Consider the following 72,089-nt stretch of genomic DNA (forward strand, 5'->3'; position numbering starts at 1 on the left):
TTTCTCAACATAGAAACACATTATCACTGTGAAATACACGCTGTAATAATTGCTGTAGCGAAATAATTGCTGTTAAAATACATTTTTACATCAATACAACCACTGGTCTTCCTTTGTCCGAAATTGTACATTTCCGGATGAACACAAAGAATAAAACTAAATTGTGAGATTAGCTTAATAGCAAAGAACTACAAGGAGACTAAAGGACTCAAACTCTTTCTTTATCCTCGAGTGTAGGATTTTGAATGTCTAGGGGAAGCGCTACTAGTTTAGATAAGAGCTGCAGCAGATGGGGTGACAGAATAATTTTTAAGGCAAGAAAGGGAGGAGGACATGGGAGAGGGAGATATGATTCAGGTCCAGCTGAAGAGAACATCAAGCATTTCTCAAAGAGATGAATTTTCAGCTTTATTCCAGAAGAGCAGGAGTTACCTCTGCTGTCCTGGCTGGAGATGGAAGGTCATTCCAGTGTTGAAGAGCTAGAAGGTTAAGGAGATGAAAGTGGAGCAATGACCAAGTACGGAGCTGCAGGGGGATTATAGGCAGGCATCATGGCAGAGCACAAAGCTGGTGTGGAGGGCTGTGGCTTGGAGGTAAGGGGGGGGGGGGGGGGGGGGGGGGGGGGGTTGGGTGGATTCTCCAGCAGCCTCGTGCACCAGCAGCGGGGCTTCACATTCAATATGAGCAGCCAGAGGTAGCGATTGGAGAGAGTGCAGAAGGGGGCTGACGCAAGAGAATTTTGGTTGAAGAAAACGTGGGCTGAAGTATTGTGAACGAGCTAAAAAGGGTGAGTAGACCTTAGCCAAAACCAATTTCTCTTTCAGAGCAGCTTAGAGCCAGTTTTTGTACAGCTTAGACTCACAGGATTTTGTGAAACTAAGCACTAAATGAGACGGGGTTGCTTTGAAGGCTGTGAATTCTAAAACGCCACGTCTTGGACCAGAATTAAAGATTCTGTTCCCACACCACGAATTGTATCATGAGACTATTATGTTACCCTTGAGATTAGGCAACACGAACAACTTGTTCTGAGCTCAAAACAAGAGCATTAACAGTTTGTTGAAATGGGATTCTAAGACAGTACGAGTATTGTTAAAGGAAGTGCTGTGAAAAGTCTTGTGTTTTTGATGGAGCAAAAAAAAAAGGTGAAGACCACTAGAAGTTGACTTTTCAGTGTCTTGTCCAAAGAAACTTTGACAAGTGGTCGTAGCCAAACCTTAACTTGACAACTTTATCCAGGTTGGGGAAAAACTGTGGTCAGGCTTGACTGAGGAAAACCTGACAGCAATCTTTCTTTAATGTTTAATAAAATCCTTTTTGCTTCTTAATCTTAAACACACATTGGAACCTGGAGTCAAATTCCGGCTCTGGTACCTGCCATTGAACCAAACCACCTCTTATCAGCTCATTTATAAATAAATATACATTATGAAAACAAAACCTTGTATTGGAACATAATCCAGCCAGTTGTAACCTTCACTAGAAAAACGAAATTATGATTATGCAGTTTAGTTGGATTTGGCATTTATTAGAAAACTTAACGAATTCAGACTGGATTTGCGTGAGAACATTATCAGCTTTTAAAGCTGCAAATGACACACTAACTTTTACTAATGGGTTTAGTCAATTATTCCCAAAAATGGAGGTAAGAGAGAGTAAGAAACGCATGACCCTCAGCTTTTCTATATGAACATTTTTATCTGGAGGTGACTTGCTCATTTATCCTATTTTAGGACAAATGTTTCAAATAAAGCGGGTTGTCACCAGATTGTTCTGAACTTTGCTGCTTAGTTTTAAAGATTAGAAACAAAGGAGAAAACCAAACCAGTTACCAGGCTCTTCAGGAGTTGGCAGATCTTCACAAATGAAGTCTGGAATTCCTGGAGGCCCTCGGTAACTAACCTGTGTTGAGGGCCTTTAACCATCCAACAGTTGCTTGCAAATCATACATGTGCAAACTGTGACAAATGAGAACGGCTCAGTATCGTCACTAAATTCAGCTTTTATTAATGATTCTTTGATCATTTTCACTAACTGGTGACTTTCTAACTTTCAGTGATGGATTATAACAATCCCCATGTGAGGGGTTGAGACCTCCCAGGAGGGGGTGGGAAGATAAATCTGCCATCTTTCCATCTGCCGCACCTCCCTGTCACTTCCCCAGCTTTTCTGTTGCTACAGAAATGTGTTACAGAGGCTAAACTATCTTTGCTGCATTGTCTCTCACAGTCTGACCTCTTCTGCCCTGCGAAACAATCTGTGTGTTTCTCTAAGAAGAGGCCATGAATATTATGCCACCTGCTTTAAGGAGAGCGCCATCGACACATGGCTGAGTGAGGAGACACCTTCCGCTCCAATGGCCAGCTTGGACAGAATGATGGAAGCCACTTAAAGAAACCATCCTCTTTTCTCTGGCTTTCAGTGTCAGGCTGGCAGGTGGTCAATCGTCTGTGACTTTGTAATATACAATTGGATTCCCATTGCCCGCCATAACATCCTCTTGCAGATTAGACCCTGGATGACCCGCCAAGGAGGTAGGTTCCAATATATTGACTCCTGTGTATACGCAACAGCTCTCTCTCAGTGGGGCTTGCCGGACCAGAGCAGCGAAGTCATGGGGGCGTTGCTGCAGGGACCATTGACAGAGTCCATGCGGCGTAGTGCCTCTTTTCAGCAGTGACTCACTTGAGAAAACCTCATCCATTTCCCTTCAGAGGTAATGCATGCATCTTTGGAGGCCTGTGCTGTGAGCACACACGGACTGCAGGATGTCCAGCCGTGCAGCCGAGATGGATTCTGCCCATTTGGTAAAACAATGTTCTATATGCTGCACATGACAGTAAGAGGAGAGGTTCTTTAAACCACGGAGGACTTCCAGCAGGTCTCTCACTGACTGACAGTCCTGCGCAGATGATCTGGTCTGTCTGCATCTCTTTATTTTAACACTGTTTGTCATTTTGCTGTAAATCATCTCTTTTCAATCGTCTGACTCTCTTCAGTGTGGTTGTACAAAGACATAAAGTCCCCTGTTATCAGCTCCTCAGTTTTCTCAAGTACCTCACTTCCTTTTTTTTTTTACACACTGTAGATAATAGACTCATGAAAGTAGTAATATTGTACGCAAGATTTTATATTTGTATCCACCTCTAAATTATAGTCCGTGAACAGTTTATTTAAAAAAACAGTTTGGGCTATGAAGAACGAGCTAATTTTGGAAGCTGGATGTCCTCGCCTCCTTTCCTGTGCCTCTGAGTTATTGTTGAATCTGCTTCCGACTCTGTTTAGCTATCTTTGTTCCCTTTTTTTTTTTTTTTTTTTTTTTCCCAATTCTTTCATCCAATTTCCTCTCACACACAAAAGGCGTCTTTGTAAAAGAATAGGAAGAAGAATGACAAGTCCTGGATAGCTTGAGAAGTGTGTCAGCGCATGTCATTTGGAAACGTCATTTGAATATTGAGCAGGCGGACTGCTTTTGATGAGCAACCCAAAAAAAAAAAAAAAATGGTGCATACTACATTTTATTAAATAACACAGTGGATCAGAAGTGTTTTTTACAAAGTGTTCCAATGATTCCACCTCCTACCGAACTAGATGACATTACAGCTTAACTGTATTGTTTTTTTGTTTTTTTTTCTCCCTCTCACTGTGAAAAAAAGTGAGAGCTGAAAATGCCTGATCAGGGTGACCGTGTGAGGCACAGTGGTTTGGTGTTGGCACAGGGCCCTTGTGGAGCTGACCTCAGTGGAGGAAGTGACACGGAGCCAGCGAAGAGAAAGAATGGTCCAGGTGTGATCTCTGACCTCTGGGGAAGTTATAACTAGAACACCGAGCTCAGTTGTGACACTTTATCTTAATTTAAACCCGGGGTGCCTCAGCTTCTATGGCCTGGACACTGACTCTTGCATGAAGGTGGTGGAGCTTTTTGCTACTTTACAGAAACTTCTCAAGTTAACAATAGAAACAAGGTTATTGGACTCAGGAGCAGGATTTTTAGTGCTTTCGAAAAACAAAAAAAAAAAAAACAAAAGCTGATGCAGTGTGTTATTATGGATTCAAATATTTGACCTGGAAAACCTTGAAACGTAAGTATCTTTCCATTTGTCTTCACTCATCTTTGATACATTACAAAACCTGGACTAAAGATACAGGGAGTTGGAGACAAAAACACCAAGTTTTTAATCTTGGTTGTACCTCCTGTTTTTTTTTCTTTTGTCCAAGTTGAATGAACTTTTTAAAAGTTGTAAAGTAGGAATTTCACTTCACAGTGCTTTGCAAGCTCTGCTCATCAATATCCATTTGGATTTCTGTGTCCTGGCTGAGAACACTCCCAAGTGCCAGTACAGAGTGCCAATGTTTTCTTTAGTTTTTTTTTTACTATCACCTCCTGAATTAATTACTAACTGACTCGTCACAAACATTAGGTGCACAGTATGCAGTATAGCAGCTTACAGTCCAGTCACATTTCACATTTACTCTTAATTGTATAACAGTGGATTTGTGGAAACAGCTTAAACGTGGTATATCGCAATATTAATACTTTGGGAAACATAAATCTTAAAAAAGGAGTCCATCACTCCGTTGCCCTGGTGCATGGAGGGAAGCTTTGCTGAACTGCCACAATATACATTCACCAATTTGCCCTTTGACTGTACAATTCAAATAAGAAATACTACTTCCAAAATTAAATATCCTACTTTGAACTCTGTAAGGGAGGAGAGGCACCAAGCTGAAATCAAGGAACAGGCTGTGACAAAGGCAGGTTGTTGTGTTGCCCTCATCTAGGCCAGCAGGGGACACTTGAACATTCTCCAAAGACTATAATCGATGGCCAGCTAGTACATACTTGTTCAAGATTACTGTGCACACTGCGCCTGTGTGAGAAGAAGTAGTCCTCTGTATTTGTCATCCGAAAAAGGAAAGCGCTAAAAAATGATGTAAATTTAAATGTTAGTAAACAAACAAAAACTAAATTTAACTTTCTTTGGAATAACTTTAAAACTGAAAAAAATAATTGATTGTTTATTTTATTTAACTTTTTTTTTTTTTTCTTTGATGGAAGGGTAACAACAATTTCATCCACATCTGTTTACAACTGCAAATATACAGGCAGGCTCTTAAATCAGTTGATCTTCGTTTGGTGTGTTTGGTTGCCCATTTCTGTTTCTAAGCTGAACAGCCGTTCCGAGGGGCCTTCATCACCAACTAACTCTACCTCTTATTCATCATGGTGAATCTGCTGAAAATCCAGGGACAGGCGGCTCGATGTCGGTTCAGTGCGTCTCCACCATGAGGATGTTTAACCAAAGGTTTCTGTCCACATGGGCTGTCTGCTGTGTAAATGAATTAGATCCTCAGTTTATGCGTTATAGGTATGTCCTGTATATTTGTACATTGTTGACAATAATCGGATGAGATTCACATTAAAGATCCAGTTTGGCCTGTTCAAATAGGACTACGATCAAATGTGTACCAACAAAACACACACACACACACACAATTATACCGTAGTAGTATTAGTAACTTGGTATCATCTCAGTAGGGACTCATTTCTCTCTTTTCTTCTCTTTTTGTAATTGTCTTTCTCACACAATGGAAAATTGTTAACAATAAATGTAAATGCAATAAACTCTTAAAGCTTTTATGACAATGGCATGCAGCTATTTAGTGCTTTGATTTTACGGAAGCACTGAATTAATTCCTCCCTCTGTGATTCTTCACAGTGTCAGAGGATTTCTCTGGTGTTTGTCATCAGACAAATGCTTAAGCTATATCCTTGGAGAAATAACTTCATTCAATTCAATTTCCTTTAATTAGTCACAAACATAATTCTGCTGTTTTCTAACACTGTGACAGGGAAAAAAAAAAGAATCCTTTCATGTCTGCAAAGGATACAACTACCAAAGATTAAGTGAAATTTCTTTGCGGTTTTAAGAGCCAAACCCACATGAGTAAAGGCCTCGTATTTTTTGCGTTTGCTTTCTATATTATGGTCTCTGCTTGTAAATTATCAACACCTTTATGTGCATACACAATATCAATCATAGAGTGGATGCTTCCTTCAGGTATAGTCTACTTTTGGATCGGGATGAATATGCAAAAATCCACTTCCCATGCAGCAAGGAACAGAACATTTAACTCTGTTGTTTGGTGCCAACACTCAAAAAGAGGAACATCCCAGAGAGAAACATCAAATGAAAACAAGGAAGACGTTGCCCAAAGCTTGCTAGATGTTAAATCACTACATTCTCTACATGTATTTGATTCTTAGTGCGGGTCTACTCAGCTGGAAAATAAAAACAACAGTTTGAACTGTGGCTCATCATTTGTGCAAATGAGATGCACGCAATTAAAGCTTTACAGTGACTTAGTGAGCTTTTGTTGTTGCTGTCACTGTAATTTTCTCTGTTTCATACAGTAGCTTCCATAAATATGCTTCTGCCTAACAACCAAATGCCAAACCCAAGTTATAGTTAGATATTTGTGTCAACATCTGAAGGTGAAGTTTGAGCCTAGAAAAATACTTTTGTAAGCACATATCACACGATAAAGTATAAAAATACGGTGTTGAAAAAAGGTGTGTACCACTGGGACTTAACCGCTAACATTATATAAGAAATAACACTTTGCTTCTAGGATCTAAAATTAAACAAAAATCACAACTTTAACAAATAAATATTTCCATTTTTTGAAAAGACAAGACATTAAATGAACAACAGCTACTTCTGCAGAGCACAGTTCTCTCCCACCTTGGGAGCACTGCTTGACTTGCTGCATCTCATCTGGGCCAGTGGGTAATGGCATCCGCCCGCCGCCTCCCGTACGATTTGACCACAGCCAAGTCGCTGCCTGAGCTCCTCACGTTGCAAACAGTCCACCGTCAGCACAGGCCAAGTGGGCCTAATTCTAGGTGACACATTTAGCGCATGATTTAGCTCGCAGACCTACAGCTGTGTCCCCGACATTCAAGACAAGACCGTTGGGGCATCTCATGAGCATAATTAACCCATCCATTATGGAAATAAGCAAAAACATTCTAAATAATTGTGGCATGCTGGATTGTCTGGATTTAAGCAGATGTGGTGGTGTGCTTGGCTGACTTTGGACTGTCCATTTCACCGGAGCCAGAGATGACATCATTCAGTGGTCACCGACCTTGTAACAGGCAGCAAAATGGAGATGTAATGGTTCAAGGGGAAAGAAACATACATTTTTATGGCGAGGAAACGTCTCCAACCAAGGTCTATATTTGGCTCGTCACTCATCACTTGCTATTTATTACTGAAATATGGAAATTAAATTATACTATCAGTAAAAGCAGAATCTCTCATCGCTTCAGCAGAAATGTAAACACAGTTTAAAGTATTTGTTAGTCCATAGAAACTGAAATTGTGGTCTTTATTTAACAAATATATATATAAATATATTTTAAAAAGATCATCATATACTGTAGATCTCAATGATAAATTGAAAGTGGTACTTTAGATATTGGGAAGCAGACATAGACACAAATAACACCTCAGAAATTCCAGCCACTAATGCATTAGTGTAATGTTTAAAAGGTATTTGTGCTGTATAGATGTGGTGCTGGAGGTTTGATTCAGTCTAAAAGCTGCAGACCGGCTCATTTACATAGTTGCATAAAGGCTAAATCAAAGGTTATTTTTTTGCTGTACATATTACGAGCATTATCAAAGGGTTTTCGCCACAATCAGGAACCTGTGAGATTCTAGTGCTATAACTATTGAATGTGATGAGGACAGAAGCAATCAATGAACGGAAACCATCATATTGATGCTCACATTTGAAGATATAGGTTTGATGTTTATTGGAATACACAAGTGATGTGCCATTACATTTTGGTACAGATATTCAGTATTAATTTGGGGATCGTCTGGCTTCCCAAATGATTCCATATGACCATTTTCTTGCTTTGATTCTTTGTTTATGACCAAATACCCAAGGACAGCTTAAAATTACATCGCGTTCAGTTTATTAAAATGTAAACATTATAGCAAGTTTAAGTTACTTGTCTGCCGGCTCTTGCTTAAAGCTACAATGTGCAACTTTTAAGAACCAAACCAGAATCCAACCAGAACTCTCAGACCGTTGTCATATCCGAGGTGTCAAAAAGCGCTGTACCCGTTCGAGTCGGTGATCGACCCTCTGAGCTTTTTCTGCATTTTAACGGAAACTCTGACACTAAAGCAATGACTTGGAATATAAAGTAAAAAAGTCTCATATGGAGGCGGACAGAGTGTTTGATGGTACAACAAGACCTAGAGGTTTTCCACAGGAGACCGGGGTTCGACTCAAAGGTGTCAGAAAGTGGCCCTATGTCCAATAGTAAAGCCAAACCTGTGGGGTCAATATGATACCCCAAAGGATGCAAATTCATACACCGACAGTTAAGTCGCAAAAAGATTCAACTGTTAAAGTTAAAGATTTAATTTAACTTAACCTCCATTAGTAACCAAGTGCACTTCTGTACTTGCAATAATCGTTTACATTGGCATTAATAATCTTTTTATTAATGCCAATACCCCAGAAATGTCATGTTACGCAAATATTTTCCTCTTCAGCCCAGTGTCTGATTCCTCATGGCTCTGAAGAAATCGAGTGACTTTTGTTAATATTCGATTCTGCATGTTGATCATTTCTTATGCAAATGATAGACAAATTTGAGATTTATCATACTGAGCACAGTGTCAATGACATTTCTGAATGGGAAGACACAGCTGGGAAGTAGCCCTTTAGCATATGTGTGTGTTGCGACGTGAGTGTATTTAATAGGAAGCGTGTTTGTGTGTGTACGTGCGTGTGTGTGTGTGCGCACACATGTTGTGACTGTTGGAATTCAATAAGGCAGATGGGCCTTTTTAGAGTATTATCTTTATTGCCAAAGAAAGGCCCAATCTGTTTCTCCATTTTGCCAACAACACACATCAATATGTACAGTGCATATCCATTTTGCTTACATTTTTTTTTCCCATTTACTCGCCATGTTTTTGTTGTTTCTTTGCCTTTTGCTTCCATCGGTTACAGCCACTGATGAAAACAGTATGCACCTGAGCCCCTTTCACAGCCAGAAAATGAACTTCAGAAACACAACAGGTGTGTATCGCGGGTTCAAAGAGAGAGGAGAAAGCGTGAACCTTCAGTGCAAGGCTCTTACTGCAGGGATTACTCCGTTCGGCTTGACAGTGGAAGCGAGTCATGGAGCAGACAGCCCGGGCCTTGGTGGAGAGCAGAGATGATCCACCTGCACCAGAGCTCCCTGAAGGGCTGTGTGGTTTTTAAATGACACAAGCACCTCAGCTTTAACTAGCACTAAGCAGATTCCTCCTGTTGAGCACGGAGGAGAGGATTCACACGTGCAAAGCTGAGAGCATAAAATACTACAATGAGAACAGAGATGACATTTAAGGACAACGAAAATCCACTCCATTGATAGTTTCAGTAGCAGATGTAGTTGTCATGTGATGAAGGCTCATTGAGCATCCACAGATGAATCTAATTTAGTGAGGAATAAAGGAGTAGAAACGAAAGAAGTGCATTGAACATTTGCAGTGCAATTCGATCCAGAGCAATGTCGTCTGAAGGGCATCACTGGATCAATCATTGTTGTTCTACATGTTTATGTTGTGCAGGTTTGCAGGGACAGATACTGTATTATAATGGGAAATGTCCGGTTTGACTGTCAGCATAGGAGACAGGGACGTTACTTAGTGAAAGGGTTGTTCACCAAGGTTTAAGAATCTGTGTATATATATTGTAGAATTTCAGCCACTTTGGACAATAGTGGGCTGTCAGCTCAGTCACTGTGATCTGGACCGAACTGTCTCAACAACTGTTGAATTAATTGGCCTGCGATTTTCCACCAAAAAAAAAATAAAATAAAATAATGATTTCAACGCAATGGGTCGAGTTTTTGATTCCTATGAGCTTGACACGTCTTGTGTTTATTCTTTTTTCCAGTGCCATCTTTAGTTTAAAATTCTCAGACCTACGACCAAATGTAAAATTTAAAAAAAACAAATTAAATGACTATTAACTTTAACTATGCTTTGAGGTTAGAGTAATTCCCAACCATTAGCATGCTAATACACTCAAATATGATAATAAATATAGTAAACATTATGCCTGAGACAAAGTAGCCTGTTACCATTCAGTTCAAAGGACCACCATGTCTCAGCATAGCCTCACAGAGTGCCAGTCTGGCTGTAGACTCTAAAGACAGCCAGAGATAGATATAATTGGTCGCCACCAACTGGTTCCAGAATCAGACAGATATTTTGCCACATCATTTACCATCTGATGCCCACTTCGAGCGGGATTAGTCCAAGAATTTATGCACAACATTCATGATCACAGACGTGGAGGAAAAAAACATGGAAAATGGTGCCTAAGCAGCTCTGGACTGCAAAGGTTACTCTTCTGATCACAGACCACACAAGGCACCATGAGAGTGACCCATATCCATAACTGGTATGACCCCTGAGGTAATCCTGAGATGTCGTGAGACACGAGAATCCAGGAGGACTTCCATGCTTCCGTTCAGTGTGATCATCCACTTTGTGAGCGGTCAGCTTATTAACACAATTTAAGCTCAAAGGACTTGAGTTCTGGCTGTGCAGAAATATTGATCAAACTGTGCAATATGAGCCAACGCATTTTACAAGATTAATGAAAACAAAAGAGCAGATCAGTTTGCATATTACTGTAGAACTGAAGCAAGTCATTCATTCTCTGGTGGCCAGCGAAAGGCATTCTGGGAGAAGTAGGAAATCGGTAAGAGAAGACTCAGGTGGAGGGAATTTGGTCACACCAAGAAATTAGATGTAATTAGAAGTAATTAAGTAAATCACCACAATCTGTTATAAAGTGTCTGCTGCACTGAACATAGCAGCATGGGAACAGTTGATTAATGTTCTTTTCAACAGAGGTCACATGTGTCTTGTTGAGATGAAAATGATTTTACACCCTGTAATTAAAACCAAAGGGAAAAAACACAAGATCATGGTTTTCGTTGAAACACTTGAGTTCATTACGAGGGTGACATTGGTGGGGGCGTGTTGTATGTTGTGGAGACACAAATTTGTGTGTACAGTCACATTGTTGGAACTCAGTCTCCTTTTGGGGACAAAAAAAACCAATAGTGTGAGAACAGTGTTTAAGGAGCTGGCCGGTGGATTAGTACTGGGGACCTTCTAGATGTGTGGAGGCACCATGCATTTCATCGTTGGACTGCATGTTGATTTGGCCGGAACCCTTCCTGATGCGACCATCCTGGCTTGTGACCGGGATTTGGCAGTGCACGGCTGGGGCTGGGCTGTTGGGGGTTCAGTGTCTTGCCCAGGGAGACTTCGACATGCGTCTGGGGAGAGCGGGGCGCGAACCTGAAGGTTTAACCCTACGGCCCACCGTCTGAGCAACAGCTGCCCCACACTGCCCCCCTTTCAGATAGATAGATATACATAGATGGGTGGATATACAATATTACAGTTATTGTTACCCATTCACTGCATTCCATTTAACCACTTGTGTGACTTCAAAAACAATTCAGCTGTACCAGTGATGATTTAGCTGAGTTACTTTAAAGGTAGGTACTTTGCAGTTACCGGTTTTTAGATTTATATTTATAAAGTGACGAATTTAAATTCCTTTGACATGAAAGGTTTTATTTTTTTTGGTCAATTTACAAAGACCCAATATACACTAAGCATAATTGAAAGCTGTAAACCTTGAATACATTTCTATTGCATTGTAGTTAAGCAGCAGTAATGGACAATGTTAGGGTCACCCTCATTGTCTAATGTCTACTAAATGGATGGAAAACATATGTGTGTGTGTGTGTGTGTGTGTGTGTGTGTGTGTGTGTGCAAGAAAGAGAGAGAGAGGAAATACATAGATATGCTGGCACATGGTTTTAGCATGTGGTAAACATGGGCATTTGTTCATGTTTGCAAATAAACACAACTGTGTATGCACATGTATTTGCTAGCATGTGTGATATATATATATATGTGTGTGTGTGTGTGTGTGCGCGCATGTGTTCCACAGCTGACATGTTCCCAGGCAGATTATGAATATGCATTAACACATTTTACTGCATATCAAGATCAGGACTCTGTGCCAGTGACTCAGGCCAAATAAAGCTTGTGACTGACCCTGTGACAAGCTGGAGCTAAGGTCAGATCGCGTCACATTTATTTTTAGGGTGCACGACGTTTGTCTCAGAGCCGATTGCAAAGCAACAAAGGGAGCAACCGATACAGCCAGTGACATCCTGCAAAAACAAATGTGGGCTTGCTCTGCTGTAAAAGACAAAGTAGGCTACAGGTTTTGTTGAATATTTGATGTTACGGGTCAGAATAACATCTTACAGTAGATTGTGTGCTATTGCAGCTGTGAGATGAACACAGCAGATGATGTACACCTGCTGTGCTCAGAATCAGCACGATCACATAGACAACATTACACATTGCATGCACTAGTGACAGTTTTACTGCAGACGACAGTAACGAATTAACAGCCCAAGCAAAGCCTTGGATGGATAAAGGATTTAAACATTTTATGGAAGAAACCAGTTTAATTCAGCAAAATGCTTTATCCACACAGATATCAGGGAGATATGGCTTGTTGAATAAGTTATCCATGAAAAAAAAAAACTCTTTATCAGACTTCGCACAGCCATGCATTTAAAATATAGACACTAGAAAAATGGTGAGCCTCGAAAATGTCTCACAGTCACTTAGTGCTGGATATTAGGTCATGCAGCTGTAAAGTGTCAATTATGTTAGTAGATAATAATGGATGATGAGAAACAAGTATTTGTTCAGGAGCAGCCACAATTACCCAAGCAATACATTTATGTTTATTAAATTGATACTCAAATATTTATGTTTATGTTTTATGCCTCCGAGACTTCTGTGGATTATGTCAGTCAGACATAATGGACATATTGTGTTTGCTTCTCGGGCTGCTACAGATTCTCCCGCTAACATTGACTCATTCACCAACGCTGTCTGAGACCACATTAACAGATTCGTGGGCAGAGAGACAACAAATGTGCAAAATGACAAAATCCCCTCAACCCGAAACCTGAACCGAGCACTACCCCCCCTCCTGGGCAATGCAAGGGACACGGCCTTTAGGTCTGGAGACAGTGAGGCCAACAACTCAACCGTGGCAAATCTGAGAAGGGGAATCTCACATAACCAAATGCAGTTACAAGATATAAAAGAGCACTTCAACTCATCTGATTCCAGACATATACGCAAGTACTACAGAGCCTCAAAGACTTAGAACCACACAGAACCCTTCCCTGGCACCCTCCCCCACGAGCGGAACTAATTTGGTGCTTATTTTGGTTCGAGAAACAACGACCCTCAAATCAGAGCTCTTACAAAAAAAAAAAAAGCTTCTTCCTACACTCTCCATTGCAGACACACACTGAATCTTAAGCAGGGTACTTAAGATTCAGCCGAACCATGTGCTTTAAGCACCCGACTGAAGAAATCTTCAACCAGACCCAAACCTCGGCAGTTGTCTCCACAATCCTCATTGACAGTATTTTTCCTGTGCTCTGGCTCTCAACAACATACCTCTACCTGTGGCATCAAAATTATATGCCAAAGGACGCAAAAAAGTGGCAGTTTTTGATTGGCCGGCCCATCAGTGTCCCTACGTGTAGACAAAAGACGCCATCTTCATGGCACTAAAGACTGCATTAACCCATGTAGACAACCACGGTTGATACTGTATGTCAGAATACGGTTCATTAACTTCAGTTCAGAACTGTGATCCTTACCAAATTAAACTCTAAGCTGAGCCAAGCTGGCTTGGATTTAACTCCATAATCAATATTGCCGATGACAGATGACACCGTTGGTAGGACAGCACAGTACAGGGGACAATGGGGGGTCAGCATCTTGTGGCCTGATGTGTGTGGATAATAACCTTTAGCACCCAGATGACCTAATCTACAGTTCTACAAAGTGTGCGTCCAGCTTCAAGTTTCTCCGTTTTCACATCTCAGATAATATTTCCTGCTTAAAACACACCACAGTGTCTTTACTTCTGCAGAAGCTGATATAAGAACGAATGCCTCCCAGTATACTGGTGAACCTCTGATATGGATCTCAAAGTGGAGCAGCAGCTGCATCAACTCGTACTGCAAAGCCCGACAGCAGGTGATGAAGATCATCTAATGGGTCACTGGCACCCAGCTGCCCACCGTTAAGGACATTTCTGGGTCTGCACAGGGCAAAAAGCAGCATCAATGACTCCTGTCACTCAATTATGGACTGTTCACCCAACTGCTCCACTTGTGCCCCAGCAAGCTCAGGAAAAGCTGAACTTCAGCGAGAAAAATGGCCAGTTTTTTTGAACTACCAAGATAAAACCTATAAAAACATTATATAAGTATTATATGTTGTAGGTACAAATGCCTTATAAATTTGTAATTATTTATATTATAATTATAATTATTATATTTATAATAATAATAATTATTATTTCCAGTACTAAGAGAGAGAGTGAGGCAGGTAGGTAAGTAAACAAAAAAGAAGTGGAACATTCGTTTGAATGCTGTTGTATGGGGGGGGTTGGGTGGGGGGGGGGGCAATGTCATCTCCTACTGCCTCTAATAAATACTATTGTTTGTCTCCCCTTTATACAATTAACAGATGCTTTGATCTGGATGTTTTTCCTTTCATCTGCCGTCAGTAATGAGACGTGAACTCCTGATACGCTCTGCATCTCTGAACCCCAGAGACCACTGCTGACAGAGTAAAAGAGAAACATCACACCAACCGCACACGTGTACAAGAGAGAATGAGAGTGGAGTAGTGACAGAGAGACGGGGAAAAAAAACCATGATAGGGCACCTCGACAGGGTTGAGATTCTATATAAAACAAGGCAGTTTTGTCACTGTTTTTACTGTAGTGCGCTGCTGACGACGAATATTTATTGGTGTTCTAAAACTTGACACCATGTTGATGTCTTTGCCATAATGTGTTTAATGCTGTATGTATTGGACGGCAGTGTGTGAACACTGTGGTGCTAATGCTTGTGGTTAGTCTCACTGTCAGATTGAAGGTTAAAGGGCTAAAAGCAGGAAGTGCTCTAAATGGTAAACACTATCTGCAGTGGTTTAAGCTGTTTAAGTTTTGTTTGGTTGTTTATCCCCTTATTAAAAAGAAATTTTAAAAAAAGTGTATAGATAAGTTAATGTAATGAATTTGGTTACAACACTTCAAAAAATGTGAAATCTGAAATATGAGAATTTTACACGAAGACAAAACTCTCATGATCACAGTGGTGGTTGATTACGTGTAAAATGGCATTTTCCATGCATTTTTCAATACACATGAACCTCACTTTCATAAAAGTTGTGACACTGTGTAAAATGCAATCAAGGCAGAATGAGTGATTTGAAAACCATTTTACATCGTAATTTCAAGCTTTTAAAATTTGTGATTGTACAAAGACAACATAGCAAACATTTTTTTTTATTTAGTCATCGCTAATTATCTACAAACCAACATATTTCAAAAATATTAGGAGGGGCAAAGGAGTGGAAAAGCTGTGCATTGTTAAAAACAAAAAAAAAGAAAGAAATACCTGGTGAAACATCTCACTTAAAGATGCGAAGTGACAACAGGTGCATCATAATTGGGTATAAAAGGACCATCCCAGAGAAGTCTTTCTGAACTAAGGATGGGGTGAGAGTCACCAGTTATGAAAATATGTTCAAAACTTCATAGGGGATTTCATCATCTACAGTACAATTATAAAAACATTCAGATAGATGGGCCAAAAAACATAGTGGAAATCATTGCATAGGGCCCCAGGTTATTTAGAGCAATAAGTACGTTGTGGTAACTCAGCACTGCTGGATGCAATTCACGTTCAAACCATTGTGTAAAGTAAGTACCAGACGATCACAATTTCAAAATCTGGTGAATTTTAAAAACACCTTTCACGTGGTTTTTGACATTTCCACTGTCACATGAGTGATATGGGGAATTTGACATGTGATTTTACAGCATGGGGCAAAAGTCTTAATCCACCATTAGACTAGTTGTTTAAGCAATGCTATGATGATCATACACACTATATTTATCCCAGTCTTTATAACAGTACAACTAAAAAATATAGAAACTATGTACATGTATTGAGTATTTTGTTTGGCCTCTATTTGCACTTAGTACGTCTTGAACTCTCTGTGGCCAAAATAGAGGTGGAAGGTCGTGAAAACTGTCAAAATCTGATGAAAAGTGTCTCAGAGTTTCTTCTTTATATGAGACAGGAAGCAGTCCAGCAAAGACCTGGCTCAGCATCTGGCAGATTCTTCTAGCTGCCAAGTTGATTCTTCCACAGTCCGAAGAAGTTTGATCAGGAATGGGCTTTGTGGAGGGATTGCAGCCAAGAAGCCAATTTTTTGGAGGGGGAACAGGTTGAAAAGGCTGAGATATGCAGAAGCTCACAAAGATTGGATTCAAGATCAGTCCAAAAGAGATGAATCAGAGTTCAAAGGTTTCAGGTCCAGTTGTTGATATGTGAGAACAGGATTCGGAGAGAGGTGGAAAAATGAGTGCCTGCAACCTTCAGTTAAACACAGTGGAGGATCCGTCGTGGTTTGAGGCCGCATTTGTGCCAGTGGTGTCAGTGATAATGTCTAAATTGATGTGCCTATAAATTAAGCACAGACAGGTTTTGATTCGTTCCTTCAGAAAAGTGTCTGGGAGCTATTAGTTTCCAGCATGATAATGATCCCAACCTCATCACTAGAAACGGTGCAGTGAAAATATATTTGGGAAAAAAAAGCAGGACTGACCTCCACAAGGTCCAGACTTGAATATCATAGAGACAGATGAGATGGCCTGGATAGAGAAAGACATAAAATACAGGCCAAGTCTAAAGAGGAATTCTGGGAAGTGCTGAAATTATATACTCGTATAATATACTAATTACTTAAGAAAACCTCTAGACGGTCTTCCCAAAAGAATTCAATTGTGCTTCTTGCCTGCAGAAACAGTCCTGTTCTGAAAAACTGTGTTTTTAATATTGTTTACATAGTTTCTGCTTTTTCTAGTTATATTTTAATAAAGATATCTAACAATGGGGGTTAAGTTGGTAGAGTAGCTGCCTCCCGACGATGTGGGTGGAGGCTCACGTCCCGCTCTTCCTGACCACATGCTGAAGTGTCCCTGGATAAAACACTAAACCCCCAACTGGCCTTCTCCATCCCCAACCGCACAGTGCCGGTGCCCAAGCCCGGTAGAAATTGGGGAGGGTTGCGTCAGGAAGGGCATCTGGGGGAAAAACTGTGCCAGATCCCCATGTGGACCAATGATCCCCTGTGGCGACCCTGTACTTACGGGATAAGCACAAAGGGCAACAAAAAGAGAGATCTAACAATAGGCCTCCTGACTTTTTCACAGTGCAGTATATTGTAAACACATTTCACAGATGTTAATATGGGAAATAACCCACAATATAAGATAAGAAAGACCTCGTATAGTAAATTTTCACAGCAGGTAAAAACAAATACTATACAGTAGATGAGGTGCAAGGCACTGATTCTGAAAAAAAACAATTTCCTATGTAATATTAAATCAATAATTTCTCATCAAATAAATCTACATCATATTCAGTAAGCACATGTTGTGTTTAAATTGTTTCCATATATATAGACACTTCACAGATAATATATCAAATCAACACATCCTGTAACTGTTGCAGAAATAAAATCTTATTCAATATTATTTTCTTGTCTATATGCACTGTAAGGACCAGTTGGTTCATATAGTAATGCTCAGTTACACATACGGCTATTGAAAACCACCAATGCGAAGATTTCAAAATAAAATACACTGTAAGACATGCGAGCAAAACACATTTACAGCTAAATTACATCAGTAAATAGAAGCTATTTCATAATGCTTCAGCAAATGAAGAATCCTAATGTAGCATAATACCTCAAATCAAACTCCAAACAACAAAGGCTATTTTAAAATGAAAGTCATTAGCCAAAGTTTAATTAAACACCTACTGTATAAGCAGAAGTGTTGCACATTTTCTAACTGATGACTTCAGTGAGGGAAAGTGAGCCATTTTAAATGTATGGAGTCATTAAATGTCATTATTAGACAGTTTCGTTTTTTGGAAAACCATGTTTACACAACTTTAAAGGCTTCATCCATCAAACACTAACTAGCAGAAAATAACACAAAGGAGAGGATGATAAATCAGCACTGTGCGAAAATGTGTGCTGCTTTTTCATCAATGGGAAAACCCCAGTTACCCAAAGCCTGTAAGAAACCTCACTCACGTTTTTCTTTTTTTCTGTGCACCTTCCTGCTGCAGAAAGATGTTAGCGGTTCTGCAGACGGACACCAGAGTGTTATGCCGAAAAGTAAACGTCTGCCAAAAAAGTAATTTTCTAATAGAAACGCATCGTGGTCACACAGACTTGGAAAAACAGATGTATGAGGAGATTTAGTTTGTCGGAGTGGTCGCTCTACGGTCGAGAATTACATTAATTTTATTTAAATCGTCCCTTTTGGCCTTTTTGTTGCTTTTGGTTTTATTTTATTTTTTATTTTTTGCTTTTGTCTACTTACTTCCTGTTGCGAGCGCCAACCATGTTAAGCCATTTTCAAACCTACCTCGTTCAATTGAACAGTAGTTCATTTTCCCCCTTAGTGCAGTTCATTTGATAACAAGCACTAAGACCCTTTACTGGATGTGTTCTCATGCAGGTCCCAGACAAATTCTCAATGGGTTTATTTGAGAACATAATCCAACCTCGATCTGACCTAAAAATTTATTTGTTTTTATTTATTTTGTCATTGTGCTGCAACATTTTCCTTGGTTTATTGGCCAGAAAACCACCGTAGTTATCAACTTAGCAACATAGTTATACTACTTTTGTGTTACTACCCCAGATCCATTTAACCCATGAGAGGCCAAGATAATTCCTGTGACACATTTTGGTTTATTTGTAAAGGAAACTTAACTAAAGGGAAACAAATCAAGTTAACACTGCTTATGCTGATTCAGACATAAACAAACTATATAGACTATAGATTTAAAAACATTTTACCACCATGTTATAAATGGTACATATTTATCAAAAATACGATCTATAATAATTAGTTTCTATATTAGAAACTAATTATTATAGTTTTTTTTTTAATAGTTATAGAAAAACATTATTGTGTGTAACTATAATTCTACAATGAGTGTTTAGTATAAATTTCATTTGAAAAAAAATGATGATTGCTCACTTATATTTGAATTCATGGTGTAACATTATTTAAACCCCTGTGAACATATTTGCTGAACCGGCTGACACTGCCACCAGACTCTGGACAAACAAAAGCTGATGGTTAGATGGTAATTTAATGGCACTTTGAATGAATGAAGCAGAAATCAATTTGAAGCAGAATTGTTAAGAAAACGTTGACGACACTCTGACCAGCCTATAATTTTACAAATATATAGTATTTATTATGTTTGGAATATTATGATGTTAGAAGTGACTAAAAACATTGGCTAGCATAAAACAAGCCCATGTATATGAGCAACAAGAGCATCGAAGTGGCATTTTCAAACATTCCCCTGTTGTGCTGTAAACTTTTTGTTATGTTGTTTACTGATACTGTTCTTCTCACATAATGAAATTCAAGAATAATGGATGATCGATCCCAGCCTACTGTATTCAAAGGAGAGGAAGAAAACCATTGAGAAACTGATGAGTTCACACATTTTCAATGGAGATTTTACCATCTTGGATTTCAGAGCCAGTTTTGCCAGCAGACTGGATCCAATATCAGTGTGTTCTATTTGGAACCCAGTTAAAAGCTGTTTGAGATCTCTTTGTAAAAAGAGCCAATTGATTGAAACGGGATGACACTTGGATGTAAATCAGTCTTCACACAAGGTTAAAGCCTGTGCTGATCAGAGGGGACAAACCAAGATGATGTGCTGCTCCAAAAAGCAAGTTATGGAAGAAGAACAAGATCACAGGATTCTTTTTTTTTTTCTGTATGAACCTTTATACTCTCAAAGACCAAAGTTGAAAATGTTAAAAATGCAAAAAGGTATAATGTCTTTCCCTGAACCTCAGCCAGGATAACACCATGAAGATGATGATGATGCATCATGCACTTCCCTCGTGGAAACTTCAAATAAATGTGCCTAAAACCTTTTGGAACGTGTGTGTTTTGCTTTTGAGTTGGCAGGAAGTGTATGCCTCACAAACACCACGTCTTACTTAAAGCTTTTCTCTTAGCATCTTCCATTGAGCAGAGAACACACAAAGAGCAGACAGTACATCGTAGAATATTTTTTTCCGTGACGGTTTCAATCATAATTGATGTCCACTCCTGCATTTTTACTTTAATGTTTGCGAGCCATCGTGAGCATTGGCTGCCGCATAGCAGCAGCTGCCCAGTATGTTAACGGCTGAAGCGAAATGAAGGTGACTGGTAATGGTTATTGTTTTGTCCCTCTCTGCCATTTAATCTCCTTTCCAAGAGCTTCATTAGGCGAACGGCTTGTAGATAAAACTTGATCTGTAAGCCAGGGACACTCAGGACAAGCCAATCTTCATTCACCTGCTGGCCCAAATTGCATGAGCACCAGTCCAATTTTCTGTCACACGAGCACTCTGTCACACGTCAGAAGTTTTTTCTTGTTTTAGAGCTTGGATATTTCTCCAAAAAGGCATAAATCTGTAGGCCTGTTGTATATAGTGACATAAATAACTGTTAAAAGTTCATATCCGAAACACATTATTGGATAAATACAACAGTTTCACAATGCTCATGTTTAGCACATTTGCTAATTAGTGCTAAACTGAGCCTGTCATCTTAAATATATGTTCCTACCCAACTAAACTCCATAGCAATCACTTTTTTTGTAAGAAACGTGATGCCCTTCATTATATTCAATGCAAACGATTTTTTGAAAAGCCCAGGAGACACCCGGGTCGGCCCTTTGGTTAGGATTGGAACGTTAATAAACATATAGTTACAGACCACAATCTTTCTCTAACCTTAACAAAGGGTTGTGAGTGTGTCAACGCAACCGTCAAGCTGTGTAATGTCAACATAGACAAACTTGACGCGTGATCAGAACATTACTGCATTTCTCTTGGAACGTTTTACTCATGTGTTCATTCATCCATCCACCCGCTTAACCTGTTTAGGGTTGCAGTTGGGCTGGAGCCTATCCCACCTGTCACAGGGTGTGAGTTGGGGTACACACTGAAAAAGGTGCCAGTCTATCTCAGGGACAACCGCTCACCTTCACATTCACACACGTTTGGTCAATTTAGAGTTATCACTTCATCCTAAGATTTAAATTGTGTGAGGGAACTGGAGCCGAAACGCACACAGGCACATGGAGAACATTCAAACTCCACAAAGAAAGTAGATCTGAACTAGGGACCTAGCTGTGCTGCCTGGTCTACATAGAGTAATCAATTTGCAGAAACGGCGTTTGGACAAAAACCAAACAAAGTACTGGACAAAGTGAGATTATGCATCGATGGTGGAACTAGAGAATAGGTAAGAAAGTTTGTCTTCTAGAGATGCTAATATCTGTAGCAAATTCCATTGTGATTTTCTCAATAGTTACGAAATATTTCTAAACTATAAATCTCACCCAACAAAAACTATAGCTTTTCCCTAAAATCCATATGATTCATTCAACCCCGTCTCCAAAAAAAAAAAAAAAAAAAAAAAAAAAAAAAAAAAGTATATATATATATATATATATATATATATATATATATATATATATATATATATATATATATATACACATATACTTTTTTTTTTTTTGTATTTTTTTTTTTTTGTATTTTTATTTGTATTTGTATATTTTTGCAAAATATCTGTTTTAGTTCTCTGCCATGATATATGTCCACTTTGTTTGACTAAAGCCTTATTAAACCATTTTTTGTTTGTGATTAAACTGGTTACATGGAAAATAGATTTACACAAAATGTGCTTTATTACTTTTAAACACTTCCACGATCCTTTACTCTAACCCTAACATCAGAGGTTTTCTTGCCTGAACCCGACCAGAAACAGAATTTAGGAATGGAAATTGGGTTTTATACACACCCCCACCCTCCCAAACCCCGTCCTGGCAGCTCTTAATGAAAATACCATGCTACAAAAAACGCGTAATCGCGTTTGCAGTTTAGTTGTATAAGAACATAATTTTTAGAAAATGAGCTAGATGGAAATTGACAATAGCACAAAATGTAAGGTGAAAAGAAAAGTCAATGCTAGGGACATTTTATCCATAATTATAGCCATGGAAATGTGTGGCAATGTGTGGCAAACCGTCTAATGGCTGTTAAGATGTTTTAGCCACGGATGAACAAATGTCAAGAAAAGAATCCCATAATCCAAAGCACCATTTAAACAAATAAGCTATAAACTAATACACCATTGCATAGCCAACAAGGCTCAGACCAAAAGCTGGATATGCTGCAGAGTTGGCTACATTAAATCCAATCTTTCCTTGTATCAGAGCCAGCCATGGCACTGAAAATGTAAATGAAACATGCCAATCTCCCCATCCCTATTTTAAATCCACCATTTGCAGCGATACAACGAAGGTAGAAAGTACTTTGGCTGTGATTTGTTTCCTGTGAGGCACTGGGGAAGTGTGGAAATGTTCAGTTGTTATTAGGAAGGACACAGAGGTGGAGGAGGAGGAGGAAGAGGAGGCGGAGATGGCTCCGGCTATGGGGATGGCGTGAGCATATCAGGCCGAGCAGATTGTGTGGTTTGAGTGGCTATTAAAAGTGACAGGATGGAGGCCTTGGAGTTGGTGAGCCGCCTGATTACACCTCTTTTCCCCAGTCCCCCTATTGACTGTGGTTAGGATGTAGCTTTCCATTTCCTGCCGAAATAAATTAAAAGTCAGAAGTAATTTGCCTGATGGTGGGATGCAGGTGTTTTCTCCATCTTTTTTTTTTTCTTTTGGTATGTGCTTCAAAGTTTCTGAATAAAAATTCCCCCAGCCTGGAAATCAATTGAACCCTTGGCTCTTTGATAAGGAAAGGGCTTATTTTCAGCCTGTGACAGTTTTGTGGCAGAGAAGCAAAAAAAAAGGTAGGGATTTGATTAAAGGGGAGATAGTGAGAGATTGAGGTCTTGTTCTTTCCATAGGAAAGATCAAGGCACGTAATAGTGTGTGCTACGACGCCGCCTCTCTCGCTATGCTTCCACCGCCTTATTGTCTCACCCTCTCTCCCACACACACTTCATATTTTTGACACAGCCACACACACATGCTGACATTTTATCGTGTTCACATTGTTGCGACATTCTGATAAAGTACGAAACAAACCAGGGAAAGCGTTTCACTTCCGCTCACTTCTGTTCTCTCCAAGGTCCCGGCTGAACAACCTCAAACCCATGTCCATTACATTTTCTCTGAAAATGTCTCCGTCCTACAAGCAGTGGACACGCAGTACTTACACAACATCTTCAGCAATATCCTGCTTCTGTTCACAAACCCGGTTTCTACAGCCCTCTAAAGCATGAAAAGCGCTGCTCTCGCAGTGAGAGAGTAGTTTTGGATAGATGCCTTGAGAAAACCAAAGTAAGAGTAGAGTGTGAAAACTCCCGAAGCTCTCAAACTGGTGAACTGCAGGGCTTTCAACAGCTAGCTATGACAGCTGTTTGTGGGTAGGATAAATATTGCATGATGCTACCCCTGGGGTAAACAGTGGCAAACAATATTGCAAGATGTGTGATGGGAAAGTGTTTATAAAAAAAAGTTTTGACTGAAATGAGTGTGATTGCGGACTGAGAGTGCCACTGCAACCCCTGCCTTCTCATATCCCGTCCCCGAAGCCTCAAAAGCTCCATTTTGTCACTTGTTGCTCGTGTTGCTGTTGAGAGCAAGGTGAACCCCTTGAACATCAAACAGACTTTCATGTTTTCTTTTATTGGAAATGGCAGCGTTTGTACAACACCGGGAATCTGAAGGCTCCCCCTGACCGCCGCTCACAGGGAAGCTTCCATATCCCCCGAATATTCCCTGAAAGCTAATCTGGGACACCAAACCCTGCGCCCTGGGAATCCAAAAGGAAGGGGGGGGGGGGGGTTGACAGTGCACAGAGGTTAGCGGTGTGGGCAGAGGAATGAGAGGGAGCAGGGTCGAGGCGTACTGGTGCCCCTCGCTTTTCGAGTGGCACAAATGAAATTCAAATCAGGAGCGGCGTGATCACAAAGTGAACGGCGTAGTGTCGGGCTGTGTTTAGCTGCACGGCTTTACAACTTCAAATAGCACACAGCCACAGATCACACCAAGAAAAAAAAAAAAAAAACTAAAAAACCTCACACACACTCATGCACAAAGACACTCACAGCTCTCTCCAGTGAGCCCATCTGGGAGTGGAAAAGAGGCCTCGCTTGAAATGCTTCCCAGTCGCGGTGACTACATAAATAGGCTACATGGAGGCAGAAGAAGGAGGAAGGGAGGTTCAGAAGATGGAGCAGAAAAACAGTTCGGGCACTTTCACCTTCGTTAATTTTAGATGGTGTTTATTCCCATCCTTTAGGATTTCCCACAAGAGATCTTATTCTCTTTCTACACATTCCATTTTTCACCAGCGGCTGAGCTGCTCGGGGATAATTTCATCCGACTGTGATTCTGGATTCGGTGATCTAAGTTTGTTCACTTAGAAAACTGTAAAAAAAGGCTCTCTGGGCTTTAGACACTTGCATAGAGACGTGCATGTGTTTACACTCAGACATCCACATAGTGTTTTCAAGATAAGCAAAGACAAGGAAACATTGGAGGAACAAGTGACAAATTTAAAATCAAATCACATATAGGGCAAGTTTTTAAGAGGGTTTTGTAGCTGTAGGCTTCGTTTCATAGGCATGAACAGTCAGATCTGTTTTGTCTTTTTTTTTTTGGAACATGTTTTTATTGCTTGTGAATTTATAGTTTTAAAGTTCTTTCGCTTAGCGTTACGTATTAAAGCTGTTATACAAATTAAGTATACTGTTGATTTTTGTGATGATGTTTTTCTGTAACTATTCCAAAAGTTTAGAAGGGTTTTTATTTTGCTTTTTTTTTATTTTTGTAAGATTGCATGGTCTGCACTTCTGTAGCACTTTTCTACCTATTGGTACTATTGGAAAGTGCTTTACACTGCTTGTCCTTCATCCATTCACACTCACAGTCACACACACACACCGATGGTGGAGCTGCTTTGCAGCTGGCCAATGCTCACCAGGAGCAACTAAGCGCCTTGCTCGAGGTCACTCCGACATGTGACCCCCACAGTCGCCCCTATATGTATGTACGTGTAGAGCAGGTCATTTAGAAATGACATGGGCCTGATGGCTCAATGGGTAGAGCATTGGGTTGGGATGCAAAAAGCCACGGGATGGAATCCCACCCCACCAGGTGTGGCCCCACCCAGCAACCAAGGGCCAGTCCCAAGCCTAGATAAAGTAGGGTATAGAGTCTGTATAGAGTCCTTCTTGCTGTGAGTTTGTTAAATGACAGTTTGACACCTTGCTAGCCCACAATGAAGCCAAAAACGTGGATTTAACGTCATTGCTGATCAGGTTTTGTACAACAGTGTGTATAAACATGAGTCAAATTGTAAAATGCAATGATTAAAACCTACAACAGGCAATATTCTATATTGTTTTTACCTTGAATATAATACACAAACAGACCAAAGGGTCTGAACAATAACTTCATATTAGTACCGAGTACAGTAATGTCTGTAACCCAACCCGTATTTCTTTCCTGTCCCATTATCATTTAAAAACAATTTTACCACATCACTGAGCCACATGTTCCACTGGATGACTCCACTGTGAATGCATCAAAGTTAATTTTAGTTTTATGTCAGTAGCAGTTGTCATTAATGGTCACTAGCACACAAAGTATCCAACTATTTTAGCTTAGCTACAACCACAGTCCAGCTTAACTTCTTCAGTAGACAGTAGACTACAGCAGCTGGACAGATGGGGTCACAAAGTCTAAAAGTATTGAGTATAGTAACATGGGGTTGGATTTGGTCTTTTCATTACACGGGGAAGTATTTAAATCCTGAATTGCTTTGGTTTTACTCTGGAACAAAGAATGTCATGCACCTGTACGAGAGTTTTCCTAATTAATATTTTGTGCCTGAGAAATTTACAAAAAATACTGTCTGAGAAAGTCAGACTTAAAAGTCAGAAATATTAATGGTTTGTAGTCGTAATTCATTCACTTAATACTGAGAGCTGCAGGGACACCGCACACGTATTTTAAACGATTATGCTAATTTCACAATATTTAACAACAGGAGAGCAAGACAGAAGCGGTAGAGAGACAGACAGAGAGGTGAGACAGACAGGGAGGAGAGAGAGTGAGCAGCATGCCAGAGGGAGTGTAGCTCCTCTTCAGCAGGAGCTGTCAGCTCTGCCGTCAGAGTGGTTATAAACAAAAAGTGTTTTCTCCCTTAACAAGCTCAACAGGACCTTCAGTGGGGAGACGACACAGAAATGCTTACTCTCCAGGGGTGACAGCCACTGTCTGCCATCAATCAGTCAGACTCACTGCGCTACCCGCAGACAATGCCTCAACAAGGGCACAGCTCAGATTCATCACACAGAGAGAGGGAAAAAAAAAAATCTAAACAACGGGCATGATGAAATATACAAATCGGCTCTGCAAGCCATTTAATTTTAATGTGCGGCATGATAGTGTAGATTATGCAGGAAAAAAATGCAGTGACAACATCTAAAAATAAGTGGCAAGCATCGCAAAGTTCATTTTTCTCTTGCATGGCATTAGAATTACAAATGTCGATGGAAGCGACCCGCTGCCAGCGAGCATGCGCCAGCGCTCGCTCGCATACAGTATTTGCACCTACACCCAGACTCTCTTTTTAGACATTATATCTTTTGAAGCCCTGTCAGTATTTCAAAACTATGCTCTCTGTCACAGAAATCATTTGAAACACTTCTTTCAAAATGTCACAACCCTGTTTGGGCTTTGATCAAAGGCAACAATGTCAATTTTGGGAGGAACTGCTGTGTTGTAACACATGATGAAACTGTCAGAAAGTTGTTTCAGCTCCCTCCATGGTGCAACTTAAAATAATCATTTGCTTGCTGCCTCCACAGATGTCACCAATTTTTCTTTTGCAAGGATTCGCTTGATAGTTTACAGGCATTAGCTGACAGGAAACACAATTGGTTACATTTGTAGGATAAAATATCTTATATTACTGCAGGTAATTTACACGTGTAACTGATGTTTGCCTCCTCTGATAAATGCCTGATTTGATGATTGTCAAGACGCATTGCGCTCCTGCTGTAAAACTCAAGTAAGCATGCTGGTGGCAAATCAGCTTGTGATTGTGTGCTATATGGTAAATTTAACAGCCAACGAAGAAGTTGCGACAATCCTGTATGAGCACAAAAGAGGCCCAATTAAACTCACTCGTCTGGTTTGTATGCGATGCTATGAAACAAGCAGAGACTTAAATCTGTTGTTGTGATCTATTAGCAATGACGTTGCCTTTCTTTTAAAGCAGCTCAGGCTTGATCACAGATTGAAATTTTAACTATTCCACTCGTCACTTTCGCCAGCTTCATGTCACAACAGCACCGTCACAAATCCAACAATACCTACACTGGAATTAAGGTGCTTTGCTTGGTAAATGGCAACTGCTTTTTTTTATGTTTCTATATATTGGAAAATGCTGAGAGTCATCTAGAATTACCGTTTGTTGTGGTGCTTTTTGCCTTGTTTCTTTTTCCTTCTCTAAGTGCCACATTATTACAATAATTGTCCTAAACACTCGACGGCAGATGAACTTTGTCTCCTGCAAATTATCTTTAAATGCAACTCTTCTTTTACTTCAGCATCAATTAAAATGACAGGGAGTTGCTCCTACCGTTGCACTTCTCTTTTTAAAGTGGTCGTTTTTTTGAGGATGTTTATGAGGATTTGGCAGGGTTTCATTTCATAAATATAACATTTGCTGCATTAATGTCTTCTTAAGCCCCGAGTGAAGTATACAAGTGATGGAGCTTTGCCAGCCCATAAAGACATGCATAAAAAAAATTGCTTCGGGCTTTGCTCACGAGCCTTAGGCATGTGTGAAAATGTAACCAGATACCAGGGTGTGTCGTGAGGTGGATTCCTGGGAGGGGTTCCATGAGACATGCTTGAGATGGGTGAACTTCCGTGATGGTCATGGTGGCTGTTGTTTGCTGTTATTGACACCATAGCTACAGTATGGGCCTGTAGACACCTGCTCTGCATGCTAGCAGGCTGGGTAGGTCATTATCATGTCCCACAATTGTCCCAACAAATGTCTCCAACTCAATGTTTTGTCTCCCTTGTTACAAAGACTTTGTCCACTAGAAACTAAACCTCTAACATTAACTAGAGAAGCTGAATGTCAACAGTTTCCCACATGTCGTGATCTTAATATGCCAGTAGGTGGTGGGTGACCTCCCAAAACCCTAACTATGAAGTGATTATGACCAATAAGTCATCATACAGGGGTAACACTGGAAATGTGGACCAAACACTGACAAACTGAATTGCCATCTACAGAACCACACCGACTATCATGACGATCACGGACTCCTTCCCTGATATTTGCAGACTTCTGTGAGCTGAGTGAGCCTTGTCAATTAATGCAGAACTAACAAATGTTCTCAGAAGGATGGGAAAAGGCTGCGCCAACCCGTGCCCCCCTCTGTCTAGAAGGTTTTCCACATGTTAAGCTACAATTCGGTTTCTTGTGCTTCGTTGTTTCTTAGTATTAACTTCAAATCTAGGCAGTATTTTTGTGAGGCTGTTTTGATGAGACAAAGACGTTTTATAATAAAAAAAATTAGACGGCTAAGTTACACTTTAATTCGCTCACACTTAGACTTGCACTACACCTTAGGCATCACACCTGCCAAATCCCATAGTTTCACTTACTGTCATTTATTTTCTGTTAATCTGGGTTACTACTACCTGATCGTCTGAAAAAAGTGAAATAAAACGCAGGCTTTGACATGATTTCTCTGCAGCATTGGACATCAATGATTCTCCTCGCATCCTGCTTGGTGGAGCATTGCCCATCTGAGCTTATAGATCAGATCGCTGAATGCGCCCAGTATTCGATTCCTATGAGCTTCTATACATGGAAAATAATCCTTGAAGCAGCTGACGAGGCAGTATATCTAAACAAATGACAGCACCATGAGCCAACATAATTTAACAACACATTAATCTGTTCGCTAATGCAGTCAATACCATATTAAGCAAGCTACAAAAGCAAAATTAATGAGAAGTAATGTGACGCCAGTCGGCGAAGAGCTCTAGTGGAATCCTGAGCAGTCAGCAGGTCCACTCGTGCCAACTCATTTCTCAGCTGTGTCTCTTGCTCTCGCACAGGGATATGCCCTTGAGTGAAGAGGTTCTCGGATTCCACAGATGTCATCCACAAATGCCATATTTCAAATGGCCAGGGAAGTGATCTTCAGCCTCACTTAAAATACAATTCCCATTGTGATACTAGGGCAGTGAAGAGACAAACCTGATCCCCAAGTCTCTAAAGAAGGACTAGTGTATATGGAAGTGTGCACTTCATGATGATCGCTGGAGATTTATGAAACAGAACCCACTGCTCAAGTAGTTCTGTTAGAGATAGCATGGTTATCAATCACCGCGACTGCAAAATGCACTTTGAGTCTTTTTCAACCACTGTCTGCATAGGTTGTTTCCTGTACATAACAACATTATATTCCAGACTGAGGAACTGTGGACTCATTCAAGTACACACATTCTAGTAGAAGTGCAGATACTTGTGTTAAAAAGACTGATTCACCTTTTTACTCAAGTAAAAGTTTAACAGTATCAGCTCTGAAATGTAACTAAAGTATAAAAGTAAAATGTAAATTTCTACCAGCTACTTCTTTTTGATGCTAAGTGGACCTTTGTGTTAAATAAATAATTCGACATTTGATATTTACATTCGCATTTGATGACTTCAAGTAATTTAAAAAAACGAAAATTGAGCAGCATTCATTTCCTTGTAATGTTAGAATTACGCCACAATATGATTTTTCGTCTTTCCGATAAATTTTTAGAAGGTTGCATCGATCATTTTTAAAAAAAATTGTTCCGTTTCATATACATTTTTGGACAGAATATATGCATCAATCAATTAAAAAAAATATATTAGTTCATGTAAATGTTGTCAGGAAATGCTGCAGCAAAATGATCAATGCAAAATGTGCTCTGTGAGAGATCCAGACTTTAACAAGACCCCTGGTCCCCCCACAGCTGCCCCTATACACTGATACCCCAACTGACACGCACACACACACAGTATGTTGATGTATTTTATTCGCTCGAAATTTGTATTTCTTGTTTCTTTGGACAATGATGATCAACCATTTACAATAATACCTGTAAATTTATACTATAGACATTTTTCTAAAATTATTTTTTTAAATGTATTCTTGGCCTTGCGTTTGCTGAACGCCAAACATTTAATATCCATTCAAGTACACAAAAGTTTTCTACTAAATTAAAAAGAGGAGAAAAAGGTCTGTCATAGAAATACACTTCACAGTAATGTGTCTGTAAACCCTTTTTTAATAGTTTGAAATCATGAGGTCATAATCTGTTGCCCGCACTCAAGTAATGTCATAAAACATTGCAGGCACACACATTTTATCTTCACTATACAACTTGCTATTATCACCTGAAAGTGTAACATTTTATGGTAATGGTTGCAGACATACAGTGAAGCCTATTATATGGAAAAAAGTAATGAATACTATAGACAAATCAAGCTTTTTGCCACCTAGGATTGAATGGAAGTATCACTGGATGATATATCTACAGCAAAAAAGCTCATGAAAGCTCATAACCGTGACGCAAACAGGACAGACATTGAACTTTATTTACATTTAGTCAGTGACTCAACTTTGTTCTCAACAGGAACGATGGACTCCCAGCGTGGCGATGTAGGAAGGAAACATTTATTTTGGAGATGCATAATGTTCTGTGTAAGTAAACTATTACATCTATTTACAAAACAAAGCACAAAACTACATTTGAAAAAAATTACCCAGCAAATTCAGCAATTCGGCTATAGAATGTTAAAATGTTATTATTATTATTAACATTGTTGTTGTTGTTGTTGTGTTGTTATGGCTATGAAAATACTTAATTCTCAGATGAATGTAAAATTTACTTTGCTTTTACTTTTACAATTTATTTGTTATTATTTCATTTCTATGATTTATTATTTAGTGCACATTTTCACAGAAAATATTGTTTGGTTTGAGTCGCTGACTTCTCACAGTGCAATGTTGATACAATGACCACGCTACTTCAATATATAGAAATTAATTGTGAGCTCTAACTAAAATTATAAAGCAATTTAAATGTGTTGAAATCCTAATTGACCACACAGGGGTGGAGGAGGAATTTTAGACTATAGAACCGCTACAGCTCAGCCATACTCAGCCATTATTCACCAAGATACTTTGATAAAGTTTTTTTTTTTTTTGCCTCAGTAATAGTAGGCTGCCCAAGCCTTAATGATGCTTCCTCCACTGTACTTTGCTGAGTAGTTCTCTGTGTTCACCCTAACAATTGAACCTTAGTTTTATCAGCCCACAAAACTGTTTCCCAGTAGTCTTGCGGAGTGGCAAGGTGCACTTGACATTGCATGCAATTATGTTTTAGTGGAGAGCAGCAGCTTCCTCCAAGGTGCTCTGCCTTGGCATTTTGTGGACTTGCATATTCTCGACTGTGGACAGAGATGTTAACCAGTTTCCTCTTTCAGGTTCAGTTGTCAGCAGGTCTTATTGCCTCACTGAACATTTTGTATAACTACTTATCCATGTTCAGCTGGTTATCCAGGACTTGTAACAAAGTGAGAGGCACTTTTATAAAAAACTTCAATAAAAAATAACTTTTGATAGTAGGAAAAGCACAGGTGTCGCTAATAACAACAGCTCCATTATATCCTGCGGTCCCAATAAGTCTTAGTTGGTGTACAATTAAAGTCAGCGGGAACAAAAATAAAAACATTAGGTTTAAAAACATCTTACAAAACTGCGGGGATCTGCAGAGTTACATGATAATTCCTCTGTGGGTTCATCATAATAAGCAACTAAAAGATTGTTACTGTTGTTAATATTAAAAAAAAACAAAAAAACTGTGCTAATCAAGAAATCAGGGACATTGTCTCCAGTGAGTCCTGTTATGGAAGAAATTGTGGAGGCATACGTCCGTATAAATATGCATGAATGTGTCTGTGTGTGGTTTGAGGAGGAGGGGGTTTTCCTTTTTGTCTTCATTAAAAGGAATCTACATCAGGTGCCCAACAGCAAACATACACCACATGCCTGCAATGCAAATGTGTTTACACTGAGGAGAGAATAAGTCTTGAAAAATAGATGCTAACTGTGCTATATAATGAAATATATACCCCAATTAAGTATTCTATACACTTACATAAAAACAACTTCAATTAGCACATGAGCACTGAGTGTTGGCATTTGATTGCGGGGGGGGGGGGGGGGGAGGGGGCATAGACCGTTAAACATCATTTACAAGATGTTTAATTTTGTGTTTGGAAAATTAAATCCAGCGGCAGTAAGACATGTCCTGCTTCCATGTGCGAAGAAACTGTGGTTGTGATTGATTAAAGGAAACAAATAGGTGTTTGTTTGCCCGGCAACATGGCAAAAAAACTAACAGGAGCAAAGTGCATGGCTGCAGCAGGAGGAGGCAGGAAGACTTCCTATGTGTAATTTTGTTGCCGTTCAACCTAATCAAGTCTACTTCTGTCGTATGCAGATCCCCGTGGAAATATAGAGATTCATCATCTTTTATACTCCACGGTTCAGCGTCCCTGAGTACGAGGAAATAATTTCAATTTCTCCTTTTGATGAGCTTCTACTCATGAGCAATTATCTTAACACAATATAAGGTGCCTTGGTGAACAATTCTACTGCTGCTGTCCACACTCAGAAAGAAAAGAAAGAAAGAAAGAATGAAATAAACTGCTGTGATTATATACAAATATATATATATATATGTATGAAATTTCAAAATTATTGTATTTTTACTTGCTTGAATCCTTCAGTGGACTTAACTGTGACCAACATTTGCATAGTGTCAAAAATCAGACCTGGAAGATTTTTCCGTACTCAATATCAGTCTGATAGGGATCATCGGTTAACTTGAAAGGTTTCAATTCGCTAAGCATAATCCACGTTGTGGAGACATATGCTGATCTTTCGAATCTTTCCAGCCTCAGGACAGGGTGTGAATTGATGTCAAACTACAGGAGTAAAGATGTTGTGACAGCGCTGTGGGTAGTGGACAATTGAGGCAGGCAGTCAGGTCGTCCCACTTTGTTCAGGGAATTTTTTTGTATTTTTTAGTAAAGGTCCTTCAAATCACTGCTTTTCTCTGTCTAAACAAGTCTTCAGTGGTGTTTCTGGCCTAGGGGTTTAAAACACTATGTAACTGCTAGTGCCTGTCCCTATCGGAGTCCACCTGGGGACCAATGTCGCATATTCTACCTTCCTCTCTTCTCTGACCATAATTGCAATATGTTCTAAAAATGAAATGCTAAGTCCTGCATTATTTGATTTGTATTTTTGTTTTTTTTTTGTCCCTGGGGTTTTCTCAAAAATGTGCAACCACAGCTCACTGCTTGACAGATGGTTCACTCAGAAACATGCCCATGACTTTAAGGTCTTCTTGTCTACTCCTTGCCTAAATGTTTTGGCTTTTGGAGTCTTGCTGCTTTTTGAGACAGTTTAATTTCTTGCACATGTTGTACATCTTGTCCAACTTTTCTCATCGCTCATCGGATTCATATTGTTACTAGTGGGCAGCCCTCAGTCTGTGCAGCCGCCAGCATAGACTTACTTAAAGATTTTTCAATCATTTTATGTGACACCTTCTCTGCTATTACATAGGTCTCAATACTTAATTGATCAAGAGGAACAATTGGCAGGTTATAGCCTAAACACAAGACAATCAACAAACATACAGAGGCATCAGGCCTCAGTTGCTTGTGGTGTTGGATTTGATTCCACTGAACCCATTGGTTACACAATGGCCTTCATCCTTTGTTACCAGCAGTTGTATTTCTGGTCACATAATGACTCAGTATGCTCTATACTTTAGGGAGGAGAGTGACTCTAACATAACTGATATCTGAGCCATTGTTATATCAGGGGTTTTGGACTCACTGTGACCTTCAGACTATTCATTTTTCATAGGCAAAATCAAGTAATAACTCTTTGTAGAAGCTGGTCAGTATCTGTCAGTTACTGGTACGCGTGTGCTGTTAGGGGCACCTTGGAATTAGTGAAGCCCCTTTCAGACATGCACTGGAATCCTGAGTTTATTCCGATATCATCCAGGGGGACTGTATGTGACAACGCAATTTTATGTGTCAGTTGGCTCTGGCATTATGTGGGTCTAACCCAGCCAGCTCCCTAGCACAAAGTCTGGACAATATCTGATTAAGCACGAGTGAATTCAGCAGGTGATTATACAGAGAAATCACCACGGGTGAATGAGTGTGATGATGGCGTCTATGTAAATGGTCAATGGCCACTTATATAGCGCTTTTATCCAAAGCGCTTTGCAATGTTAATTCCTACTCATCCATTCACTTACACATGCGCACACACGCACACACACCTACACACACACACACACACACACAAGGCTGCAGGCGCGAATCCCACCCCACTAGATATGGCCCTGCCCAGACACCAAGGGCCACATTGGAAGGGTCGTGGCAGGTTGTGGCATCCTGTTCGGAACCTGTTCGGCTGTTTTGTCCCCTTGAAGGGACAAGCAGAAAGCCAATGATCTATTTAAGGCATCATGTCCTGCCCACTGTACGCTCTACCCGGGCGCCACCCCTTGCCCAGAACAAATAGAGTAGGAGTCAGAACACCTCTCACATGGTGCTACAGGTGTGAAAGAGAAAGTCTGGTGAATTTCCTGATCTGATTCTTCAGATATTCTCTAAAAGTCTTATACAGATACACAAGTGTAAAACAACAACATGTGCACAGGAATGTGCTGCCTTGTGATTTGTCCTTTAGGACAATTAGGTCAATTTCCAGATTTGCAACGTAGATGATGTTGCTGTCCATTTCTGACATGCAAAATCTATATTGATTCAGATTTCTTGCAGTTTCATCTTCATATTAGGGGCTGAGATTTCAAGACATGATGACACTATTTCTGTTTATTCATAAAGTAACCAAAATGCTTTTATCCAAATTATAAATTAAGTAAGCTCTATGCACACACTTACATGTATGAAGTGGGTCTACGTTTGGTTTCAGTACTTAAAGAGGCATATTATGCATAATTATGGGTAGTATATAGATTCATATGTGTGTAACAGTTTATTTAGTTCCTTCTTATGACCCCCCCCTTCATTCCTCTCTATCCTGATTGCCTAGCTTACGTAAGTCTGTCATCCACAGCGGTGACTCATAGAAATATGAGATGGGGTGAGTGATCCTGTGTACTTTGTAGGCGTGTGGATCCAGAAAGGCGGCCCTCTTGTGGACTGGCATACTGACACACTAGCAAAAATCCTAATATGGCCAAATATGGGAAGTTTAACACTGGGGGTGTTATTATGCACCTTTCAATTTATGTTAGACTCAAAAATGAAAGCACAATGCTGGATCCACTCTATTAACCTAAGATGAATTGCAAAATATACCAACTTCTAACGGCAATGTTACATTTTCCTGCAAAAACTGAAAGTGAAGCTGCCACAATCGCACACGATTCGACACAGTGGATTTAAAGTTGCCATGGTGGATTACATACATCTTGTCAGGGGTGTAAAATTCATAAAGCTTGCATTATAACATGGTTAGATATGGGTCAGAGGTGTTTGAGCTGAATGCAGTTTTACCGTGGGCAGAAATGAAATTCTTGCAGTGTGAGACAGGGCTACATATTCCTACTGGCAGGGGGATCTTCCACAACACAGGTCAGACAGAAGTGAGACCTTCATTCTGTGGCCAAAGAACATTTGAGCCTTTTGGTCCTAATCAACATCCCTGTCAGCTCTGCAAAGATATATTTTGGTAATTGTATCCTATGGGACATTAAAGTCTTACTAATTGCCACTTGAGTATGTGTACTGTGTAGTCATTAAAGGCTACACAATAGCTGTGTGTTTTTTTCCTGCTCTGCTACACTGCAGTTGTCGCAGATCTCATAGATCACAGTACGAGCTTCAGAGGCTCAGAGCCAAAGCATTATTTTCTGCTAGTGTGATTTCCAGGATTTCTTGACTGTCTCACATGTCCAGACTGCAGGTGTGATTCTATAAAAGCAGCATTTTTTGATTTACAGGGCCATTACCGACTGATCCGGAGACAGTGCTTTGGTGTCAAAAGAGCATATCATTATTCTGTTGTATGACAAAGCAGTTTGCCAAAGGAGACTGTAATTACATCGTTGTCTGCTTTGCAGTTGACTCCCAGCAAGGGAATTATTGGTAATCATCCATGTAATGCGGTGCCACTCAGTTTTTGACAGCGGAGTGAAACCACAGTGCTGTGGTTTTGTCCTTTAGATGTAAAATCAGAGTTAAAATCCCCCATCTGTTCCCCAGGCTCAGCATGCTGTTTCTTATGTTGTTTTTTTTTTTCCTTTTCAGGTCTTAACAGCATCTTTAGTACTTGGAAGACAAAAGCTTTCAGTTTATACCTAAAAAAGTTCCACCATATCAGCCACCAGATGTTGCCAAAAGGACATAAAAAATGTATATAATACAGAATGTTTCCCTATGTGGGATTCTGTCCGATCAAAACACACAAAACAGCAATAACCTCCATCTCCTAGAGGACATCATTATTATTTAAAGCACCTATCTCTGCTCCTAAACCCCTTCACCTTCGTCACGCTGGAGATGCCCTGTCCGCATGAGTGGCCTGCTTTCTTTGTCCTGCCATTTAATAAGCATTCTTTAACCTCAAGGGACAAAGCCATCTACACTGACTCTTGCAGTGCTAAGACAGGAATGCTGTGACACCAAAAAAAACCAGACCTCTTTTACCTGTCGACTTCTTTTGCTGCAATTGTCAGCAAAAATAAAAGGAAAAAAAAGAGAAAAAGTAAGAAAAATAAACTCCACTGAAGCCTCTATTTTCCAAACTGGTAGTGCTGTCAGCTCCGATTTAGAATGTGTGTTTATTCCACACTCAAGCTTTTTATTTATTTAACAGAAAAATATGCGTTGACTCGCAGGAAGTCGTGTCAAGACTCGTAGTGAAACCAGCGGTGTCAGGGCAGTTAACACTTCAGAAGATGTCGTTGTTGGTGAGAGTGCTCACACGGCTATTGTGTTGTGGTCCATGTCGACAGCTAATGCCGGGGAAATGCCATGCATTTCTCTAAACTGTGAAGTCCAAACCTTTAAATCTGTACTGATAGAAGAAGCTGTGGCACGTCATTAAAGAAGCGGCGCCAGTTTCACGCGGCAACTATAGTCAAGCGTAACCCAATTGGCTCCAATAATCCCTCCTCTTATTTCTCAGTACCTGAGGCTTTCAGATAGCAGATAGGTGAAGAGAGGGCATTTTGGCGGTGCATTGTTTGAGTTTCAGTGGCTCAAGCCTTCAGCAGAGGAGAGAGTGAGTCAGATTAATAAATAAAAATGCATAAAGGGTGAGCAGTGCTAGCGGGTCTCCCTTGGATATTGCTGAGGAGTCTGCACACCTGCCCAGACTGTCAAGCACCAGTAGGCTTTAGTGATTTGGTTTAAGGTAAATTTAGCACAGGCCACTAGGGATTTTACATCCAATTCTCTTTTTTTTTTTATAACACAATAGATGTTCGAGTGGAGGGGAAAACCAAATAAATCATCTACAGGTGGCCAGTAGAGTCCTCAGTCACTGACTTTGTCAAATTAAGTAGTTAGCATTCAAAGGTTTCTCACCTTCACGTGGCGTAATTTAAAGACCTAGTTTGATGCATTAAAGGTGAATTCTAAAAAGTCAAGACAGGTTAGTGCCAATAATGCTGGTGGATTCTACCGATCTACGGCAGATGATGGTAAAAATGCGTCACCTCAAACTGAATATTTTCCATTCTTCTGGTGTGAGTCCATCATGGGTGAAACTGAAGATTTCATTCACCATCAGGATACCATCAGTAATTTTTTTTACATTAATTGTGCTTTCGAGATCAGATGATAAAACCAACAAAGAAATGTCTCTACTTAGGAAGAATGTCTGTCAGTCTGCAGCCTGAATTAGTTTCCTTTGCCTGTGCTTTAGACTTAAGTTAAGTTAACATTAAGTTAACACACCTCTCCATCCAGTGACATGTGATGACGTTGTTCAAAGATGTTGCTCCAAATTGCTAATAGCTTGTACTTCAGACTGTTGTAGAAAGTAGTGGCGACTACTCAGCACAGATGAACCAAATAATCCAGGTCAAAGTCTGCCGCTGACTAATGTCTGTGTAGGGATACAATTATTTTTTTTTACAAAATGACCGAAGTTAACCTTTAAGTACGGGGATAGATTGTGTTCGTAAAACATGCTGTGCGTAAATTAGTGAGTTGAAGAAATAATAATTACAATGCTAGTAGAATGGGACACAAATAGCAGTCTGTTCTGTGATTTCATTGGTCGTTAATATTCTTTTTTAAAAACAAGTTGTAAAGCAATTCAAAGTGTAAATCCAGCCAGCCTGTGACAAGAGGACACAAGGACACACGGAGGGTTGTGCTGCTAGTGACTCCCTCCCCAAGCTAATGTATACATTCACAGTTTGCTGAAGGGGTCTCCAAACTCATCCATTTAGGCAGCTGCCAGTGGAAAGAAGATTTAATATCCTAGACGCAGAGGCTCAGTTCACACACAGCACAGGCCTTCGGCTCACTGCTTATATCTGATACTGTTGAATGACTCTTCATATTGTATTATAGAATGTGAGTTTGTGTTTTGATTGACTTGAGGCACCTCCACAAAATGCAAAACTTTCCGTTTGTTTTCTTTATTTATTGTTTAAGGCCGCTGAAAATGTGGAATCCAAGCATGTACCAAGTGTTTCTCAACATCATAAAATATTCATCGCTACATAGCCAACAATCAAATTAAAAGGGAGAAAAAAAAAAAACAACCTCAGGTGCTCTGTCCCAAAGCTAAACATAAAAAAAAAAAAACTCAGATTTTCTTACTCTATCAAGGCTCAGTGAAACTGATTTGATCAGATTTATTAAAAAGTGGTCTGGTAACATATGCAACCCGCCATAAATACCTAATGTTAAATTAATGTGCCTGTTCTTTTTTATTTATTATTTATGCCCTTTTGGCTTATCCTGTGAGTTCAGGGACACCACAGCTGATCATTGTCTGCATGTTGATTTGGCAGTTTTTACACCAGATGCTCTTCCTGATGCTTGGAAACACTTCAACATAAAGCTGGACCGGGGCTTGAACCTGTAACCCTGTGGTCTGTCGACGACTGCCTTTACCAACTGAGCTACAGCAGCCCTTCATTGGCTTTAACCCCCGGTTCTTTTTTAGAACATATAATAACAATAACTGTCATCAGTGTTATTGGTGATTCAGTTAAACTCACAAAACTAAAGAATTCTGAAGCCTCACGTTCCTCGAATGGAAATAGTTAAAAGATCCAGTTTATGAAGTCTGCCTTTCTGCCCATCCTATCAAACACAGAGTTTTCTCCATAACCAGTGGCCAATTGATTTACACTCACAGTACATTTGTCCCAGCTGAATATGTTCCCCTTTAGAATAGAATAGGAGGGACCGGGGAGTATTGTAGCACAGGATTGTAACTGTCAGTCTGACCAATCTGACAAATAGCTGTGATCATACACTCACCCTATTTAAAATGAGTGAGATGGCCAAAACATTAGAACTACCTCTTCTCATAATGCACTGCAGTGTGACTACACTAACCACTTCAGCCTCAATAATAAACAGGGAGTAGCATTATCACCTTTCTGGCACTTTCAACCAGAAATCTGAGAAATTATAACATTGTAAAAGTAGAATTAATGGCAGAGCTGCTTTATTGGATTGCATTAGATTGTACAGGTGTACCTAATAAATTGGCCATTGACTATAGCATATCACTAGCATAAAATTGTGTTGTATTAGTGGGATAGTTTGACTGGGTTGAGTTTTAACAAAGGTTTCAACTAAAAGACGTGTCCATCGTAACGGACAGTGTGCACCTTGTCACTTTTCTGCACTCTACAAGCAGCCATCTTTATTTAGCACGTGTGACAGTCCAAAAAAATACACACACACACTTATTAAATAAATAAGCACTAAAATAAATAATAAAATTAACAATTTTAAGTGACAAATTTGTTTATTTCAACTTTTTTTTTTCCCATAACTTATATTGTCTACATCATACTTCGGCAAATGAGCTCGTGTTGTTACATCTTTCCTCAGCCTGTCTTACATCTCACCTCATGAGGGGGCAGACGGTAACAACCAAACTCTCTGTATTTGACATTAGCTAGCATAAGCCGTGATTGTGTTGTAAATGTCCAAGTGGGTTTTATTTGTGGTAGAAAAATATTGGCACTGTGTATCAAAGTTGGACAGATCTAGCACTAAAAGCCACTGAGTTACTGATGCTCACACAAAAAAAGTGTTACTACCAGCCCTGGTCTCCTCTTCATCACATTAGGTACTGATACGGTTTTACGAGATCTTAAAGTCTGCTTGTGACAAAAAATACTTAAGTGTGACATCTCTGCCGTTTACCATCATTAGCTAATCTCCTATAATTAGCACATCTGTGTCGTGTACATTTTTCATTTTAGCTGCGTAACAGGAATTTGATCCACTATGTATCAGTCTGTCCGTGTGTCCGACTGGTGGCATGGCGACGTGACTCTAGAGAGAAAGAGGGAGGTGCCGGCAGTGGGCAGCTGGAGGCACGTACACTCGTTAGCCCTGCTCACTCTCCCTTTCAAATGGAGCCTTAATGATTTATAGATGTTTGCTTTAAAAAGTCATTGGCATTAATCCCATGGCTCATTAACCATTTAATTAAAATTAAATTCTGTGTTAAGACTAAAGCAGATTGAGAGTATTTCCTCCTGGTGGGAGGCTGTTGAATCACCTCATTTTCGGAAACACTTCACGCGAAGGGGGAAGGGGGGTAGCTTGTAGCAACACACAGATGACATGTAGAAACAAACGCCAGCAAAGTCAAAAGCAGCACTGATGGCGCTGATTGATCTCAGCTCGGATTCAGTTTACCACCAAGAAAACATTCCAAATAATGCACAACGTGCCCTGGCGTGATTTCATGTGGCTTACTGAACTGGAGAAAGAGAGAATCAAAAATGTATGAAGCACAAAGCCACAGAAGAGTTTCTGAAAGGCAGAGGTGAGGGGTTCAGAGTTGAAAGAAGTGTTGTTTGTTTAGTTTCATCCGCAGCATTGTTAAGTACAGATAAGCTTCAAGTGGACTGCAGGTGAGTCATGACCAGGATATAGAGTAGTGTCTTTTAACCTGATGGGAATTAGTTCTATAAACATGAATGTGAACTGTGACACCAGAGGCAACATATATAATTTGTCTCTCAGCCAATGGAAATCTATTTGTGCAACTTTTCAGTATTTCTTCTGCCGACTGCATAGCAACACTGTGCAAGACTGTTATATAACAACACACCTGCCTTATCAGCCTGAATCATGTTTTCTGACCACACTTGCTGAAATGTTACATAAGTAACAGAACAGAGGTTTACTTTCATTTAATCTGATACAACAGTTAGTCAGTAGTTAAGAACAATAGTAATTTACTGTATAATATATTGTTTCTTGGTTTTTCCTGATTCTGAAAGTGATTTTGTTTAACTAGCTTTTTTAAGCTGTTTACAACATCCCTGCTTGCAATGTTTGGTAAAGATGTTATAATTTGGCTATTAGTATTTGCACAAGAACAATATCCAACCAACAGGAAGAGCAACAAGTCATCTTGGAGAGCTTTGCTGCAATGGTGATACAGTATAATTAAGAGGCAACACTCCATCACTGGCCTGAGAATCTGTGTAGTACCTTAAATTGCTTTCTAAATGGGTCTATGTTACCCAATATGTGGTTTTCTCTGCGTGTTTCAACAAAGTGAAATGAACTTGGTGGGAGGATGAAAGTAAAAAAGCAAAGATTGATCGCTGTGCTCATTGGAGTAATTCAATCGCAGTCATTTTCCTCTGCAGGTTTTTATAGCATTTAAAATAGCAACGCAGTAATGGCCCCCCCACACACACACACACACAGATGTGTGCATGCAGTACACAAGCACTTTGCAGGACAAGATGTGGTCTAAAAGTGCTGGGAAATGAAAGAGGGTCGAAGGGATTAATTCATGTGTCCAGAAATACTCCTTCTAAAGTGTATTTGCTGTTGCCACCTATGTAAGCTGAGATACGGTGGTCCATTTGGGTTATCTGATCATCTCCTCCACATTTCTACTCAGTGAGAACTCAGACATTTCTAGGCATTTTGGGCAACAACATGTTCTGCATGTTGCATGCATGTATGTTATGCTATGAACTTCTTACTGTCTGAGCAGTTATGGATCTTTGATCATTGGTAACCAATTGGAATAATGTCCAGACTGAAGGCATTTAAACTATAAGTCAAGCACAGTGGCATGTAGCAACATAGTGATTTGTTCTACTCATATTGTTTTGGCCATTTGTTTTAAATGTGCTGTGGAAGGAAAGAAAATTAAAAAATATATTATTATTATTAATACATCTGACATGCATTTATAGCTCTCTTTAAATCTCTCTAGCGCCCACAAAATATTGATACCTACATTCTCCATAGAGCAACTAGGTTGTGTCTTCAGTTGCATGTAATGTATAAATTATGAAAAAACATCATGGCTAAAGCAATTTATTATTATTGGGGTTTTTTTATTTTACAGCCATTCTGTAAACCACATGCCTTTGGCCTCTTTTTTTAGAAAAAAAAAATCTAAATTTAAATACAATAAAGCAAAAATGTTGCTTTAATGCCTGACAATGGTGTTGAATTTACGTGGAACAATACCGTCGCTGTTTAGTGAAAAAGTTTAATTTGAATAAATATGAATTAGCATGAAGAAAATTTATACCGTAGAAGAAAGTGTATGGTGACAAGTGCAGCTTGGCACAATATTTTGCAATGTAAAATTGAGATATGCATGGTATGTGAATGGCAATATCTAGTCAGTTAAAGTATGATTCCCAGAAGTCTTAGCTGTAATTTATGACTAGCTTGCTAGCGGAGAGGGAGGTATTTTGGTTTCTTAGCATGGAGGCATGAAAATGGGGACATACTGGTAGAATAAACAGACTATGGTTTAGTTAGATAATGACTAACACCACTAACATGCTGTTACGTCATCTACAAAGGCAACATAAGTAAGGGACAGTTACTGCTTCCAAGAGCTATGTTCATCACTGTTACAGCCAGATTATCACCTGCCACTGGGAGATGGTTTTGTGGAGTTCTGTTCTTCAAACGCTGCAGTGTTTGAATCACACTAACCACATCCAAAGGTCTTTGTTATTCCTCCATATTGTGACATGTCATTCTCCAAAGCTATAAGTACAATAAATGGTTCTAAGACAACATAATATCTTTTAAACTAGAAAACATCTTCTGGCTTACTCAATATAATATAAAAAAAAAAAATAAGTTTTTTTTTTTTTTAATCATGCACTAAAAGCATCAAACTAGAACATTAGCAGCCATGAGTATGACATGCCCCCCTGTTTTCATTCCTCATTAGACCAATCATGTGCTATTTGTTAGTTCTAAATATTTGCCTTTGTTTGACATGGAGTTAAGCTTCTGAATAATGTAGATGAGACACATTAGCATAATGGAATGACTAACGTGGCCGCAGGTTACTGCTGTTGGTGCAGGTGTGCATGTGTAGTGTAACACTTCACTTTGATAGATGCTGATGTATGCAAACACAACTCAGAGTGTGAACTCTTGAAAATGGCCGCCTCACCTCATTGTTTGGGCAGACAGTTACAAAGCTGTTGGTGGGTTATGACTTTTTCCCACTAATGTCTTTGCTAAAGTCTGGCTAGCGGCCAGAGGGAAGAGGCAAACTGGCAGACTGTGCCACATCAATATCCCAACTAGCCACCAGAGCCTGACTCAAACGATCAGGGACTTTAAAGGTAGCAGCTGGTGAGTTGATACGGGGGCTTCCCGCATTCTGCTGTGGGGCTTTGGATTCATTAAATGATAGAGATTACTTTTAAGCGCTACACACATTAATTGATGTTGAGAGCTACGAGATACGGAAGCTGGAGGATATAGGCTACTAGAGATGAACATGAATGGGTTTATCTGGTCTCTTTGTTTTTTTTGGGGGGGGGACTAAACAGACACATATTACGCCCACTTCCACACACACTGAGAAACTTCTCAAGGACATTTTGTTCCCCCTATCTATCAAAAGCAAGAACAGGTATAAATGTAGATCCTCAAGGGCTCCAGTAGTTTTTTGTTCCTTTAAAGAGAGCGCACACTTCTTCATCTGTGGTCTGAAGGATTTTTTTTTTTTTAATATAAATATCCACGTCGTGCATAACCCCCACCCTCCTTTTTGCATTGCTCATTTCGTAAAACTCCACCTCTGCCTTTTCACTGTCTGCCTCTCAGAGACCTCATTGTATTTTTTTTTCCCAGCTCGGTTTCCATCTTCCGTCACTTAGTGGCCCAAGAGGTGCTGCTAGCCCCCTAAGGAGCCTGTTGGCTTGCGGTCAGAGGCCCTTTGAGCTGCCAAGTCAACTGAGGCAATCGGTCCCCCCACTGTGTGTTCCTGCACCGAGGCTGCTGGGATGCTGGCGCAGGCCCATTGATTTACTGCCTTTGGCTAGGACACTCTCCAAGGAGCTCCCATCCTGGCTGGGATATCATTTATTTGGGACACGTTTGGCAATGGCGGCATCTTGGCCCTCTTTGAAATGCGTCGTCCAGAGACAAAATAAATGAATGGTATCAAAGACGTGTCAACCATGATGCTTTTTTAATGAAGGATGGAAGAAAAAGGACGGCACGCTAAAGCAATTGTGTCCCCATGCAGCACAGCACCCTGTTCAGAACAGACAAAAGCACAACAAAGCTTGACATGAATAAGTCCGTTTCATTCGTGAATCCACGTGTAAATGTGTGCGTCAAAGTCGCCCGATTGAGTTACAAGTACGTCTGATGTTTTTTTTTTTAATTTCTCGTCACTATATAAACAATATTTGTATTTTCCCTCCGATCAGACAGATTTGAAACGCATCGCTTTCTTCCTGCCAAACGTAAGTGGCAGGATGTAACTGTGCGACAGCGCAATGTCTGTTACTTTGTCTACTGGGCACCGAGTGGCAACCCAGTGCATTCTAAGGTGTCTTTCTGCTCCACTGTTTTCTAGGTGAAACATTTGTGTTCACACTCATAGACAGGGGAGAAGTGAAAGCTGTAGTTGAGTGGCAGCATTTTGTTTTGCATTTGTCTCCAAACAGATGCATAGCTGTCATTCAAGGTCCCATTGAAGATTGCTATCAAATGTAATCGCTTCAAAGCTTATTCCCATGGATGCCCGCTTACAGATACAGCTTTTTCAGGTGTCTGTCAAAGGGATGTTGCAGAGGGGCATGCAGAAAAAGCTTAAAATATATGAATTTAAATATAGAAGGAGCGTAGACATTATGATTCACATCAGGTACTCCTAAAGCAACACAATGCATTCAGTATCATTGGGTTTTCGGCTATGTTGCACCATCATTAAAGACTAATTCTTTGCTTTCGAAAGAATAAAATAGAATGGAATGGTAATTTCTCATGGTAACAGTACATCCAATAATATATTCAGTTGTGATCTCCAGGACCTCAAGATGGGATGTATGTCAACAGGTGTATAGCTTCCCTGATCATGCAGTTGTTCTTTTCTTTTATCCGGCGTTCATTACAGCTGCTTGGCTTTAAATTTTCTTCTGCAAATTGTCTCTGAAAAATCAATTAAATCCGACCGCAGTGTTTGCCTTTTGTAATATTTGGAATCAATCAGCTCTTGGCTCTGTATGGATTTGCAATAGTACGCCCTTCAGTCTTCTTAAGCGCAATCACGGCCTTTCAGTCACACTTTGTAGTTACCTCGGGCTACAAACATCTCGGGCTTGGAGATGTTGCCATTTAAAAGCCATCATGTTTTTTTTTCTTCAGCGAAGTGCTGCAGAAAAAGTAAATTGTTGTAAGAACACCGGCAGCACATAAAAACATGTTGACACAAGTGTGAGATGTGAAATACCCGATAAGTGAGGAAAATGACATGTTTTTTTTTTTTTTTTTTGGTTTTTTTTTTAGTGAACAGCAGAAATGAAATGAGGGTTGAAAGACAGCACAGTGCACTAACTGAAAGTGGAGGCAATCGCCTTGCTACTCTTCAAATTAATTTTCTCATCCGTTATTATGGCTGAATATTGTTTCTACTGAAAACAGTCAGCCTGTAGTCAAGAGGTGAAGTGGTTTGGTGTGATAATGCAGAGGTAGCTGACAATTCGGTTAAACAGGTAAATATGCTGCAAATACCAGATGAAATGTATATGTTGCATATCCTCTATATGTATCACACAACGATAAAATATAGCTAGAAAAATCAAGAGATTTATCATTGATCCTTTGAGTTAAAGATATGTATTTCCCATTAGTGTTGGGAACTAACACATTGTATACTATTTATTGTATGAAAAGAATTTTACATTTCAGTATTTTTTGATTATGTTAAACCTTAACCAAGTATTCACTAAAAACATGAGGCCTGATACTTATTTAGTAAACTGTTTTGCATTAAATGCTATTATGTGACAGAATGAAATACTAAATTTGTATTAGTATTTAATTTTTTAGTTAATTGTTTTATCATGCTAACATTTGCTTTTTAGCACTAACTAGAGCTGTATGAAGGACTACGCACCCAGTTTTATAAATAATTTATACAACAAAACCACATTTCATTTTTGTTATTGTTTATGGACAAAACCACATAAATATATGAGTTTAAATAATTAATTAAAGAGTGTATAATTTAAAAACTACATATAGAAAACTACATGGAGTACATAGAGAAATAGTTGAAAGCAACATAGATTTCTAAGAGCGGGAATAAATAGACAATGAAGTTTTTAAAAGTACATCAATTCTGAAGGAAGTAATGGAAAAGCAAAATGTAACTGACAAGGAAATTTTAAAACTCAACTGAATTCATAAACTGGATAGATATTACATGCCAGCATCCTGTTCCATATTGTATTGCTGCCTTTACAGGGCTGTTCCCATACAGATTCCTTGTGGTCTTGTTACACACAGGACTTTAGTTTGCCTGCTCAGATAAACGGCAGTAAAAATGTTTCCCTGTGCCCAACAGTTGCGCTAACAGTGGCCGCGCCGTTTAATCGGCAGCACACAGGTGTTTGTACGTGAGCTACAGCACTTAGGGTTGGGGTTAGGTCACTAATGAAAGGCTGTGTGAAACTGTGACTGAGCACGTCAGTGAAACAGAAAATCCTAGTGATGGTCCGTCGCCTCTGGTTTCTTTTGCATAGTTTCACCAGTGAAGCATAGTCCCTGTTCTTTTCACATGAATTCTGATTCACACGAGGAGTCTCCACCACCTTCTCCATTACCGTGGCAGACGTGACAGACACCCTCCACATGATTACCACAGCTTGTTACATCTCAGAGCTAATTAGTGTTGCCTTACAATTTTACAAACCCAGGACTAAATAGAGAGGCTAATGTGGAAGCTAAAGGACTAATCAGATTAAGTGCCTAAAAGAAAGAGGGAATACAATTACAAAAGGAATGGAAATGTGGCATTTTCCACGAGAATAAATTTGTTTTGAAAATTACACTCACTGGCCACTTCATTAGGTACACCTGTACCATCTAACGCAATCCAATACAGCAGCTCCGCCATCAATTCCACTTTTACAATGTTATCATTTCTCAGTTTTTTAAGTTGTTTATTAAAATGTAATTTATGAATTAGTTAAGGGTCTATTAGCCTATATATTGATGGATTAAATAAAAGTCACTTTGTGACCTTTGTGGTCTTCCAAAGAGCTGACTGGGATGTTTTTTTTGAAATAAATATTATATTTTATTTTTAGGATGAAATAAACAAAAACACTGAACAAATTGAAGTTTGGGCCTGATAATGGTGCTTAATGGAAAGTTAAGAGATCAATAAAGGTATTGGAGTTCGTCGTGATGGGAACATGATGGGGAAGCTGTCCAGCAGTTGAGATTTCACTCTTTTACTAAAAATCACAAAATGTCAACCCCAATGTGGTGCAGGAGAAAATGTCAATAGAGCAACAAAGTCAACAGATTGTATTGCAAACATGCCAACATACAGTATGTTTATATATTTAACGCCAGACCAAAGTAGTGGAAAAAAACAACCATTATAAAGCATTATTTTTACGTTTCTCATTCTCGATTTGCATGTAATTAGCTCACATCTACTTACATACCTATCTTTTAAAATGCAGCATGTGGTGGTGATGCAGGAGACATTTAGTCCATATTTGTCATCCTCTTCCCCTCCAGAGCACACAAGCAGCTGTGGCACAAACTGATTCTCCCATGCCAGGGTGCCTCACGCTCTGCTCAAAGATGACACGTTGATGCTTCACACCACATATGTCCCTGCTGGTGACAGGTTGATGACCACAGTTACCCCTGCAACCCTTAAGTCAGCTCAGCCCGGCCGACTGACCCGCTACAGAGGCCACAGTGGAAATAACACCGGACAGTGAGGTGTGTGTCTGTTTCAAGCGGAGCCACGGCTACTCTCTTCTGACACATGCTGTTCTTGATTTAGGCTGAAACGTTACAAAACAAGCTTAGCTTGCTCATGGGTTACACATTAGCTCCCGAAGGATTTTATTAAATGAGAAGGTAAACAGATGAAAAAAACTTTGTTGTTTGTGTGGTGCGAGACCACTGCAGTTATATCTGTGTGCACAGAGACATGAAATAGTTATTAATATCTGCCCAATAAATGAAATGTGACCTGACAGCCAGTAGCTTCTTAGCTTAGCTCAAAACCGAATAATTTTAATTGTATAAAATGTGATAAAAACTCTGCTTCAAAGAAGTTGGTAGTTTGATTTTGTACCTTTAGATGTAACAAAGCTGATGTAACTTTGCAGTCCATGTGCTAACAGCGAAATGCCAGCTGCTATTTCGCATTCACTGCACAGACCTAAACATGGTATTGATCTCCCAACTAAACTTTCAGCAAAAAAAAAAAAAAAGCAAATTAAACTGCTCACAAATTGTAAATGGTCTGTACTTATTTACCCAAAGCACAATGACCGATGGGGTTCAGCATCTTGCTCAAGGACACTTGTGCGTGTGATGAGAGGAACTGTGAATCGAACCAACAACCCTGGGGTTGGTGGACAACTGCTTACCCTCCAGCACCACAGTCAAACTCTTTAAAGAGCTCTTCTATTTAGTTTGGCAGTAATGCAAAGCTATATATCCTGCAAAGCAGAATGCTGCAAAGACAGATGATGCACCACGGGGGGGGGGGGGGAGGCATAAATGGGATTGTTAGACACATTCAGGCTAACAAACAGCAATCTTACGAGGCAAAACTGTGTCTTCCCTCAGAAGTTTGTCAAGTTCTTGGCAACTTGAGCCCTGAACTTCGGCTCGATACCAGGTGTTCAGTGCCAAATGGATTATTGCCTGGTTTGAGGTCAGATATGATGCCTTATTAGCTCATGAAAGAGCAGGACAGAGTGCCAGACCATTGTTCTCCATACCGAGATGAAAGGCTAGTTGGCTAATGAACATCTGCCAGCCAGCATAAGGACCCCGGCAGACACACAAAACCTTGAATTGACCATTGCTGAGAGCAGCTGCTCTGATCAGAAAGATTTTGATGTAAATTTAAAATGAGGGTCCACTGTGGAGCAGCTGTAAAAGCCAAGGACCAAGATTAGGAGGAAGGCATACTGCGCTCCTCTTACTGGTGTCTGAAATGCCAAAGTTCATTAGCCTAACCTCTATCAGACTGCAGAGCAGAGTTCGCTTCTCCCGTCCGCCGAAATCAAAAAATAAAGAAAAAACAGGATGTTCAAAATTTCAGCTACATTCACTGTCTCCTTTTCATGAGAAATTGGATCCAATTTTACCAATGATTCCTTTAAATCTGACCAGTTTCAAGTTCAAAATGTGACTTGTGAATGTCTAAGAGACACATTACATTTTTCTTGCCAAAGAGAACATGGCCAAATTAAGAAATTCAGTTGGAGTTGGGTGTGTACGAATCTGCACATTAATGGCGATTTCTCAGGCAAAATCAATCTAAAGTCTTTGTTTTAAAGATGTTAAGATTCAATGACTGTGACACATGAAGAATTTCTTACATTTAGTTCAAATCATTAGATTGTGAATATCATGTGGTTAATTTCCCATTTTCCCATTAGTGAGGCCCATGTTTTGTAGATTATTCTGTAGAGCCGCCTAAAGTCATCATGTCCCCACAAAATAATTATGCAGTGAGGAAAATATATCAATCTTGTACAGTATTAGCCAGATTTTTGTGTTCATATCTTTAAAGGCAATATTAAGCATTAAGTTGCATTCATATTTAACCGTCCCTTAGAAATTGCGCTGCAGGATATTGAAATCGAAGTGACATTGCACTATTTATTTCCCCTTTATATATTGGAAAGTGGAAACATATAGAAATCCTCACCAGCTGATTTAATAGCTCCGTTTGGAAAGAATTAAATCAATTTTTTTAAACATTTTAAAAATCCCTCATTACTCAAATTTGTATTGTACAGGACCACTAGAGTTACTTTCAAATGAATCAATGGATAACAGATAAAACAGAATGTACAGTTATTACAGGCTTGTAACCATTTACTTACATTTACATGTAATCTGTCCTTTTAGTTTATTCTCTGGTCCATCACGGCAGGTTTCCTGTTGTGCATACAGTTTGCTAGCATTAGCTGCAGTAAATATGGGGGTGTTTGTTTTTCTTCCCACATAGCACGAGGGGGTGGTGAAATAACCTTAAACAAGATAGAGAGGTCCTGAAATGGGGACTTAATGTTTAAAAAAAAGGGAGAGCTCACAGAATTTATAAAGGAGAGAGTAAAAGCACAGGGAGATTTCTCCTGTACATTGAAAATGAGAACTGTGAGAGTTTTCTTTTTTTTTTTTTTAATCGAACAGCAACATGCTGCACATCTGTGGACGTCGTTATGATGATGCTGAAACAATGTATAGTGCAGCTTTACTACGTGACTTAACTGCAAACACAGATAAAAACTTTGTAAAAAATTATGTGATTACATCTGTGTGTTATATTAGCGTTTGTTTGTAATAATAACTATTATTAACTATTAACTATGTTGTAACGTCAAACTTACCTGCTTTGTTTGAACTAAATTTGCTAAGGCTATATTTTATAGACTGAAAAGAAAAAATAGCTTTTAAATTGATGCTAACATTTCTAATGTATACATGATAATATGTTTACATGTATACATGATCATGTACACAATATGATTATACATTATCTACTGGTCCACAGTAGGTTACGTCTGACACTTATTTTACCAGCTAAAATGACCCATTAAAATATACCAGACATGTTGAGCCCCTTCAACTCCAATTTATTAAATTGGAAATTAAATTATTAAAGTTATATTCATTTATTACTATGTGCATTTGATCAGATGCCTAAACAAGCAATTTTAATGACTGTGCAGCCAATTAGGAATGCGATTTTGCTGTGCGATGCAAAGGGTTTGTGGCAAGCGAGGCAGTTCAGCTCAGCTCAGACGTAACACGGTGGCTGCAGCAGAGGAACTGACTACAGGGTGGTGTGGACCGCAACAAGGTAGAAGAGACAGGTTCAGTGTGTAGCTGTGGAGGCACACGGGTTCTTACCGAGTTCTGCGAGTTCAGTGAGTTCAGCCATACTTTGACAAACTTGTTTGATGAAGCTGTTTGCGAACGCGCTAGAGAGAATACTGCACTTAAACTTGTGTGTACAACTGTCCCGTCATCGGCTAAGTTGAGAAGCAAGTACAATAAATGTTCAATGTTCGTCAAACATCGATCTCTGGAGTGAAGTGTTTGGTGGAGCGTCAGATTCGTCAGATTTCAGTAAGATCACCTCTTCAACAACTACTTTGAACCTATTTGGTGATGGTCAGTGTTAGTTCAGCAAGCTTGGCGCTGACAGTTGGAAGACACCATTGTAAAGACTCTAGTTTTTGGTCCTAAGAACCAGTTGCTTGCCAGTTGTTCTTAAAACGATTATTTTAAACGTTTAAGATTTAGGATCTCTATCGGCAACCAAAGACTTTGACACCTGAGGCAGATCTTTAGTAACTACAGCTTCACCTGAATGTGGTGTTGTTTTATAAAGTTATTAACCTTCATTTCCCTCTGTAGGCTCCGTAGCCCACGCTGTCCTTGCCTTTACAGCCGGAATTAAGCAGCTTTTTAAAAAAATCTTTTTTTCTCTTACGCACAAATTGCTAAGTTGCAAAGTCAAAGTTTCCATTCGCTGCCATATTAGTTTTGGCAAGAGAACAAGTGTGAATTTCCTGCTCTTATGGCACGTTATCTCCAGAATGTCCGGTCGTTAGTGACCAGTCATTAAGTGTTGTGCCCCCAGCTTATTCGGCCGTCGGGTCTGAGACTGGAAATCTGTCATAGTTGGTGGAAGAAGTCTTTACGTTTAAACTACCAAATTGTTCCCAGTTCTCAGATGCGTCCCCAGCTTAACTGCCAATAGATCTTGTTTGCAATTTCGATAAATCGTGACACAGTGCAGGGGAGTAACATGACAAGACATCAACTTTTCCTATTTAAGCCCTCCCTGTTTCACACTAGTGGGAACAAAATGGCCAAAAACCCAGACGCAGAGAGATCTCCTTCTTGCAATGCCTATGACAGAAATCATATTCCCGATCAACAAAACACAAAGAGAAAACTCCTTTTGTCATGTTAAGTACAGCTGGTTAGGGACATCATTAAGTTATTCTCCACATGACTCTGAAGTCATTTGCATAATGCAATAACTCTAAACCCTTAAGTGCAATTACATTGCTCATACCACCATGCACTAGGAAATGATTCCCCTAACTGCAGTGTCAGAACGCATCATGAAACATATCAGAGGAGGATCTGACTGTGGCAAAGGCTACAGTGCAGTGTTAATTAGGTTACTGATACTTTCCACTGCACAATTACTCTGTCGTAGTGGCTCATCTTTCATTTTCTCTGGTCACCTCCTTCCCTCTTTGAGGCTTATTCCGGGAAATTTCTTCTGCTCAGCACACATCTGAAGGTGATAAGCTAACAAGGAGGTTGAAGGCTTATGATCGCATCTATCACCCAGTGTCTTTTTGAGGAAATAGTAAATATGCACAGCGTTTAACCAGATTCGCCAGGACTTTGAGGAAAGAGGCAAGATATTCATTTGTAGTGGTAGGTGGAAAAAGGCAGATAGAGGATTCAAGGGGCGGCTTTTATAAGCTGGTATAAACAGTGCCAGGCAACATCAGAGGTCTTGCTTCTTGGACATATGTAAATAGAAGCTTACCCCGGGAGACAGAGGACGACTTTGAGGTAATTGTTAAGAGATCCTCTGATCACCACTGAAGGGGGCTGCCGCATTTTATTAAAAAACCTCAGGGATTAAAGAGACCTCAGGCAGATTCATTGGGTCACACATCCTCAACCATCCAGGCCTGAAGCGAAAAGCACTCAGGTCGGGGTGATGCAGCAGCTGAGTGTGTATGCATGTGGGTATGTGCATACATGTAAGTGTATCCCTACGACAGAGAGGGTAATTGCTATTAGCAGGGAGGAAGCTTCCCTCAGAGTGAGGTTATCATATGCACTCATAGCTAATCTGCCTGTGTTTCAGGAGGACCTCTCTCCGGTCCTGCCAAAGCACCACTGACCACAGCCGGCTACAAGTCCATTAACTAAGGCCATCTCTGCCAAGCCTGAACTCCTCTGTGGGAGAGGCTCAGGCTGTTACATGAAAGAGGAGAGTAATTTGGCTCACTACACAAAAGTGAATCTGCTAGACAATGTGATATTAAAATGTCTTTCTGTCTGTCTGTGATGGGGACACCACAGTCTAGATTTTCTTTTCTAACTTGTTGTGGCAGTGCAGATAGACAGATAGCACATTCCGAGTGCAGGAAGATGTTTTTGTATGCGCACTATATGTATTTCTCAACAACACGACGAGTAAATGTGTCAGATCATTTGCTTTTACCCATATAAATGTGCATTAAACACCTTCATGGCTCAGCACACATTTTACACATTTATTCTCTCGCTTTCACTCAGTAGTCCTGCTGCACAAACATATCAGCTCTATGTGCTGTTAACTTTTCTTTGGGTAATCAGAGAGTGGAGAAGGTTCATTCTGATAGACTGTTTCATCTCAGAGGAAACACAGGCATTTATCAAAAGACTGTGCACATTCAGTATATTTAGTATGTATTTAAGTTTAACTTCAGACAAACTGGAAGCAACAAGTTTTATATTTTGTATGATACCAAATGTCTCTTGCGCTCAACCTATATAACCTATTTCCCTTTGGCCTGTCTCTGTCAGCTTTTGCTGCACTGTCCCCATAGGTATTGCTCAAAATATGTCATTTGTTTATCAAAATCTAAGATAACGGTAATTGCAACATTGGCCTCATGACCAACTAGTCACTGTTAGATAATGCACAATTGTCTAATAAGAATAAAATAATTGAGGGGACTGACTCGTTTTGTGGCCATGTTCATGGTAATGAAAGAACATGTCACCCACAGCAACCAATTTGACTGTGATCACAGCATTCAGTGGGGTGTAATTGGTTATCACCGTCCCCATAATTATGGTTTAGGTCAACTTCTAGCTTTCTGTAATCTGATAGTAAGGAAACATTTAGCGGCCATATTATATATTATAGAAGCAAGAGCGACAGAAGAAATATGTTAGGGAGAGAACAGAGTAATCTCCGAGAGAAATCTGTCTATGCTTTTACTCTCTTATAAATTCCGGAAAAGTAAATGTTTGCACTTCATTATTTTAAGCCAAATTACAATAACCCCCATATTTTTGTTCCTGAACCTAACCACGAAAAATGTTGTAGCCGTTTAATAACCGTGACATCAGTCAGGCTCGGCCCAACCCACAATAAGAACCTACTACACCAACACGTTCTCATCCCACAGTGTCCGATATTGATGCTTCCTAAGGCCTCAAATGGTGCAGCTTTGTACATCCTTTCGGCGCATCATATTGATGCCACTGGTACCCTTTGGCGTGACTATTGCACGCCTCCAGGAGCGCAGAAAATAAATGACATAAAAACTACATGCGGGGCTACAAATAGTGTCAATGGCGCACATGTGCTTCTTTAATATTAGCAACATTAATACGGTGGTTTTGGTCTAGAAAAATGTAGCAGGTCAACCCGCTCCTTTAATTTGCTTTGTGCTAACACTACAACGTTCAAGGCGCAAGATTGGTGGTACTCATATATAGTAGTATAAAACAGGCCATTGCTGAATGTTGGTGTTGTCTTGTTCAGGTTAAGCTGTTTACATGACTCTTTGATACGCTGTGATTAATGCTCCCTGTTGACATGACTAAACCAGCTGACAAAATATCCTCATGCACAGATAGAACCATCCGCCTGTGAGCATGAAACATAACGCCCACCAGCTTCCCACACTCTTGAGTGAGCGGGAGAAGGTTATATCTAATATATGGGAGAAAAAAAAATAAAAAAATCATGATCCCTGTAGTAATATGCCGTGATTTATTTATTTGTTTCCATTTGGCATCAAAATCGCCCAAGACAACATGAATTTGTTCAGTACAAATCAGAAGTCAAAGCTTTATGATGCTTTTAAGCCAAGTTAGTGAGTCAAAATTAATACAATTAAATTAAGTGGGTAGTACATTAACATGTCACATTTTTAATGGTCCTTTGATTTGGTTTCTAATTGTCAAATGAGTAAGGGGGGGGGGGGTTCTTTGAGAATTCAGTTGGTTCCATGGTCTTCTGCATAAACTGTAACAATGCAATAAATATACAATACACTATTCAAAGCTGTGTGATGTGTTTTTCATTTGCTTACTTTTTATTTCATGTCAGAACTTGTTGTCTACTGCCACATCTTCCAAAGTAAAACTCTAGATGCCCTTTAGGCCGTTGCTCAATGAGGAAAATATTTCTCACTAAAATGCTGCCGAGTGGGCATTGTTCACCTCTGTCCCTGGCTCAGTGACATTCATTTGAATTGGGTATTTCAACAATGCTACGTAAGCATATGTCCTTGTAAATAAAACAAGTTTTTGCCTTCACCCTTTTTTTTTTTTTTCAGCCAAAGTTGTACTTTCAATTTATGTCATTTATTTAACTTTACTAGATGAAACTACTGTATGCACTTTTGCTTAATAAAATTTGAAATAGCACAGATGCAAACAATGTGAAGTCATAAAATGAACAAATCATGGCAATTTAAAGTGCCTGGGACATTTTACTGTCTGCAGTTTTATTTCTGTTCCATCTCTTTTCAGCATTGTCTATAGGCATTTCCTCGATATTCCGTGTTGTGCGTTAATAACTTGAGTGGTTCTTCTCATCCTTAGTGTGTTCCTCCTGCACAGAACACACGACCGGTGGCCCCTGTTGACCCTGTTGTTGGAAAAGCCCACACGGACACCACAGTTGCTGCACATAGACAACTGACAGTCTAATTCTAATGATCAAGAACAACAAAAGCAATCTAGAAGTAAAAAACCCATCGACATTGGAGGTTTAATATCGTCCCTGGTCATGCTCCACCCGACCTTCACCGTAGCCATGAGGTTTTCATGATGTAATCCGTTAGCTACAGTCACACTCTTTTCATCGCAGAGGCACACTCACATATGTGACGAGTAGTGAGAGGCCAAGAGGAAAGTTAGTTGAAGTTGAATAATGCTCAGATGTGGTCTGAGAACATTCTGCCAAAATTATACTGTATTACCGTTTCAAGTCCCCTAACACCCAAAATGTGCTTTTTATCCAACTAAACTGTAAAAGCAAATACAATTTTTGCTTTTTAATTGCAACTAGATTAGGGTAAGGGGTAACAGGTAATGGATGGATGGTTTTATGAAATTCTTTTTCCTTTTTTCCCATCTCACAAAGATGCACACTCCAAAGTAGAGCTTGAGAACCTGTCTAATGAGTAAATATACAAATACATTGATATATGAAGAAAAGATGACCAGCAAGAACAAAAGACCAAAATTATTCAAATTTATTTAAATGATTCCTTTATTATTATCAAAAACACTCACTTTTGGACCGTCTTGGCTAGGTTTTTGAGAACCCTTCTGAACTGACTGGACTTTGGATTCCCTGCTTGGCAAAGGAGATGGTGAGCCATCATGGGACCGTGTTTCTTCAGTGGAGAGGGAGCTCCACACTTTCTTCATGTCACTAGTGATGGAACACCAGTACGATGGGCCCACTCGGCCGCATAATCTCACAGGAAAAGGGGGGCATCCGACTGAAATTGATCTAACAGAGATCGGACGTGACCAAGACTGAATTCAGACTAAGAAATACAGACTACCAATAAAAGTAACTAGAATAAAGGATGAAGACTTGACCTCATAAACTTAAACTGAACTGAGGAGAGAAGCAGATATAAGGATTCAAACTACATTTAAAGGAACATTCCTTAGTTAAGTGAAACACTGAATTAATTTAGGTTCATTTCGAAAGAAACATTGTCAAATCATATGTATGCACAACTCATGTGTTAGTTTGGTTAGGGTGGGTGTATGTAAAATGTATTATTACTTTGCTTATTATGCAAAAGTACCTTGTTGCATTACACTTTATCGTACTTTTCCAAAAAGGGTTAGTGTTTGAAAGATGGAGAGCCAAAATGGAGAACATTTCATCCCTCACATAAGCAGCCACAAGGTTTGGTAATTTTTTCTTTGCTCGTCGTAGCTGCTGTTGATGATTAAAATGCAGATTTAGTTGTTTAACCAGTGAGGGGCTACAGCCACCCTCCATGGCCACAAAGGGCTCATTGTTGTTGGGGCGCTGTCTCCACAATATACATGTAACAATAATGTTCTTCTAAACTTTTGTCCAAATAAAATTAAAGTATTGGGAATATTTCCAACTTCTGAAAGTTTGTAATTCCATTTCATCAAGGCAGCTAACTGCTTATGGTGCTGCTAATAGTGATGTGCTGACAAGGGAACTGGAAGTACCCAAATACTAACTAATACTACTACTACTTCTTTAAGGCTTCATTTGTAAAGCACTCTGTTAATCCAGCTTGATGACTTGCTAAGTCACAGTCACAACTGACATTACTTTTATTACCCCAGAGAATTGCTGGTGCAAAAATGGCATTAATTGAATTAATTTAAAATATCAGTCATCCCTAGTTTCTGCACATGTGGACAAAATACTGTGTATCTGTCCACCAAAATCTCACCAATACCTGCAGCACTGCATCGCATTTTCATTTCAGCCAAACCTATCTAATCTTTTAACACAGACATCGAGTTTGTCGTGCTACAGTGTTGTCAAACTTTTGATATGGTTGTGCCAAGGCACTCGCAGCACTTGGCTAAAAAATGTAACAATCACACCATGTATTTATTTGCTTTTAAACAAAACCTTGATCTTTCTAGTCTTAACTGAATTACTTTTGTCGTCTAAACCAATCACCAGCATGTCCTTTACACAGCAGCCAACTCCTTCAGCAAATGTCTTCACTTCTTTCATTTTTAAAGGTTGCACCGGACAATAATTTAGCTCCCTAGAAATTTTAATTTAAGGAGACAGGGTCGCCGACCCAAACCCCGATACCTTCAGTTTGATTCTGTTGTGGTTAACTGAAATGTAATAACTTAAAAGTCATAAGTGCCTCATAACAATTTTAATACAAAGCCAGGTTGCCTCATCTTTTAAACACATAAATACTGTGTTGTTATTTCCTTATGTCTGCAGTTAGAATGCAGGCTCACACCCCTGTTGCATTAGGACTATGGATACCTCTGCTTTTCCTTCCTCCTCTCCTTTTTGTTGTTATAGAAGGGAATTGTTTGGCAAACGAGTAGGAAAAAGTTGAATGTGGTGGTAGGTTTCTTTAACAGAAACACGTTTTACTTTACAATTCAGCCCTTCTTTTGTAACATTTGAAAGACTGGGGGACGAAAGTGCAACACTGACGCCCAGTAGAGGCTGGATCAATACACGATAGAGAACTTTTGTGACGGCTACTGTAGCTCTCTGTGTGTATTTTTTGTGTAAGCGTGTGCATGTACACTGTGTACAGAGTTTGCAGGTGTGTGGGCATGTGTGTGTGCCGTAAGTAATAAAGGCACAGTGGATGTGTTGCAGGGAGCCTGAATGTGTGACAGCCACTCCGAGACCACAAGGGAGCAGAGGACGGCTGCTCAGAGCTTGATATATTGAGCTCTAGCACAGGCGTGTAAGCAGCTCGCCTCCAGCTCCTATAGTCATGACCCCTCTCTCAGCCCAAGGCAATTACAATGGATGAGAATCAGGAGCTCAGGAGCACAAAAAGCCTCCTGCAGAAACAACACAATAAGAAATCATTTCTAATTCCACCTTCACTCGCATGTATTGAAAACATATGAATGTATTCTCTTTGCACGCGCTACTTATTAAACACAGCAGTGGTGAAGAGGCGACGCCATGCTTGAGTGATCAACGCTAGCGCGGCACAGATAAATAACAGAGAAGAAGAGACAAGGCTGTGCTGTACCTGGAGCAGTCGAGCCAGAGGGCTACAGGAGAAGCGTTATGTTGCAGTGTAACAGTAGAAGGAACCACCTCTCTGCTACTCAGCTCCTCTCACCCGCTTTGATCACCAACTGGAGTGTCATTCATCACCTACAGCATTGCTGAAGGCTGGCGATTTTGTGTGTGTGTGTGTGTGTGTGTTTGTGTGTAGCATGTACGTGTGAGAGAGAGTGAGAGCAAGAGAGTGTGTGCTGTTTGTGAATACAAGCATTGTCTCTACAGTATTTCGCTTCAACTTTTTTCCTTTTTTTTATTTTTTCCTTCTTTCTTTCTGGAGTCCACACAGGCTGTGACGGGAGAAGAAAAGCAGAGAAAGTAGGAAGGAAGGCACAAACAGACAGACAGAGGGAGATTTAATTTGAAGCAGGTTTTCATTTGGGGAAGATTGAAAATCAAATTTTTCCACCAAATCAATATTCAGATCCCTTGACCAATTATCATCTGACACTGACAAACATGAATCCCTTCCCTTTATTTGATTTCTGGGAAAATATTAGCATAGAAAATACATTTAGGAATTATGAATTCCTTTCAGTTGACTAGAGAGCTGTGAATCATACAATAGAGGTTGTGAATTGCACATTCAAGGTTGTTTATGTCTGTCCGTTTGCATTTCACTGCTGCTAATGACAGATTACTAAATCTGTACGAACACTGCCAGAGACCTGCTAATGGTGTCGCTTGCAACGCTAGTTCGGACTTTTTTTTAAGATTCTTGTTGATTTTGGTTACGCTATGATATAAAACTGTGACAACGACACACGCGCTTCCTTGCTACAGAAACCACGTGCACCACGTTGTGAAACAATCATCAATAAAGACCCGTCTCATGTCCTATGTGTTGTCCTCCTCCCCATGAGACTTTTGGGACGTTTTCTTATGTTATTTTACGCCGTTGATTAAGGAGTCAAATACTGAAGCACCAGGGTTTGAAACTGACTCCACTGAAAGCTCTGAGCGTCAGTCACAGACGCGAACGGGTAACTTAAGTGTCAGCATTGAACATAGAAGGGACTGTGTAAAGCAACGCTGTTTGACACCTCTGGAATGAGAGCGGACTGAAATGTGCTGTGGACCTCCAATGCTGCCCAACCTAAAACTTTTATCCACAGTTTTACACAGTTTATCTTCTAAAGGGATTTTCACATTCATTGTAACAACTTCTCGCTCGTTTTCCAAATGAGTAACAATGAGAAGAATTTGTAACTTGCAATATATAACATTGTTAACATTTTTTAAAGTAATTTATAACAACTGTTTTTTGTTTTTTTTTCTGCACTCTGCAGTGAGTGTGGTTTAATGCAAGGCTCTCTCTGCGGCTTTGAATGTTCAAGCTGCAAAATCGTTCAGCACTGAGGCCATCCAGCCCACCCTCAGCTCCTCAGCTAAGCAGCCACTGGGGAGCTCAAGAGGCACAGGGAAGCAAAACCACGGAAGCAAGGTGAGAGTCTTGAGCTCAGAGAGAAAGCCCAGGTGGGAAGCAGGCAAGATCCTCCACATCTGAGTGTTTATACCTAAAAATGATGATTGATAGTTCTCTCAGTGTAAAGTATTTGAATTTCTGCTAAGTGAGAGAGACTTTATTAGACTTTTCCAGACGACTGTACTGTAAGAGAGTGTGTCCAAACTTTACCATAAGCTCCAAGCAAGCTTGCTGCTATTAGCACATTGTGACAAGCTAAATAAAGCATATAATTAAAAAATGCATGGCAGCACAATACACAAAAACCAATGACAAACTTTTTTTACAAGGTTATTTTACCTTGCAGCAAATATTGCCATCATTATACACTGTGCCATTAACCCTTTGCACAACGCTGTGCATCAAAAGGAATATGCAGACATAATTCCCACACTGCTGATATAGCATGATTTAGTCTTTACATTTACATTAAGTCATTTAGCAGACGCTTTTATCCAAAGCGACTTACAAGTGAGGTACAAGGCAGCAAAAATATAAGTCAAGGAGAAAACATCAAAGCAAAGTCCTATCAGAAAAGTGTTCACATTTCACGAGATTCAAGTGCGAGAAAAAGCAGAAAGGGAGTTTTTTTTTTTGTTTGTTTGTTTTTTATATAGTTTTAAGTACATAGGAAGATGTGGAAGAGTTCTGTTTTCAGCTGTTTTTTGAATATTGGGAGAGAGTCTGCTGAGCGTGCAGAGTTTGGTAGCTCGTTCCACCATCGTGGGATCATTGCGCTAAAAAGTTTTGCTTGGTGTCTCCTGTGCGCTGCTGGGACGTCGTTCGTTGGCAGACCGCAGCGGGCGGGAAGGATTGTAGGCTTGAATTATTGAGTTGAGGTAAGAAGGAGCTGTTGAGTTAACCACCCTGTGAGCAAGAGACAGAGCTTTGAACCTGATGCGAGTAGCTACAGGAAGCCAGTGTAGAGATCTGAAGGGTGGTGTGACATGGGTCTTTTTTGGCTGATTAAAAATGAGGCGAGCTGCTGCGGTTTGGATCATCTGCAAGGGTTTGATCGTGGACACCAGTAACCCCATTAACATAGCGTTGCAGTGGTGAGAAACTAATTTATTTAAGAAGTTGTTTTAAAAAAATGTGCATGAAATATAACAATAACAATAATAATAAATCATACATTTCACTGTGAATTAATTAAACCAATGAGCCAAATTTGGAATTGACCTCAATCAGGTCATTTCTCTGACCAGATGACAGGTCAGAGAAAACATGAATATATTAGGCAGAAAACAGAGGAAAATGGTGGCCATGGCCTGCCTGGCCACATTTCCTCCATAATCCCCTTTGCTACAGTCCCCCTGGTAACCCCCTAGAGCTGCCCCTGGCACAGTGAAAATCAAAGGTTCTCTTAAATACGCTCATGAAATACACACCTAACTTTACATGAATGGCTGAATATGAACAAAATGAACGATTTACACAACAGCTCTAAGGTTCCGAGATCAATCTTTAGATCCACTGGACTTTGGAAGATGTGACTGAGTTCAGAGATCGGTTAGGTCTGATAGCAGCTAAACAGCCACTATAACTGTGTGAGCACTGAAAATATAGAGGGCTTCATGGCCAAATGCGAGGGCAGCCGGCCTGTTGTGTAATTTCTACCCTGGATCAGGGGGCCCCCAAATCGAGACTCTCTTTTGAAAACTCATTTATGTATTTTGGGTTGGGTCCAAAAGACATCTACTACGGAGCTTTAAATCAAGTTTAGACCCTTTGGAAATAATATAAATAATAAAACCCACTCCTCCCTTATATTGAGACAATGGCTGAGATACACCAGCCTGTTCACATTATGAGAAGAGATACCAGCTGCAGCTTTGTTTTTTTTACCCCGATATGTTTCAATCCTTTTCCTCAGAACTATTTTTAACACGGTAAACCATTCACATTAATTGCAGAAATGAATGCCCTAATTTCCATCACTAATATAGATACATTGAGAGAGAATATTTAATAAAACTTGTAGTGAATATATGACTATATGGAATGAAATTTGAGGTGCAGGTGCCACTATGTGTTTTCAATTTGTAACATTCCCTATATGCCTTTCGTATCTACAGTTAATAATTTTAATGACTTTGGAAAAAGGGTAGTTAGTATATATTGTAAAACAACAAACCCAAGATGTAGTTTACTGTAGATTCAGTGACTCTCGTAATTAGGACATCGGTTTTGTAATTTGTAATCTCATTGCTAGCAGCTGTACTTGTACATTAAGGCCATCTAAAATTAAAAGATAATTTACAGGTTGGTCACTTTTTAAATCTTTTTAAACCAGAGGTTGTTATCAAAAATTTGTGCTGCATAATTCTATTTTTTCCTGTGTGTTTGCTGCAGTTAGTGCCGCAGCAGAGTTAATCTGTTTAGATACAGATGTAGTTTTGAGACATTTATCACCAGCACAATAGCACAAGTATGTGTTGTGCTGCTTTACTTGAGAATATACTGACTAACTTCAACCGTTAAAACCTGAGCTCATAGCTTTATTTGTCACCTGATGTTGAAAAACCTAGCTGGGTTACAGCTACAGTCATAGTATATTTGTATAATTGTATTCCAGATTTTTAGACTTTGGCGGTTAACGCAACCCCAAAGCCAGTGTCTTCTTGTGCCAGTCCCAAGTCTGGATAAATGCAGAGGGTTGTGTCAGGAAGGGCATCCGACGTAAAACACATGCCAAATTAAAAATGTGAATCATGCGAAGCTGATGACCTTACAGGGTCAACTGGAAATTGGACTACTGTTGGTCGAAGAAGGAGAGGAGGAAGGTGTGTTCGTAGCCAGAGAGAGAAGAGGGAAGCTAAGAATGTAGGACTGACAGTAGGGACTTTGAATGTTGGGACTATGACAGGGAAGGCTGGAGAGTTGGTTGACATGATGCAGAGAAGGAAGGTGGACATGCTGTGTGTCCAGGAGAACAGGTGGAAACGTAGCAAGGCCAGAAGCTTAGGAGCAGGGTTCGAGTTATTTAACCATGGGTCAGATAGGAAGAGAAATGGAGTAAGAGTTATCTTGGGTGTTGAGGTTCTCTTTGGGAGTGACGAGGATGGAATCAGGAAGGATCAGGAATGAGGACATCAGAGGGACAGCTCATGTTAGATGTTTTGGAGATAAAGTCAGAGAGGCCAGATTGAGGTGGTTTGGACATGTTCAGAGGAGAAACTGTGAATATATCGGTATAAGGATGCTGAGATTGGAGCTGCCAGGAAGGAGGTCTAGAGGAAGAGCAAAGAGGAGATTTATGGATGTAGTGAGAGAGGACGTGAAGTTAGTTGGTGTGAGAGGACAGGGTTAGATGGAGGCACATGATTCGCTGTGGTGACCCCTGAAAGGAAACAGCCAAAAGGAAAAGAAGAAGTATTCCAGATTTTGTGACTCTATAAAGTATATAGTGTGAAAGTAGTTGCCATTTTAGCAAACAGAATTTGTGTCTTGCTGATGTGTTGTTAATAGCTTCAAGAGAACTGATCAAACATGAGTAGAGAAGATGTTGATTTTAGTGTCTGTAATCTGATTATGGACAAATAGTTTTGAAAAATGACTAATATTCTCCTTTAAAATTTGAGAAATTGTTGAACTTCTCTCCTTTCTTTGGAATATGCCCCATTTGAAACATCGAAATCATTGTTAAGTGCAGATGTGGATTATGTTAATGTGGTTACTGAACAGAGGTCACTTCTGAAATCCAGACATGCTCCATGTCAATAGATTGTGAAATAATCACTCACTGACAAAATATGCAAAGACATGCGGTGTCACATTACAGCAGCGAACTGTCAGACAGGAGTATTGCAGTGCCATTTGAGGTGCAGGAAGTGGAGAGAAATGCCGTAGCCTCAGTTACACTGTTGCTTTGTTGCTCATTAAACTTGCATTGTTTGAAGTGTTTAGCTGCTCAGCTCGTTGACACACTGGTGCCACATGATGCATACAAGGCAAACAAGTCCTACCGCCAGCCGGGAGCAGGGAGCCTATACTGGAGCCGTAATGAGCCTGGAGAAAATGTAAAGCAGGGGAAGATGAAACAGACTGTGTGATCCATCAGCTGTTCAACCTTGTGGATTTCTAACATCTCCTTTGAGCTGTAATGAAAAAGCTGATTGACGAGTGAAGCAGGTTGGACAGGGGCAGAGAGGTGGCAGAGACGAGAGATGTGGTATCAGGTGGGGATGAGCTTGGGGATTTTCCCAGAAGCACAAGGCTGAAATATTCAATTTAGCACTGATCAACAGTTGCCTTTTTTAAAGCTCAGATTGAGTTATCCTATATGGCAATGCCATTATGTTGGGGATTATTACATGCTCTCCAGGAGATTTGGTTTATTTATCTTGCCTACTGTTGACGATGACTGGAGCACTCCCCAGAGTGCAGCCCAGAGAATTGATTTCTGACAATCCATGATTCACCTCCTCGAGTCCCCCAACTCTTCTATGACACTCCAGCAAATCAACTTAAAGGCAGAGCCTGACAGCGTCTTGCATCGCCCTCCATATAAACAGCCATTATTACTTCAGAAAACACTTTTTGTCTTGTACGGGGGCTTCAAAGCCAGCACATCCCCTGCTACGACGAATCGCACTTTAGAAAGGCACACAGTGGGACTTTGAAGGCAGAAAGACGAAGACGATGTGGGAGAAGGAATGAAGCAGGACAGGCAGGTTTCTATAAAGCTAGATTAGCAAGAGCTTACACTGCTCAGCATCTCTGGTGACAGTATTATGTGTTAAAGCAGGGGAACGACCTCTAACACGACTGTCAAGGCCACATAGTACCAAGTAGTCTAAGGAATATTGAAAGAAATTCATAGTTGCTTTCATTTTAGATTAACTTCAACAATTCCACTCTCACGAAACTGACCCAGGACACATTTAAGACACCATGAAGCCTGCGTCTCCATGGGTAAAACATTATTAAGATTACATAGCCGATACTGTAACTCATTGTACTGTACGGAAAAGGCAGCCCGCTCATTGTAAGAATGTATATAACTAAATAATTTTCCACGTTAGGATGCTGTTTATGAGCACAAACCATAAGGTACAACTCAGACCAATGTCATCATCATGTCATGTGTATTCAATCAAACTGGTGACCTGACTTATGAAAACACGTGCATGCTGCTACCAATGGCTAAAGTTCACCCTACCAGCCAGAACAAAGGGTTGGTACAGTGATACAAGGGGGTAGGTGCTTAGCTTGTGATTAAAACTAACCGTGTAGTTTTCAACAAAAGGTATTAATTCATTTTACACCATTCCTTTATGGTTATGGATGTTTCTAATTGTAATTGTTGAAGCTGTTGTGTTTATTATTACCCATCTCTTTTTATTACTTAGACATTGCTTCTACCAAGCTCTAATCTGATAATTACTCCAATGATCAGGATGTTACTTTGTTATTTGTTATGAACATAATAACCCTTTCACATTGTTATTACAGGAAAAATACTCACAATGCATACACCTATGACCTTATTATCACCATGATATTATCTCTGCTATTACTGTATTATTATCTAGATGTTACCTATATTACGTTGTTATTTCCAAAATATTTCCCTGCTATTAGGAGCTGTAAAATGCTATCAAAATAATAATATAGAATAAAAAACGAAATAAAGTCCCATTAATTAGGAACTGTGCCCCTGCTGCCCCTAAAGCTTAATACGGAACACACAGGAGAGTATTAGTCAAATGGCCTAATTTTCTCCAAATTGTCCAAGACTTCCTTTAAAAGAAGTATAGACATTTTTCACTACTTAAACAATATAAAGGGTTTATCAAGGATATAGCATCTATCAACGACAACAGAACCTATCCTAAAATTTAGGCTAAGGTTTTCTCCACACAGTATACATTTGTGATAAACAGGCCTCTACTCTACACAAATGCACTTAATCAATCACAAATTGAATTTGAGATGCTATGGATTCTTGTTTAATGGTGTTGGGGCGATTTCGGCTGTGTCACCAGACTTTTCCTGATGGATAAATGGCATATGAATGGGCCCCCCCCTCCAGTCAGCGCCTCAATGTTTCTGACATGGCCATTCCATGTCACACTGCTTGAAAAATGAGCTCCGTAGAGGCATGCAGTCCAGCTATGAGATTGCACTTCATAAAGGGGAACAGCACACTGGGGTGAAATTCCACTGTAGGGTTATGGATTTTCCAGTACATCACTGATAGATTGCACTAATATAACCTCAATAAAGAGTTTGAGAACAACTTTATGGATGTTTTCCTTTTTTTGTCATCTCATTTTTCTCTCCTTTGATGTGTGCTCCAATTGATTTGTCTGTTTTTTTTTTTTGTTTTTTTTTCTCTCTTCCTACTTTGTCTGGCTGTCACTCACGGGGTGCAGAGTAGCACACTGAACACATTAGTCACGGGATGTGAACTATGGAGTGTTTCATCCCAAGTTTCGCAGAAGAACCTCAAGGAGCTCATTTTGTTTGTTTTTGCTTCCAGCAACAGCAGCGAGATCTTTTGGAGACTGTGATGTGTACATTGCACATGAATTCCTAAACAACACCACTTGGCACAAAAGAGAAGAAGAGTTCTTTACAGCTTTCGCACTGAAGCGTCACCGCAAGTAATTTCTACCACTTGGGATCAGCTACAGTTCTCTGTCATTACTACAAATCACAATAAACTCGAGTACGAGTGGTTGATAACGGGATTTTAAATAGATTTGATATGTTTGCGTCTTGGTTTATTTAACAATTACAAAGGTGTCACTGTTCTTTCTAATTTTTAAACAAGCATGAGATCATAGAGCACATTTTATCTTTAGCACTTTTCTTTTTTTTTTTTTTGTAATGCACTAAAGAGGGAGACAGAAAAGGGAATTTGAGTACTATTTAGTTTCCATTGTAAGAGCCTAAAAACACACACAAAGAATTGTTTCAAATGAAATGCTAATCAAATTCCTAAAATATGAATAAACAAATATGTACCTGCATTGTGTCATACTGTAGCCAGTGGTGGAAAGTGACATTTCCTGATGTACATGAGTATTTCAGTTTTTTTCAGCCACTGTACACTGAACTCATGAGTTTACAGTTTGGAACATTCTTAAAAAGAAGAAATTAGCGGGCAGGTCAGCAACAGCAAAAGGCCTGGAAGACAACGGAAGACAATGAAAGAAGATGACCACAGAATTCCAAACTACTGGTAAAGCACAATAACAGAAAGGACCTATTACACTATGCCAACAACACACCTAAACACGTCTGGACTGATGAAACCAAGATTAACTGGTATCAGAATGGTGGGCAAATAAAAGTATGGAGAAGCAAAAGAACAGCTCATGATTGAAAGCATCATCACATGATGATTTATCAAACACAATGGAGGCAGTGTTATGGCATCGGCATGTACGGCTGCCAGAGGAACCAGGTCATTGGTGTTTATTGATGAGCTAAAAAAATAGTAAGATGAAGTCTGAAGTATACTGTGTGTATACTCTGATCAGATTCAGCCAAATGCTGCAAATCTGATAGGACAACTCTTCGAGAGGGATAATGACCCAAAACATGCAAGACAGCTTCCCTAGAGTTTCCCAAGGCAAATAAATGGGATATTCTTTACTGGCCAAGTCAATCATCTGATCTCAACCCAACAGAGCAGCTTTTCACTCCCTAAAGACCCAACAACAAACAGCGACTGAGGTCGGCTGCAGTAAAGGCCTCAAAAAGCATCTCGAGAGATGAAACTCAGCACTTGGTCATGTCTAAGGGTTCCAGACTTCAGGCAGTCATTGATGGCGAAGGATTTTCCTCCAAATATTAAAGGGAATATTCATGTTTGCAGTTATCTTAGTTTGTTCCATTACTTAGCCATAAGAAATGAGTCCTTTTGTCCAACTTTCTTCATTCACTCACACCTTGAGCATTCAATTTCTGTGTGTTGGTGTACAGAAGCCAAATGCCACAAAAAACGTATCATTGTTCCACTATTTACAAACCTGACTGTTAATACAAATCAAGAAAGAAATCAAGGCAATTATAGCAAGAAGAGCTACTGAGCTGCATTTTATACGATTTATATCTCCTCACTCATGTGAATATTAACTGTTCCCTTTCAAGAGCAATGATTGATGTTGTAGTATATGTATCCTTTACATATTGGGATTACAATTACATATTGTAAGTGACAAAGGGCAGCACGGTGTTGGAGTGGTTGGTGCTGCCGGCGCAAAACTAGAAGGTCCCTTATCCAACCCGTCTGCTGTAGCCTCTCTGTGTGAAGTTTGCATAGGTCAGTGCAACGTTACATTAAGAAACAACAACGGCTAAGGTTAGGCACAAAAAGCTCAGGGTGAGCTCAGGGTGAGGTTAAGCATCTGCTACACTCTGCACAGCCCTTCATGTGTTTGCCATTTATTTAATTACAATAACGGAGAAAGCTGCAACATTTTACATTTAAGCACAATTCTCTGTTTGGGTCTTTAAAAGGTTGAGCCTCACTCAACAACGTACAGGGCCAAGCCTGTCAGTTCATATCGAAAACACTTCCCCACAATAAAATGCTACGCTATATTATGTTGTACTGTATGCAATTATATACTTGACTCCACAGTAATCTAATAAAGTGACAAACGTAACAAAAAAATATGGTATGGACATTTTCAAATCAATTTAGGAAACTCAAAAGTTGTAAAGTAAAACGGTATATCTTACCTGACTACTGTATATCTTATATCAACCAGAATAAATGTGATGCAATGGAAAGATTAAATAGTATTAAAGACCACATTTCACTGTGATGCTTTCATGTGAGGTGCTGAAAATGTGTACGATAGATTTCTGTCTGGAAAACAAAGCAAAAATCCTGGTGCTCTCAAAATAAGCTAGTGTCTGTGTTCCGCACATCTGAGGTCCTGCTTGCTCAGTCACCATGTGTTACCTGCTGAGTCCATCTCCAAGTTCCCTGACCACTTGCTCCATCCACTTTCTTCCAGTCCAAGGCTCCGCTGTGCCCTTTCTCAGCCAGGTCAGCAGGACTTTGCCCCCCACAGCAGCCTGTTACTGCACCACACAACCCTCCATCAGTCCCTCTGCATTCTCTCTATCACTGTCCCTTCCTGCCACCCGAATCACCTATGACCCAATCCATCTTTTAATGATGTCCGCACACTCCAAAGCCCACCTGCGCCATATAAAATGCTCTTCTAAGAGTTTGTATTCTCTCCTCAGCTTGTCCACGCTAAAACTGGCCCTGCAGGTTGAATGTGTGTGCATGTGTGTGTATGTGTGTGTGCAGTGGACCAGATGCATGTGTGTGTGAACATCCCCTGCAGGTTTTCCCCATGCTCCTTCTCTTTAGAGACCTTGACCAGTTTTTAGTTTGTTTATGAGTAGATGTTCAGAGCGTCCGGGGGTGCCAAGCCATGTGCCAGGAAAAACATATGGCACTGCTGGGATACAGACACCTGCCGCTGGACCGGTGAGAGAATCATTAGGAATTAAAGGAACTTAATGACTTCACAAACAATGCAAATTCATTTCCTGGGTGGTTCCTTTTACCCCCACGTGGGTAACTCATACCTTTTGCAATGCAGTCTGGTGTGTCTTTCCCATAACTCAGGGTGTTGGGGTGGCTCTTGGGTAATAAAACACATAAATATAATGAATGTACAGTGCCTCTGCTGTTACAACAACAAACTGTCTAGTCATGTATATATATACACTGATCAGGACCAACATTACCACCGGTGGTCTTAATATTGTGATGAGGACAAAGGTAAGCATGGCCACTCTGTAAAATACACAGTGTGCAAAGGTGTACTACTATATACTATAAATCTTTTTGCCCAAGTAAAATGTAAAAAAATACTCATGGCATTTTTTTCAAACCTGTACAGTAATTATAAAACACAAGGGTCAAAGTCCACAGTTGGTAAAGGTTGAGCTGATTTTAAGCAACTTTATTTGCTGACAAGTGGTTCACCCATAAACATACATCAGCATTTATTGTAGTGTGTATATGTACTATGAACCTCACATTTCTATAATAAAACCAACAGGTGGTGTAAATTGTGTGGCCGATCGGTGTATTTACAGTACTGTGAATATGCAGTATATTCTAAACATGACCAGGGATTGTCCAATAGTCGCTTAGCAATTATGATATGGCAGGAAGGCAAAAGACATTCATTAGTCCTTAATTAGCCCTTGGATGGCAGCTGTGACTTAGAGGGTCAAACAGGTTAGCAACTAATAACAGTGTTTGTGTTTCCATTGCCATCTTCTCCCAGCTTCACATGTTGAAGTGTCCCAGGCTTCTCTACGTGCTGATCATGCTATGCTGTTTTACTTTTTAAAGTAAAATGTGCAAAAGGCAATGATAGGTCCACTTGCTACAACAATCGAGAAAATGTTCCATTTCTGGGAGATTACAAAAGAGATGGATTTACTTAAAACTAATACAGAGCATGGAATATCATCCATATCGACCACACAGTTATGCACATTTCCAGATAGTGCTTCATGTTTACATTATGCTTGGTTAAAAATAGATACATGAGCTGGGATGCACTTTATCATATATAGCACCTGGCTGTTGCTGCAGCTGCTGTAATGTACTGTGTTCTACATGGAA

The sequence above is a fragment of the Channa argus genome, chromosome 2 (assembly GCF_033026475.1).
Source record: "Channa argus isolate prfri chromosome 2, Channa argus male v1.0, whole genome shotgun sequence".
In the NCBI taxonomy this organism is placed as follows: Eukaryota; Metazoa; Chordata; class Actinopteri; order Anabantiformes; family Channidae; genus Channa; species Channa argus.